At 31.4% G+C, this 60,698-nt stretch overlaps 4 protein-coding genes and 1 long non-coding RNA gene across 7 annotated transcripts; 3 read left to right on the top strand and 2 right to left on the bottom strand.

Annotated features, from left to right (window-relative positions):
• Window positions 1–2,452: 2,452 nt before the first annotated feature.
• Window positions 2,453–4,412, top strand: LOC105133480 (vesicle transport v-SNARE 13). The gene is made up of 5 exons (XM_011037501.1): window positions 2,453–2,786; window positions 2,864–2,922; window positions 3,015–3,203; window positions 3,603–3,773; window positions 4,077–4,412. The coding sequence occupies exons 1-5, from the start codon at window positions 2,684–2,686 to the stop codon at window positions 4,224–4,226; spliced, it is 672 nt and encodes a 223-aa protein (XP_011035803.1). The 5' UTR covers window positions 2,453–2,683; the 3' UTR covers window positions 4,227–4,412.
• A 2,863-nt stretch (window positions 4,413–7,275) lies between these two features.
• LOC105133479 (Pentatricopeptide repeat (PPR) superfamily protein) lies at window positions 7,276–10,214 on the top strand. Its single transcript, XM_011037500.1, has one exon. It carries the CDS (start codon window positions 7,518–7,520, stop codon window positions 9,426–9,428), a length of 1,911 nt encoding a protein of 636 aa, XP_011035802.1. The 5' UTR covers window positions 7,276–7,517; the 3' UTR covers window positions 9,429–10,214.
• A 286-nt stretch (window positions 10,215–10,500) lies between these two features.
• On the bottom strand, window positions 10,501–18,781 carry LOC105133477 (uncharacterized). The gene is made up of 5 exons (XM_011037499.1): window positions 17,745–18,781; window positions 17,576–17,662; window positions 11,325–11,474; window positions 11,026–11,223; window positions 10,501–10,880 (listed from the first exon to the last, which is right to left on the bottom strand). The coding sequence occupies exons 1-5, from the start codon at window positions 17,970–17,972 to the stop codon at window positions 10,779–10,781; spliced, it is 765 nt and encodes a 254-aa protein (XP_011035801.1). The 5' UTR covers window positions 17,973–18,781; the 3' UTR covers window positions 10,501–10,778.
• A 77-nt stretch (window positions 18,782–18,858) lies between these two features.
• Window positions 18,859–20,771, bottom strand: LOC105133476 (uncharacterized). Its single transcript, XR_843810.1, has 2 exons — window positions 20,452–20,771; window positions 18,859–20,360 (listed from the first exon to the last, which is right to left on the bottom strand). It is a non-coding gene; the product is annotated as an uncharacterized LOC105133476 (long non-coding RNA).
• Window positions 20,772–29,031: 8,260 nt separating this feature from the next.
• Window positions 29,032–32,099, top strand: LOC105133475 (glycine-rich protein). Of its 3 annotated transcripts, XM_011037498.1 has the most exons (3): window positions 29,032–29,884; window positions 30,056–30,317; window positions 31,762–32,099. In XM_011037498.1, exons 1-3 carry the CDS (start codon window positions 29,118–29,120, stop codon window positions 31,825–31,827), a joined length of 1,095 nt encoding a protein of 364 aa, XP_011035800.1. In that variant the 5' UTR covers window positions 29,032–29,117; the 3' UTR covers window positions 31,828–32,099. The 3 variants fall into 3 exon arrangements, with proteins under 3 accessions (XP_011035800.1, XP_011035799.1, XP_011035798.1); XM_011037497.1 differs by having other exon boundaries at window positions 29,038–30,320; window positions 31,780–32,099; XM_011037496.1 differs by having other exon boundaries at window positions 29,039–30,317.
• The last annotated feature ends 28,599 nt before the right edge of the window (window positions 32,100–60,698 follow it).

Below are 60,698 nucleotides of genomic sequence, written 5' to 3'. Positions count from 1 at the left end.
TATTAAAATGCCATTATTTAAATGCTCTTAAAGTTAAAAAACCAAAAAACTTTTTAATACATCAAAGCAACCGAAGCTTAAAGTTAAATGTTAATATTGTCACAAAAAGGAAGGGAGGTGTTTAATATTAAAAAATAATATAAATTATATTTTAAAATTTTATCTAATAGTTTAAGTTATTGGATTGAAATAATTTTTTGATATAGTATCAGAATCTTAATTACTAAGCAATCATGAATTTGAATCTCATTATTTTTATTTATTTAATAAAAATTAAATATAAAATAACATGAATCTATGTAAATTTCAAGTTAAAGAGCTTTCATTTAAGAAGGGATAATTTTATCTAATAGTTTAAGTTATTGGGTTGAATCTATATAAATTTCAAGTCTAAAGAGCTTTCATTTAAGAAGAGATATTATAAAATAATATAAATCATATTTTGAAACCTCACTTAATAACTTAAATTATTGGATAGAGAAAGTTCTTTGACATCTAAGCCCATTGTATTTGCACCCAAAAAAATGTTTAAATTATTAAGCGATATTTTAATATATAATTTTTTAGTATATCTTTTTAAATAAAAAATATTTGGATTTGAAATTTACACAAGCTCATACCAATATATATTTAATTTTTATCAAATAAAATAGAAATAACAAGATTCAAACTCATAATCATTCAATTATCGAAACTCGGATACTATATAAAAAAGCTACCTCAACTTAAAAATTTAAAAGCTTAAGCTAATTTTTTAAAATATAATTTATATAATTTTTTAGCAATAATATCATATAAAATCTACCTTTTCTCATGCTAATTCTTCTGAAATTATGTAAATGATACCAAGCAAAGATCTATAACTTTAAAATAACACAAAATGAAGTTTTCACTTTGTTAAGACCATCAATCACATAATATATATTAAACAAATCAAATTTACTTTTGACATGAAGTGAAAGTTTTACAGCAAGTCATGATGATGCATAACAAGGAAGAGAATAATTAGGTTAAATTGCTCTCGCTTTTCTCTCCAATCTAAACAAATTCAAGAAACAGTAAACTATGACGTATAAGATCTTGAAGGGAGGTTGTCCTGTAGGGCCATGACAGAAGAAGAGACGAACAAGATCATAGATGCCAGCAGCTTCACACTTTTTGGTGATGGCTATGCTACATTTTTTTAGGTTTTCCATCCTTCATGTTAGCTTGAATAGTAGCAGCAAGAAATCAAGTCTCGCATGCGCCGCCCGACGACTTAACCAACCAAGAAAGAATCCTCTCGACAAGGAAGAGAGTGATAGAGATACAAATGAATATATTTCTCACAACAACATTAAAAAAAGGAAGAGAAGACGAAGAAGAAGAAGCCATGACCCTTTGATGCTGCTGCTTAATAAGACCCGTTGATGAGAGCTAGTCTATAATCTAATTAATTATATTAGAGTGGTTAACTTCAAGTCCTTAATTGGCCAGAGCTTTGCCACTTGGGAGCTTATGGTTATTCCTCATCCTCCATTTTAAAAGATTCCATTAACTATTACGTACTAAGCTGTAGATTAGGCAAGTGATTAGCATGCTAGTAGACACATATATATATATAGTATGATTCTGGCTTTGGCTCCCAATTAACGAAGTTGTCAAGGGCCATTCTGTTCCTCCACCTGGAGGATCCATGGTTAATCCTCGAACAAAGAAACCAGTTATTGATGATTTCATGTGTTGATTGAAGATGGTCGACTGGTTTTCAAATGCGAATATTCTTAAAGTATCCAGAAATATTTCAAGAGTTTTTAAAGAAGATTCCAAGCCCCGTAGTAATAGTAATGACATGTCCGTGCAATCCTTAATAATCTTATGTTTGGTATCCTATCAGAACCAGTTCAAAGACTGTTCCTCCACCTGGAGCGCATTTGCTATTTTTAATATTTTTATACCATTTTGATATGCTAATTAAAAAAAAATAAAAAAATTATTAATAAATTTTTTAAAATAAAAAACATTTGATAATTTAAAAAAAATAAAAAAATTATTAATAATTTTTTAAAAATAAAAAACATTTAAAAAAATAACCATAACCATTCTCAAAATACTTTGAAGATGCCAAATAGACTAATTACAAAAACAATTAGGGCCAAAAAGTTTGAGAAAGCATTGATTATGTATAGAGCTTCAAGATCAGCCTTTAATTCATGTGATCCAAGTATGAGAGAGTCCAATCCAAATATAGCATGGGCCTGATATGCACAGCTCTATATATATAGACTCTCAATTTAAAAAGTTTCACAAGTATAGGTACTGAATTTTTCGTTATAACGACGACGTAATTGGAGTAACTCTACAAAATTTAAACCGGATATGCCCCGGTTCTTACAGGAGAGAAAACTAATCTCACCAGATGGCGCACATACCGAAGACAACACAACAAACATGAGTTACACGACCGCACAAACCGACACGTGACATATGATCAGCCTCTCCTCCCACTAGACTCATTCGTGTCCCGTCCCGAGCAAACGTGCATTGTCGTTTGAAGTAACCATCACCAACGCCGATTCGAGAAGCTCCGGTCACCAGAATCCGATCAGTTTCTCCGATCAGACCAGGTAGTTGGATTTCCGATCGTGATTGATTGATTGATTGAACTGAGGAATTGGGTTTTGATAGATAGAGAGGTGAAAAAATGGAAAAGATGAGCGAAATATTTGAAGGATACGAGCGTCAATACTGCGAGCTCTCTGCTAATTTATCCAGAAAATGCACCGCTGCTCTTGCTCTTGATGGAGGTACGTACGTTTTCTCAATTTTTTATTTTCATTTTCTTCTGATTTTGATTTCGTGGAATATATATTTATTTGCACAGAGCAAAAGAAGCAAAAGATATCTGAAATAAGAGCTGGATTAGAGGATGCTGAATCTTTGGTACCTTTAAAAAAACTCCTAATCCTGATTCTCCTCACCCAGGAATTTATGTATTATTCTTTATTTATCTCTTAAAAAAATTAATTTTGCAGATTCGGAAAATGGATATGGAAGCGAGAAACTTGCAACCGAATGTGAAGGCAGTTCTTCTGGCTAAGCTGAGGGAGTATAAGTCAGATTTGAACAATCTGAAAACTGAGGTTAAAAGAATTGGTTCTGGTAATCTCAATGCAGCTGCTCGCGATGAGCTCTTGGAAGCTGGAATGGCTAATTCCTTGACGGTATGTCACTCCCTGTCTGGGTTGGTTTGTACTTTTACGCATTTTTTTTGGTAGATTTTCTGTAGGATTATGATTTGATTTTCATTATTTGTTACATATATATATATATATATATATATATATAGGCTGTTTGTCATTGTGGTGTGTGCTCCAATTCTAATTCCAGCTACACGCTATAATAATAATAGTAATAATAATCTGTATTTTGGTGCAGCATCAAAACTCAAAAGCAATCTGGGTGTATATTTTGATGAATAAATGAATAGCCTGTTGTGAGCAAACATTTCGTGTAGTTTTGTGGCTACTTATCTTAAAATCTGCAATGCAATTCTGAGTCTCTTTCTTGTTTTTAGTGTTGAATATATATTTTGACAATTGTGGTTTGGGCATCTGGAATAGGCCTCAGCAGATCAAAGATCAAGATTGATGATGGCAACAGAAAGGCTAAATCAGTCCGGTGACAGAATCAAGGATAGTAGAAGAACTATGCTTGAAACCGAGGAACTTGGTGTGTCTATTCTTCAAGATTTGCATCAACAGCGACAGTCTCTCTTGCATGCCCATAACACGGTATTGATTTCATTTGCATCAAACTGCCGTCTCTGAACATTGTTTACTTTCATTAGCCTGTTGTTTTCTTTATTTACCAGTGATATTTGAACGTGTTGAATGACAGTTATAGTTTGACTGACTCTAATTCTGATGCATTATTAGCAAGGCAGCCCATGGTAGCATAACACAGTTTCCTTTTGATCTTAATCAGTGCTTTACTGTAAAGGGTTTCACTGAGTCTGGGAAGTAATGGAATTGGGATTTGGAACTAGTAACGCCATATTCCCTCTGCTTATTTTATGGTTCTTCAAATATTTTCAGCTTCATGGAGTGGATGACAACATCGGTAAGAGCAAGCGAGTGCTGACTGCCATGTCAAGGAGGATCAACAAGAACAAGTGGATTATTGGTGCCATTATTGCTGTCCTTGTGGTTGTCATCATCTTGATCTTGTACTTCAAACTCAAATAGCCAAGATATCCCTTTTTTCCGACCCGCGTGTTTTATCAAAACATGACATGATTTTTGGTTTTTCCTTCTTTTGAATTCGGTTGTGTGTGATTTTGCAATCAATTGCTGATATGAGTGGAGTGTTTGATTTACATATAGTCGTGTACTTTTTATCCATTTTAATTATATGGAGTGAATTTTGATGAACTCATGGCATCTCTTTCCCATTATGGTATTCTTTTTGGACATGAGATTAATTCAGGAACTTACATAGCTGGCTGGGAACAGAGAAGTTTGCACTGATCGTGAAGAAAAAGCGAAACTAGTATCCATCCCAAAGCAATCGGAGAAGTTACCAAAGATTGCTGCTGCAAATACATGCTGCATTCTGCTTTCTGGGTGACAGGCTAGAAGTCGTTGCCTTGTTGCTGAGAATTTATACGATACACATCTGACTCAAAGTCAGGTGCTGATCTTTTACCAAAGGAGCCCTCCTAGTGCATGCAAGTGAAAATTGAAGTTCTGGCTGGACATTAATTTTCAAGAAAAATAGCAGGTACTAGATTATTCCCAGAACCACGCCGCCACAGGACCAAAAATAATGTTTATGTACTCGGTCGAAATAACAGGTTAAAAAAAACATCTTGTTTGATTTTAAAAATAATTTTTTTAATAAAAAATATTAAAATGATGACTAATTAAATTATTTTTTGTCAATTTAAATCAATTTATCATATCTGTAATATGAATTATAAACTCTATTGCATTTAATAATTTTTTTTTAAAAAATATTTTTATTTAAATATATGATAAAAAATAAGTGCTTGTAAAATTAAATACCAAGTCAACACTAAGATTTTTTTCTGAGATTATAATAACTCAACAAAAAATAAATTAAAATGAACTATGAAGTTTTATTCATAATAATTATGTTTTTTTAATTATTATTATTTAATAATTTGATTAAAAAAATAGATAATAGTAAAATTAAGCATCAACTTAATACAAAAATATATTTTATTTAGACTATAATAATTTTGTATAAAGAAAAATAAAATAAATAACAAAATTTAATTTATAATAAATTTAATATTGAAAAATAAAAAGAAAAAAAGAAAAAGAAAGGGATACTGTTCCAATGAACAAACATGTGAAAAGAAACCAAATTAATATAAAAAAATCAATTTCTAATAACCTGCTAAAAATAAAAGAAAAGAAATGTTATTATTGATTGCATAGGGAAACAATGGTATCCTCGGAGCACTGCACCTGTAGCCCAGAGCAGGGACACGTGTGGAGAGACGCTAGTGTGGGCAAATAGATACCGACGGCAATTTGAGCATTAAATTTGAATGCAACGGATCTTGTTCGTATGTTGTCTAAATCTAATAATATTTTAATGGAGGCTGACGATTTGCCCATTACATTTGAAAGTATTATGGACCAGATTATTGAGAATATTATTTTTTTCTTCTTTTTTTCAGTTTTTTTCCAATAAAAAAATGTATTCTTTTATTGAAACGAAGACGAATGTTTTCAACAATAAAATTATAACTATTTTTCATAAAACAAATCGAACCATTAGTTAATCTTAATATATTTTATTCTTGATAATTTAATTATAGATTATTTATTTTATTTTATTTTATTTAAATTAAAATTAAAATCTATCATGAAAAAGTTATATTGTTAATTAAAAATAATCCTTATATTAATTTCATAATAAAAATTAAATCGATGACACTAATTGAATTTGAAAGTATATATATATATATACATTACTAGAAAGTGATTGTATATAAAAGGAAAAAAAAATATTGCTGATATATTTTTTTATTTTAAAAAACTGTAAAAAAAAGTAAGAGAAAACCTCTAAAATTTGTTTTCTAAACTCATTATAAATTTGAAAAACTTGAAAATTATTTTTTAAAATTTTATAGATAAAAATATATTATGTTTGAAAAAATTCCTAATTTTATTTTTTAATATAATTCTAAAATTATCCAACTAAAACTTGTAATAATAAAAATAGTTATTATAATAATTTTAAAACTCAACTTGGGAATAGATCTAAGGTAAAGTTAGGGTTATTGGTCAAGGCTAAGGTTACGGGTCAAGTTGACTTGAGTTAGTATAAAACTAAATATAATTGTTATTATAATTTTAAAATCTAATTTAGAGGTCGATTCAAGGTAAGTCTCGGGTCATAAGAGGGGTTGACTATTAATCCAAGTTAATATAATGATAAAATTAATTATAATTTTAAAACATGATTCAAGGTTGACTTGAGGTAAGGCGGCTCAGGTCATGTGTTGGGAGGGTCAACTGGGTTGCTTGTAGTCAAAATAAAAATAAAAATAGTTGTTGTCATAGTTTTAAAACTCAATTTAGACGGTTAACTTAGAACAAAACTCGGATCATAGATCAGGAGAGTCAGCCTATGTTAATAAAAGAATAAAATTATTATTATTATAGTTTTAAATCCAATTTAAGGATTGACTAGAGTAAGGCTTGAATCACTGATTGGAGGGAGAGATAATTCAGGTTGATTCAAGTCAATATATATATAAAACCCGTGTTTTATCATGCATTGACTTTGATTTTTAATCCTTAATCTATTTTTACTTAAACTCGGACTAATCAAGACCTCAAATCTGCTTGGTTTTAGGTCAACTTATTAGGTCCATCTTGGTTTTATAACTAGAGTTAGTATAATATTGTTAATTTAAAACTTAATATAAACTAAATTAAAAAAATTATCTGATTATTTTCTAAAAATATATAAATTTAATAATAATATATATTAAAGATAAAATATAATTTTTTATATTTTATCTTATTTATCCATCGTAACCAAAAAACATACATAAAGAATTACTTTATCTTTTACACCATTATAAAACATAATTTTATCTTAATTTTTTTTATCTTCATTATCTTATCTTTATCTTTTTTATTTGAGAACAATAATAAAAGAAAAATAAATAAAACTCATAATCTATATATATATATATATATATATATATATATATAATAGTAAGAATATCTTCATTTTTTGGCGGGTAAAATCTGAAGGAACTAATGCTGGGCCGAGCCCAACAGTCTGATCCCAGATTAAAGGAAAACGAGGCAATTCATTAACGGCTACGGTTTTCTAAAGAACCAAAGGAAGAAGAGGCGGCAAAAAGGCTATCAGTGTCTTACTCTGCACAGGTAAGAAGGAAGGAAGGAAGGAGACCGATCTGTTTAGTTTGGTAGCTTAGAAAATCCTCAGAATAAGCAAATCACATTCTTTTCCAAAACCCAATTCATATGAAATGTTCAACCATCAACTTCACCACTCTCCAATCCCTCCCTGCGCACTTCCGCTCTCTCCTCCGCTCTTGCGCCCGCAACTCCTCTCTTTCCACTGGCAAAAAACTCCACGCCGTTATCTTTACATCCGGACTTGCTTCCTCATCCCCAAACACCTTCCTCCTCAACGCCCTCCACCACTTGTATGCTGCCTGTGGCGTTACATCCTCTGCACGCCACCTATTCTACCAAATCCCCCACTCACATAAAGACGTTACAGATTGGACTACCCTGTTAACCTCCCTTGTTCAACACGGAACCAAACCTTCTGAAGGGTTTTGTTTCTTCAAAGAAATGAGGAAGGAGGGTGTTGTTCTTGACGATGTTGCCATGATTTCTGTGTTTGTATTGTGTACGCGTGTGGAGGATTTAGGGATGGGAAGACAAGCGCAAGGGTGTCTTGTGAAGATGGGTTTGGGGCTTGGGGTTAAGGTGTGTAATGCGGTAATGAACATGTATGTGAAGTGTGGGTTAGTTGAGGAGGTGAGAAGAGTTTTTTGTGAAATGAATGAGCGGAATGTGGTTTCGTGGAGTACACTGTTGGAGGGGGTGGTGAAATGGGAAGGGGTGGAGAGTGGGAGAGTGGTGTTTGATCAGATGCCGGAGAGGAATGAGGTTGGTTGGACTATAATGATTGCAGGTTATGTGGGAAATGGGTTTTCTAGAGAAGGGTTTTTACTATTGGATGAAATGGTTTTGAGGTTCAGATTAGGGTTGAATTTTGTTACACTTTCTTCAATTTTATCCGCGTGTGCACAATCAGGGGATGTCTTGATGGGGAGGTGGGTTCATGTTTATGCTTTGAAGGGAATGGGAAGGGAGATGCATATCATGGTGGGTACAGCTTTGGTGGACATGTATGCAAAATGTGGCCGGATAGATATGGCATCCAAAGTCTTCGAGTACCTACCAAAAAGGAATGTGGTGGCGTGGAATGCAATGCTTGGTGGGCTAGCGATGCATGGAAGGGGTAAATTTGTATTGGATATATTCCCAAAAATGATTGAAGAAGCTAAGCCAGATGATCTAACTTTTATGGCCGTCTTAAGTGCTTGCAGCCACTCAGGTTTAGTTGATCAAGGCTACCATTATTTTCGTAGTCTGGAATCAGAATACGGAACAACACCTAAGATTGAACACTATGCTTGTATGGTGGATATTCTAGGCCGGGCCGGTCATTTAGAAGAAGCTGTGATGTTGATAAAGAAGATGCCAATGTGTCCAAATGAGGTTGTTCTAGGATCCCTTTTGGGTTCTTGCAATGCCCATGGAAAGTTACAGCTTGGTGAGCGAATTCTGCAAGAGCTGATCCAGATGGACCGGCATAATACAGAATATCATGTATTGCTTTCGAACATGTATGTTTTAGAAGGAAAGCAAGACAAGGCTAATTCACTCAGACAAATCCTTAAGTGTAAGGGTATTAGAAAGGTCCCTGGAGTGAGTTCTATTTATGTTGGTGGCAATATTCATCAGTTCAGTGCAGGGGATAAGTCACACCCACTGACAAAGGAAATTTATCATGCATTGAATAATATGATTCAAAGGTTGAGATTGGCTGGTTATGTACCCAATACTACTAACCAAGTTTTTCCAGGTTCTGATAGCAGGGAGGGTAGCAGTGAGGAGATGGAGGAGAAAGAGCAGGCATTGTTCTTGCACAGCGAAAAGCTGGCAGTCTGTTTTGGGCTTATAAGCACAAAACCTGGTGCACCTCTTCATATATTCAAGAATCTACGCATATGTCTAGATTGTCATTCTGCTATTAAAATTGTTTCTAAGATATACAACCGAGAAATTGTAATTAGAGATCGGAATCGTTTTCATTGTTTCAAGCATGGTTCATGTTCTTGCTCTGATTATTGGTAAACATAAATGCAAAGCAGATATTTGAAGAAATTAATTGATGAGCCGCATCACGGAGTCCCCGCTTGACTGAAATGTTTTAGTTCCCTCTTCATTAAAATCTGCTCTTGCGTACAAGGACTCATCAGATAACAACATTATTGTTTTTGGAATCTGGCTTTGATCATCGTGGGAGGGATTTAATTACAAAGGGGAGGTTGAAGAATTGGTTGAAGCTGAAAGAAAGTTGTTTGCAAGGCTGATGATGAGTTGAAAAGGAAAAGGCGGTTTCTTTCACAATGCTGCTCCCCTAGCTTCTTTGAAGGCATTTTCCTTTACATTGTTTGCTGAATGGGGGTGACAAGAGTCAGATATCCACCATAGGCTACTGATGAGAATGGTGATGTTCTCAGTGGAATTGTTGGGTAAGCTTTGTGTACTACTGCCGCTGTTGTTGGTTGGAAAAGCATGGTGTCTCAGATATTTGAGGAAATAGTTGCACTGCCTGGTGGAACTCTTTCTTTTGTTTTTAGGATCCAATCATTGCTTTCATGCATTCAGATTCATCATCTCACAAATAGGATTGAAATCTGGTTGGGTAAATCAAAGAATTCTCAGAGTCAAAACGCTGCCATTCACCAAGGGCACAGCAAAGGCTATTTACAGGAGCAATTGTTCAATCAGAAACAAACTTATCGAAGAGAATATGTCTCATCGACAAGATCAAGCACCATGCTGTACTAATTAAATTTTGTTCATTATACACTATGGTACTTGATTAGTATTTTGTTCATATCTTGCTTGAATGAAGTAATATCCGAACAAAATAGTTGATACTGTTTCTTTCAACAAATGGGGATGTAGCTTGAATGGTAAAGCATGTGCGACGGTTCGATCCCCAGCATCTCCAGAAATCATACATTTTTCACAGAAACGCATTTTTATATCTATCATTTTCTGGCCAGAACATCCAGTTCTGCACGACAACAAAAATGGGAGTTCGTAATCCTGTCGTATTTCCACAGATTATTTTAGCAACACAGTATCATGCAGTGCCTGCCAAGGTTAAATTTAAATGTTTCTCAGAATTACAATGTCATTCATCAAAAAAGAAACAAAATAAATCAAAGTTGCTAATATCACGTCAAACTACAGTTATTCCCCTCATAATATTCATGTCTCCAGTCAATCTTGGTTTCAACTCCAACATTGACAAAAGTAGAAACATCCGCTATCCGGATAAAAAAAATTCTACAACTCAGTCAGTTGTCCTCCATCTGGCCTTTCTTTTCCATTTGCTTTGACCTTCGAATGAATGAGCCTCGCAAGATGCAACTTTTATATTGATCCGTAAGTTCAAAAGGTTTGAATCTATCAAACCCGATTCTTAGTTGTCTCCTGCTTGAATTTGCTATAATCGGCAAGCAAGCTACTGTTAACTCTAAGCTTCATGTTCTCCACCAGTCCCCTTAATACCTGTTCTGGGAACATATAATTTAAACAGGTTGATTAGGGCAAAATTACACAAACAGTCATGCATGCACAGTTAGTATATTGTTAGTTTTCCGTTAAACCATTGTCAAAGAATATCATCAGTTTAAGGAGATTATTATGGCCTAACCGACTCTGCAACAGGCTGGCGAACATTTTCAGGAACCATAGCAAGCATAGGAGGAAGAACGAAGCTTATATTCATATCTAGTTGACCTTTGAGCCTTGTTCGTACTCCCTGTCTATCAGGGTATAACGCTCCTTTTACACCAAGAGAAAATTGAGATGGTTGAAAAATATTATCAAGTCCTTGAAGCTTCCACCTGATCTGCAAGAGAGTACTTCCATATAGAGGTGACATGGGCAAATATAAAAAAATGTAATTCTGAAATTTTCATTGATGACTGCTTGAATATCTTTAAAGCTTACAACATCAAGCTCGAGAACCTTCGTGATCTCTTCAGGAACTCCCGGTGGGTAATCTCTCCCTCCTGATTTACATCTCAGTCTCATCTCAACTACTGGCCAGACAGTGAGGAACAAGAAATTTATGGGTAGCATCTGAATTCTCCATTCTTCCTGGAAACATTGAACACACATATATTACAGAGAGATTCTGCTCCCCTATGCCTGAAAGACAAGAGCACAGAGGATTATAAAATGCATCTTTCTATGATGGTAAGTGCAATAAAGTCAAAATATTGAATTTATAGAAACTAGAACTTATATTGCAAGCAAGCTTTAAGGTATGTCGATTTGGGCCTGCATTGACCTAACTAGCTCACCTGCACATTTATGCATGATACACTAAGGGCATGTTTGGCACAATGTCAAGGAATGAAAGATAAAACATGCTTAACTGATTAAGAATGTAGTGTAATCATAGTGAATGATACATTTCTTATAGTTATTCCTTGTCTCCTATTTAATCAATTTCCATTTGCCTTGACCTATTCATATATAGGAAACTTCAACAGCAAAATTTGTTTTCTAGTTCATTTGTTCTGCTTACATTTTTTTTTTGGCAGCAAACATGTGCAACAAACCTTGTGAGTGGCTGTAACTGGCATACAGCTGACTGGAACTACCATGAGGATTATGCAGCCTATTGTCTGCATGTGATTGATGTTGCTGGCTTCTTTGATCATTTCAGACATTGAGTTGTTCCATCTTTCCGCTCCAGCTCTCAACTCATGGCTGCTGTGACTGAGCAATACTTTGCCTATACTAATTCTATCCATCTTGCTACTCGTGAGGTTGGGTTTATGCCACCAGATTGGATGGTCATTACTGGGATTTCATTCATCAGCATTTCTTGCACACCAAGTTTCAGCGGCAAAGTTCTTGGAGCTTCTTGGTTTGACTTGCAGGACTCAGACCCAATTATATGGTCAATCAGTTCGTTATTTTATTGACATCGAGGCTCTTTGTTTCTTGGAAGCTGATTGGAGAGCTCCTTTAACAGACCAGCTGCATCGAAGGTTGTCATTTCAGAATTTTTTTTCTTATTAACAAAGGCATCCCATTGTCTTTAGCTAGTGCCATAAGGGAACTTGATTTTTCGCTCAAATTAATGGGGTTACACTAACAATATCAACATTCCTCTGGGCCATGTGTCTAAGGTCTCAACCAAATACCTGACACCTTTAGCTGGTTCAGTTACTTTCTCATGCTTTGGATTTAGAGAATTCATCAGCCAAGGTCATGAGAGGAACCATAATGCTTTTCCTTGCCTGAGCTGCCGGCCTTGTACCATGTATTTAACATGGCCTAGCATCCATAACTGCACTACAGTGCTGTATTCTTTTAGAGACATTTATGAGAGTTAAAATTTTGGAAAAAGCCACGATAACACATGCTCTATTTTTTTTATTCTTTTGACTACAAGTTCTCTTATCTTGCATTCTCTGACTTAATGCTGGTCAACTTCGACCCTTTTTCCACCTTTCCACTTGTGGCCAGTTCCAGATCTTGATGAGGATTTCTTCTAATATAGTGAAATTCCTTGGCCAGCTCAAACTTGCTTGTGGCATTCCACTTGCTCTTCCAACACTCTCAAGCATGGTTCACAGTCTTCATTCTCCCCCAGAGGGATATTGGAGAGCATCAGTGTGGGTACACTGATTGAAACTGAGGAATTCTTTGTTTGAGACTGTCAATCTTTGCAATTGTTTGCAGCCTATCATTTGTCCATGACAGAATCTTGAAGGTTAAAAATGGGTGGCATGGTACGCAATCTTGCAGCATCAAGTTGTGCTGTGTGAGAGTGTCTAATTGACTCATGATGATGATGTTCAGGTTGGTCAGGTTGAGAGGGTAGGTTTCAAGTTGCCCAAGTTGAGAGAGAATGTTCACTTGCAGAGATTGAGCAGCTCGCTGAGCTGTCATGAAGTGACAGGGGTCCCAACTATGCTGGTCCTCCATTGGGTCCAGGTGCACAAACGCCAGTCGCACTCTCGTGCCCTTCAATTTCTTTTGATGAGCCTCAGTGATTTTGTTTAGAGTTTTTTCATAAACTTTTTTGGTGTGTCCAGCAGCTAGTAGCTACTAACTACACTATTTTGTCCTCTGATTTCAATGGTGTCTGTGCTTTCCTGTCTTTCATTTCTAGCTGGTAGAAACTTTGCATTTGTAGCTAAAACGGCTTAATTGCGTGAAGCCTTTGTTGTTTAGACTAGCACTGTCTCCTTTTCAGCTTCTTTTCCACGTGTACTTCAGCCTCTTTTAAGGTCTCCAAACGGAAACCCTTTTAGAATTCATCAAGAGTACTTCTGCCACTGTACTTGTATTGCCAAGATGCTGATGCATCAGCTTCTACAAGGGCTGCTGCACACAATAAGGCAGTAGATTCGGATGACAATACTAGAGGAACCGATCGACTGGTTCAGAAATCACTGGAAACGGTCAAAAGGTCAGACAAGGTAGTAGACACTGATTTCAATGATCCAGGAACTGGTCAACCAGTACAGGACCTCCATGAACCGGTCAACCAGCCAGATACAGCACATACTGCAAAGGTGGAGGAAGATCAACACACCTTAATGGGAAATATTCAGTGTGAGGAAAAGAAAATACCCTCATTGTCAAGTAGTAGGGAGACTAGTACCACCAACGACTATGATCCAAACTGAGTCAACTTGAAGCAATAAGGTAAGAAAAGGGGGAGGAAGGGGTCTAAGGACCAATAATCTTTATTAGTTTTCCTCCCATTTCCTTTATGTTTATGTTAGGATATTGGAACATGTGTGGTCTGAATGGTCCATCAAAACAAACAACAGTAAAGGCTTGGATTAACAAACATGGGTTGAGTTTAATTGGTTTGGTGGAGACTAAAGTTGCCTCTAATCAGATGGGGAAGTTGAGTCTGCTATAAACCCATCTTCTTGGCAATTTATGTCAAATGTCTCTCAAAACTGTTAGTTGTCATTCTTATTGAATGAATCCAGTTGTATATAATGTCTCTTGCTTGCACTCCTCTCTCCCGTGGATTGCATATGAGGTCACTAGCTTGGTTGCAATTTTGTTGTCACTTATGTGTATAGTCTCAACGTTCCTATTGGTTGTCAGGATCTTTGGGCTTACTTGAGACATCATACACTAGCCTTTCAATCTAAACCTTGACTAACATTGGGTGATTTTTAATGCAATTATAAGCTCTAGGGATAAATCTGGGGGTGATCCTACTTGGCATGGGTACATAGATGACTTTGGTTATTGTGTATGGGAAGCAAAACTAGTCAAAGTTTCTTATTTAGGGTTGAGGTTCACTTGGCACAATAGTCAGCATGGTCGGAATAATATCCTTGAGAAGCTTGATTAGATATTCGGGAACATAACTTGGTTTTCTGTTTGACCAGCTATATGCTCAGTGTTATTACCCAGAGATGCCTCTGATCATAGTGTCATAGTAGTTCAACTTGGTCCTTTTTCTTTCAAGGTCAAAACTTCATTTAAGTTTCTAAATCTATGGACTAATAGGGATGATTTCTTAGGTTTAGTTGAGGATACCTGACAGAACCCTGTGGATGGCAACCCTATATGCAAGTTTACTAAGAGATTGGATTTGTTGAAGCCTAAACTGAAGTCCTTGCATCGTCATCACACTAACCACATATCTAGTTGTATGGTGGAGGCAAGGGCTAACTGGGCTACAATGCATGTCCTTGATGGTTCTCCTCAGTTGGTGAGTACATAGAGGTTGAAAGGGAACTTGCTAGGAAGTTTCTGTAGTTGAGCAAGCATGAGGAGGCTTTGTACAAGCAAAGGTCCTGGATTCAGTGGGTAAACTTGGGAGACAGAAACACCAAGTTCTTTCACAAGTCATTACTCCACAAACAGGTCAGGAATAGAATTCATGGGTAGACTGATGGGGTAGGAATTCAGGTTCATGATCAGCAAGGCCTAGGTTAGTTGGCAATCCGTTACTTCCAGAGTCTACTCTCCTCACTCAACCAATTCTCCTGGGTATGCCTCCAGGTATTTTTTGGCAGGATTCCTCTTGACATAGTACCTATCTTGGAGTCTGATATCATAAATGATGAGATCAAAGAAGTCTTATTCTGACCAATCCTTTCTTGTTTAAAGATATGTTTACTAGTCATCTATGTTCATTCTACCTTGTTCCATCATCAGGAGGATTGAGAGTATCTTAGCTGCTTTTTTTTGGAAGGATTGTTCGCTCTCCCATTCAGGGGCAAAGATAACTTGGGCTTCTACCTGTTATCCTCTTAAGGAAGGTGGTTTGGGAATTAAAAGGGTAAAGACTTGGAACAAAATAGTTATTATCAAGCATTTTTTGAGACTCCTCTTGGACAGATCTTCAATTTGGTCAGGATGGGTGCATAGTGTATTGCTCAGGGGTAGATCATTATGGCATGTCAGATCTCCTTCAGTATCTTCTTAGTCCTAGAGGAAGATTCTTCTCAACAGAGACCGGTATGAAGAGATGTTTATTTCATGCATTGGTGATGCAACTATAACTTCTCTATGGTCAGACTATTGGTTGTCAGATAGGCAATGATTCTTTGACCTATTGTCTTTCATGATGCTATCCTTTACTGGGCTTTCCAATGTCAATGTTTCAAACATCATCGAGGAGGGTGGGCTTTCCCCCCAAGTAATCAGGAGTTGCAACCTATTTGGGACTCAGTTCATCTCACCCCAGGATTGTCTTACCAGATCAACGTGTCTGGAAGGGTTATTTATCAGGGAAGTTTACTATCAAATCAGCATAACAATTTCTTAAAGACTTGAGGCCCACAAACCCTGTGCATCACCTTCTCTGGTTTTTAGGACACTTCCTGAGACACTCATTTATCCTATGGATTGCCTCTTTGGGTTGTACACACACCATAGATAGACCGCATGCTTATCAGATCATCATCTTTTCGGTATATATATTTTATGGGTTGCATGTTGAGACACATGACTATTTGTTCTTTCAGTGCCTTTTGTCTGCTTCAGTTTGGGGGGTACTATTAAGAACATGACCCTTCTGGACTAGCCTACTAAGACATGGCGACATTTACTTCAGTGGGCATCCTCGCACTTCAGGAAGAAGAAAAAGTAAATGCATATACTTACTCAATTAGTCCTCTCAACCACGATTTACTTCATTTACTCCATCTGGTATGAGAGTAATAACCGAGTCTTCCACTAGTTTTATTGACCTTACTAGGATCTTAGTGAGGATATTTTCAAGCTTGTCTAGTCCTGTTTGGTGGAGTTAGAGCCATGGTATCAAATTCCTCTTGATCTCTGGTCTGTTTGGCGTCTTCCAATGTCATAAGGTCTTTTGCTTCTACTATTATTCAAGTTCTGCTTTTCAGGCCTGCTGTTGTTGCTTATCCAATCAATCGATTCTGGGTTTTTCAGTAAACAGTTGACCGATTTCTGGATTTCTAGTTTTAGGTTTGAATAAATGGTTGTCCGATTCTGGATTTTCCAAAAACCAGTTGACTAGTTACAATGTTATTGGTTTGACAATCTGTTTTTCATACTTTTGAGTTTTCTTTAGCTTTTGCTTTGTTTTTTGTTGTCAAAGGTCATTTAAATTCGGGCAACGAACCTTTGTGCTTCCTGAAGCATGCCACTAGTATTTTGTACAGTTTTCTTTTTAATACAATTATACTTGTAAAAGATGGTGAGTGGCAGTCACCCATGTATTACCTGTAGAAGTTCCTTGGTGAAACGAGAACTGTTGATTAGTGGATTCCATCGTCACCAGAGAAAATAGCAGTAATTTCCAGTCAATAAATGAGAATCATGTAAAGCTGCTCATGGAGAAGAAAGTTGGGATCCCACAAATAACAAAATCAATTGGACAACTTAGATAAATAGTGATCATTCTATGGAATGAGAAAACACTGCATACCATTTGACTGGCCGGTGATTTGACAACGACATGAAAAAGAATTGATGGAAAGCAGCAGCAAAGAAGACAGAGGTCATTTAATTCTTTACTACACATACAATCAGAAGGTCACTCAAAGCATAGATTTTTTTTATTAACCATACGAGGCTTTATATGTCAAGTAAATCAATGGCCCTTAACAATTTGAGTCGATGGTGAGGCAGATTCTAAATCATTTCAGTAATCAACACAGTGCACTCAATTTTCAAAAGATCAAAAGAAAACGAGGGAAAAGAAAAGGAAATTGCACAAAAGATATAACAGTAACCTCATTAAGTTGTTGGCTCCTCCTTTTGTCAGGAAATATGGCGTTGAAAACTCTAGGCTTATCCTCCAAATATCCATCGAAGGAAGCCTGCAAGGAAATAGAAACCAGCCATGTGTCACAGCACATAGATAGAGAAAGAGAGAGAAGAGGAGAGGAAAATTGGGGGTACCCCTGGAGACTCAAAGAGAGGGATATCAGTAGTCATTCTTGAAGAGTAGGTGGCAGAATTCATTGCCATCTGATTCTTGATCAAAGGCTGCTTTGATTTTGGTTCAGGCAGTGCATGGCATTGCCGTTCATGCCTATTCAGCTTCTCTTTCCGTTTCCTTGAGCTAAAATGTCCAACAACCACCTGGTGCTGGCATGGGACAAAGGACATTGCTGCAATTTCGCTCATTTCCTTTCAGCTACTATTGTTTTTGTCTTCAGAAGGGAAGGAAAGCCTATCTTATTGGGTTTCTTTAATTTCATTCATTCCCTTTCAGCTTCGATTGTTTTTGTCCTTGGAAGGGAAAGGAAAGCCTACCTTATTGGGTTTCTTCACCTTGTCCAGTTCTTCACTAAGCAAGTTCTTGGAGATTAGAAACGTAGGCTCATGCCTTTCAATCATGCCATGTGGACCCACTATGTTTTTGCCCTTTTTTTTTTCTGGTGGTTGTGAATTATTGAGGATTTTAGGGTACCTGTGAATTCTCCTTACCCGGTAATTTTGAACTCTCCTTTTTACTTTTTTTTTTCTCGAGAATCATGGGACCCTGCGGCTCGAGACTTGGGAGTTGCTGGTTATAGCATGGCTTCCCACAATTGCCCACATATCCAGTCCAACACGATAATCTAAGACGATCTTGTGTTCGTCCCTTGAATTTTACTCAAGTTAATGAATCTTAAGACGATCAGAAAAGTATTGCACCACGGGCAACAAAGATTACATGCCTTTTCACTTCCATTCTTCCATTATCTGCTGGGAGCTTGCTTCATTCTCCACTGTTTGTTCATGCTTTTTACTGAAGCTTATAGTTTCTATGCAAAATACGGTATCCTCAAGGCCCTTCGTTGGCATAATAGCCAAGGCACCTTTCTAGATCTAGGACAAAGAAACAATGCATCAGAAATATAATCTGCTTCTTCTTTATCAGTGTTCTTGACCATGTCACTCATTTTGATGGGCAACCACATTACTCAAAGCAGCTGTAATTTCAGCTAAAGTAGGCATGAACCTCAATGAGGGCTTTATTTTTCTCTCTTCTTTTTATTTTTTATGGGGCAGAGATTTAGTGAGGGGGTAAGATTAATTACCACGAGATGGTTCATTCAGGGGAAGATTTATTTAGCGTTATTTGTCAAATTTCATATTTATAGCAGTTCGCCAAAGTTAAAGCATGCATTATGATTTTAACCAAAATACATGTATCCTTGAAAGCAAGTTGCATTGCTCTCATTCTCCGCTTTACCCAAGTTATTCCATCCTACATGTCTGCTACAATGATTCTTTCAAGGAGTCCCCATGGACGTTCAAGGCACATATATGAAGTACCCTCCATTGCCAATAATCACATATCTGCATGGATGCGATAATCAATTAGAGCAGACCAAACCATCACAAGAAAGAATGCCAAGAGGACCAATATATGATCTCCTAGCGAGACAACCCTGCAAGAATAATGTATCAATGGTGATGGCATTGCTATAAGCAACTTATACCAGAAAGTTCGGTTGGCAAAAGATACAAGGACTATTATTTCATATAAGATGACAACTCAAGAGAGCTATTAAAGCCAGATCTCTGAGACACAAAGCTCATAGGCAGAATATAAAAAATTCTGAGTGATCGAAAAAAGAGATGAAAAAACAAAGTGCTCTGCTTTTGCATTTCATATCTCATCTACAACCAGCTTTAATCAGAATAACAGGTTAAATAACTGTAGAATTGTACTTCCGCAATAAATTACATGGTCTACGACTTCAAGTCAAATATCTGGATAGATATACCAGTGTGGGTTGTCAGAAACAAAAGAAAATCTCTTAAATAAACATGGACATGTCAGAAACTTGGACTCATAGAAATACCAGATAGAAGCAGTGAAAGTTAACATAACTGTAGATTTAATTTGAGGCCCAACATAACTCTAGGAACATACCAAAACCATTAATGCTAACTGCAGAGCACAACTAGGTAACTTCTAGTCTACATGATGTAATCTATCACAAGCAATATAATCAAAGTTGAAACAAGAATGAAGAACAATAATGAAATACTTGCTAGAAAAAAAGAAAAGAAAAGAAATTGGCAATGCTATGGAAGAAAAATAAGCACGGATCCTTGAACTACTGCATTAGATTACATTTCATTACATCCAACCTAAGTTACAAAGAAATTGACAAGTGGTTGTTGGAAGAAGTAGTAGAGAAGAATGACACTAATTTTCTCTCTGAAACAATAAGCCTAAATCGGAAATATGACAATTCTCAACTATAGGTTCCTGGATATTCTAATAGATGTCAAAATGAGGAGATTTTAAAGTCAAATATGAACACTTCAAAATGTTGTAAGAAGGAGACTAAAAATTTTCTCAAGAGGTTTTGTACAATTCTGTAAACATACAGGGATCAACAATTTAATTTCCAACAATCCATTCGGAGTCCGCTCTAGAAGTCTACGGTCATGATTCAGCTCTGTATTCATGCATTTCCCATTTCCAAAAGTGATAGTCTCAGTAATATAACCCTCTCCTTCCACAATCACAGTCCCCCACCTAAAGGTCCCAGTCTAAATGACCCTCGAAGCCTGCAGTACAAAAACGCAACATCAAAGACCTCCAAAAACACGTGTCAAAAACCCAGATGAACAAGTTAGAAAACACAGAAAATCAGTGCACCTGGTGATGAACAGTTTTGGTAGAAGTGTTGTTCCAAGTCAAGCTAGTAACTTCTGGTCTCAAACCCGCAAGAGTTATGAGATTCTAGGTCTTGGCACGCTCACGGGTTGCCAGTAAACCCCAGGTGGCACACGAATCACAGTTCTGCACGTGTTGCGGAGTGGCACCGCATCTATTGCTTCCTCCCCCGTCATAAAGTCTGACAACCGTCTTCTGCTACCGTCAACGCCCTTGATTAATCCACCAAAATATGAAAATGACAATGGGATCGAATTTAAAAAATCATGGGATTTGTTTGTTTGCTTTACTGGGGTTTTTTTTTTTTTTTAGTATTGTTTGTTTGTTAACTATGGAATGTTCGTTGCTTTTGTCTTGTCTGTTTATACTTTAGACTAATTGTGATTATTATAAAACGTTAATGCTGTTTAATTGGAAGTAAATAGTGATTAAAATAGCTTAATAATTTATTAATTGCGTTCTCCCACAAACAAGAGTTAATTATAGCATCCACGGCCTTCCTCTCTGTCCTTCTAACATTTGAAAACGTGGTTAAAACTATATTTTAAAAAAAATAAATTTTTTATTTAAAATAATTTTTTATATATTTTTATATTATTTTAATATATTGATATAAAAATAATTAAAAAATATATTTTAATATATTTTAAAATAAAAAATATACTAAAAAATAACTATAATCCTTTTATTTATTTATTTATTTATTACTTTACTAGAATTCAATAGTTTTTAGAATTGAATCAACAAAAAAAATCCAACAAATTCATACGCAGTATTCTGTGAAGGAAAAAAATATCTTCTTTCAATGTGATTTACCATTTTATCTGTTTCTCAAAACAAATAAATCTGACAAAATAAATTGAAAAAACAACGAAAATGATGAAAAAAATAAGTTATAAATGGATTTAAAAACATAAAGATTAAATATATAGTTATTTTAAAAAAAGATAATGAGGATTAATTTGCCGAACTACAAAAAAGTAATAATTAATTAGTTAAACAAATGCACCTACGAGTTGTGTGCTAAAATTTTTGTTCTTCCGTGAAAGATGATCAGCTTGTGTGTTAATCGAGAATGTATGGTTGGGTGTCTTGTAATTGTTTTTAAAATATTTTTTATATTAATATATCAAAATAATTTAAAAATACTAAAAAAAATGAATTTAAAAAAATAAAATAAAAATTAAATTTCAAATTTTTTAAAATATTTTGAAAATATAAAAACAAACAGTTATTAAGCAGCTTCTTCTTCTCCATTGAGTGATCTTAAGGAGTCATTCTTCCCATCGGCCTAGTGTATTAAAAGAAATTTAATAAAAAATAAAATAAAATTATTGAGAGTTGGAAAGATAACAAAAGGAGCATGCCTTATAAACCACTAGGCCACTGTTTTCATATTTGTACTGGATTAGCCAGTTTGACTGGTAAATTAGTGAATTAAATCCTGGATTGATTTGGTTTAAGGGTCTCATAACCCGTTTCCAAACCCCCTCCCTCGTTTTCAAATATATTTTCAAAGAATACCTAAATTTCCAAAATAAAAAAAAAATATTTTCAATGTAATTCAGCTAATTTTCAGCCATTTTGCTTATCATTTTCGTGATAACAGTTTTTTAAAAGTTAAAAATTCAAAAAAAAAATCAAAGACAAGAGAAAAAAGGTTTAGTGAGATAAGGATATTATTAGGTAGGATAGAATATTCCTATAATAAAGAATAAAAAATAAAAATATTCCCAAATGAAGTAATATAAATAAAAGATACCTTTAGATAGATTAAAAAAAGGTCATAAAGAAACCTAGGAGGTAAAAAATTTAGAGAAAATATGTGCCAAAAAAAAGGGGATAAAAAATATCCTTCTTCAGCATCCAACCATAGCTCCAACAAAAAAAAAAAAAAAAAAAAAAAAAAAAAAAAAAACCCTAACCATCTTCAGCTAAAGCTCCAGCCACTCAAAACACCAGCTCCAATACTCCATTTTTAGTCAACATCACATCCAAAATCAACCCAAAAATAACCCAAATTCCAATCAAAAAACCAAATGGAAAATCATCCTGAACACAACGATGTTTTTCTCTCAAAGCTTAGCTTTCCTTTGCTGGAGCCACTATGATGGCATCCTGGTTTCCACCCATCACAACACCTTTTTCAGCCACCACCACACCGAGCAACCACCTTGTAGAATCAATTGAGAGTGAAGAGAGAAGAAGAAAACAGAGAAAGAAACAAAATAGACTAAAAATTTAGAGCTTCGATCTCCCACCACAAGTGGCGATGGGCGACATCATCGAAACCAAAAGAAGAAGAAGAAGAAGAGGCACATCCAGTGGACTAGTCCAAACGCCTCCATCCCTTACTGGCATGTGCAGCAATGCACCAACAACAAATACCTTTCAAACACATGCCACCACTGTCACTAGATGTTACATCAGCTTTCAAGCCACCTTAGTTGCTTTAAAATGTCGATTGCAAACCTTAATGCATTGATTTATCTATTATAAATGATTTGTGTTGTGCTTTCGATCATGTTGACTTATTTATGTTAAATAACATATGTTGCATTGATTTATTTGTGTTGAATGATTTAAGGTACATTATTGATCTTACATGGGATGTTTTTATTTTTTTTTATACACGGAAGTTTCAATTTTTATGTGAGGATTTTTTATATGTATGAGATCATTGATTTATGATTGGATGCGTAAATTATATGGGAGAATATGCTAGTTTTTTTGTGGAAAGGAATTTGTGCTTAAATAGTAATCATCAGCTAATCTTCATAATCAAATAAATAGTAGGATTATTTTCATATTAAAAAATGGGTCCTAAGACCTATTTTTTTACATTCCTTACAGTTCAGCACCTATTTAAAAATTCTAAAATGATGAAATCTCCTATTTTATGGATTAATATAGAAAGATTTTCAAGTCTAAAATTGATAAAATATCATATTTTAGGGATTAACATCATGATTCTATATTCAAAATCCTAAATTGATGAAATCTCCTACTTTTAAGGGTTAACGTAAATTTTTTTTTGTTAAAAAGTCAAAACTGATAAATTCTTCTAGTTTTGGGGATTAACGTCAAATTTCTCAATATGTTTTTGATGTCCTTTTAAAAAATATAATTCTAGAAAATGGTTTATTAATAGCTAGCATATATAGAATAAATTTATGAGAAAACACAAAGCAAATGTAACTTGTCATTTGAAAAGATACAATAAGAGTGACATCAATTCTCTCTTAGATAGAAGTAACACAATGCTTGAATCTCTGAGACCAATATCTATTTTAGAATTTTTATTTTTCTTTAATTACTATGTGATAACTCTATTAGGGATGATTGTTATACCCTCGCGAGAGCGCGACATTGCAACGAAATTTCTCAAACAAGTTAAGAGTTTTTATTTGCATAAGAAGTCATCACTTAGTATTATAGTTATCAGAAATCCTAATTGATCTTTAGAGATTCTAGGAAAGGGACTAGTTGTGTAAAAGAAAGATATTAGTACTCCTAATACATCTTACTTAAAGTAAGCAATATCATTTTTCTTTGTTTGTGATTACTATGATTTGATGGTATTTTTATTTCTATTAATGTATCTATGATGAACAAACTCTGATTTCTTAGGTCAAGAACTTGTTAGAAAGATATTTAGAGAAAATATGTATATTCATAACTTATACACGACAGATGAATTATAGCTAGAAATCCAAAGAGATTTAATGATTTTTATTCTCTTTCTTTTCTCTTTGGTATTTAGGATATTCATGACTCTTGTATTATAAGACATAAGTATCATTGAGACTTCTTTCAAGACAAACTTGTTGTTATTGGCAACTACATCATTTTAAATAATATTTCAGATAAAACCTATTGAGATTTGTATTTTTATATTAAAAGTGAATGAGTTGTAATACTCTCAATAATATTTTAGATATTAACCATTATACAAGTTTTTTTATCCTTATATTAAAAGTAAATAATAATAAATTATTATCTCTAATAATATTTTGGATATTAACCCTTTTATAGGTATTTTATCCTTATAGTAAAAGTAAATAATATATTTTCTTGTCAAAAATAAGTTTTTAATGTTATTGAAATGTAGGCCAAAATCCTTTAGAATTGCTATTATACTCGGATATCACGACAATCTTTAAAAAATATATTTAAAAAGTGTGAAAGAAACAAATATCTAACATCTTGTTCTTAAAGGAAAAATAAAAATCTAGTTTAAAGAGTCATCATCTAACATTATAGTCACTGGAAATCCTCAGTTGTCAACAAATATTCTATAATATAAGAAGATATTATCATCCCTTAAGTGTTATACATGAGATAAACTGTATTGTTGTTCTTGTCTTAAATTATTAAATGTTTATTTTTGTTCAGTTCTTATGGTTTTTTTATAATATTTCTAATTCTGATGTCAATGAATATTCATTTATAAATATTTTCAATTCTAGCATTAATAAATATTGTATAACTTAAAAGGTACAATATTCCTGATTCTTGTGTAATTAAATAAATCGGCAAAACGTAGATTAAAAAAAAAAAACTATTTTTTTATTTTTACAAGGAAAGGAAAAAAAATATGCATTGCGTACCATATTTATATTTTATAATAAAAATCCACAAATTAAATATACAACAAAGCCAACAAAACAACATAGAAAAAAAAAAGTATGAGAGATTCATAAACAAATCAAAGAAGACCCCCTGATATTTTTTGAACTTTTCTGCTATCTAAAAAGTAGTTGTTTGACAAAATAAAGAAGTCCAAAATAAAAAGGGTAAGACATAAAAACACACCCTCAGCTATTCTTTTTTTGTTTTTTATATGTTGGATTTAACTAGCTCAGCCAGTTCACTGCCTCAAGCCAGGTTGGCCAATGCTTGCAATGCGAGCGGGGAAAGAAGAGTGACTTAACTGCTTCAGACGCTGTTGGAGACGTAGCGGATGGCGATGGCGTGCTGGCTGGCCGATGCTACTTTTTTCCTCTGCTTCTGTTTTCTCTTTGGTTCTCTGGGTTCTGTCTCTCCCTCTTCCTCTCTGGCTCTCTCTGTCTTTCGTTCTTTTTTCTCTGTTCTTTCGTCTCTCCTCTGTCCTTTATTCTTTTTTGTGTTGCTATTCGGCTCGCCTTTTATAGGGATCATCCCTGGTTTTTTCCCTCGCCCACGTCTCTTTTTTGTGTTGGCTTTTCGCTGGGATTAGGAAACCAACAGTCCAAAGTCCTGCCATGTTTGGACTGTTGGTGATGGGTTTTGATCCGGACTCCAAGGGCTTGTCGTGGGTTGAGGGAGACAGGATTGACATGGGTTTTCTGGTAGATCATTCGGTCTACATTTCACCAGGGCAGCATTTCCACCTTTGTCTTTGCAGGTGGTTCTCCTCTGCTTCTGGAGGAAGAAGACGAGGAGACAGGAAATATAAAACGGCGTCATTTTGGACTGAGGGCTATTCTTCAATTTTCCCCTGAAGTATCAGCGCCTATTCCATTTCATCCCTGGAATTTAAATTCTTGCAATTTAGACCCGAATTGACCCTGAACTTTGATATTATTTTCAATTGAGCCCTTTATTTTATTAATTAAACTAATTCAAAGCTTAATTAAGTCTCCAAACTTATCAATTCCTCAATTAGGATCCTGATTTCATTAATTCCATCCTAATCGACCCTCAAAACTTCTTGTTTGTATTATCTTGATCCAAACTTCTGGTTTTTTAGATCATAAATAAATTTATTATAGTTTATAAGATATTTTAGGTCAAAAACAGGTTAAGAAACGAGTTTTTAGGCAAAAAAACCTTAAGCTCTAATTTTTTAGTTATTATTTAGATAAACAGGCAACATGTAATTTAGTTTTTTTAAAATAATATGATGAATGACATGTTATGTATCCAAATACAAAATAAAAATAAAGGTTTAATTGTACAAGCCCTAATGAAATAGGCCATGTGGGCTGGCCTGACTTTTCAGGGCTGGTAACGCATGGCCTTTAATTTTTTTTTTTTTTAATTAATAACTTTTATATTGTTTTTTCTCAAAATATGTTTTTTATATGTAGATTAATACTTCTTTTCTCTTTCATTTGTTTTAGAGAACTTCTTTTGAAAGACTGATATTTTTTTATGCATTTAAATTTTAAAGAGCTTTTCTTATTTATTTGCAATTTTTTTTCTTATCTTTTATATAGATGAAGTTTATATTTTAAAAATTATTTTTAAATAATATTTCTTATATGAGTCTTGAATATTGTTTTTTCTCTTTTATTTTTTTAATTAATTTAATATGTTTCTATTTCTATTATCATTTGATTGAATAAAAAAATTATTTTAGTAAATAAATTTATTAAATATAATTAAATAAATATCTCATATTGTTAGATTAAATATTTTTTTCTATATTATTCTTTTAAATTCTTTTTTAATTGATTTTTTATATATTAATTTTTTTATTTGTATGTAGATTAATACCCCTTCTTTCTTTCATTTTATCTAAAGAGCCTCTTCTAAATGACAAATATTTTTTTATTTAAATTTTAAAGTATTTTTTGATTTATCTATAATTTTTTTTTATCTTTTGTATAGATGAACTTTATTTTTTATAAAATAATATTTTTTCAGATAGTATTTTTAATATATGCAGCCTTAACTAATGTTTTTTTCCCTTTTATTTTATTGAATCAATTAAATTTGTGTATTTTTTTTAATTATTATTTGATTGAATAAAAAAATTATTCTAATAAACAAATTTAGCAAACACAACCAAGTAAATCTTATTTCTTGTGAGATTATTTTTTTTTCTAATTATTTCTTTAAATTAATGCTTTTTTATATTCTTGTTTCTTATTTTTTTTTTAAATTTAAATATAGATTAATACCCATTCTCTCTTTAATTTTGTTTAGAAAATCTCTTTTAAATGACAAATAATTTTTTTGTTGTGCATTTAAATCTTAAAGACTTTTCTTGATTAATTTATAGTTTTTTGTATCTTCTATGTAGATGAATTTTATTTTTAAAAATAAAAGAAATTTCTTTGGATAATTAGGTATAGAAATAAAATGCATGAATTTTTCATTATGCACGATCTTCCTATTCATTCTCTCTTATATTATTGTGGACGGACTGTGCAAAATTTTTTATTTTTTTAATTTGTTCCACAAACATTTTTTTCCAATAATTTATTTATAATAAAAAACCAATTGATTTTGATTTTTTATATAAGAAGTGATTGAAAGAAAAGGGACCTAAATAAAAAAGACGTCATATATGGATAGTGTGCCATAAGTCTCGAAAAAGATGCACTTTGGTTCTTAAATTTAAAAAATATCATAGATTATACAATTTTAGTACTTCAATATTTTTCAAATTAAATTTTGGTGTAAATTTTATTTTTTGTTATTTTTTAGCCATTGATTGAGAAAAAAGAGAGAAAAGTCATTGAATTGCAGCCATATAAAGAGAAATATATCATCGACACCGCTTTAGGCCATCAAAAGAGACAATATTTGGGTTAAATTATTCCTTTTATGACAAAAATTTTTATTATGTGTTTTTTTATCTTTAAAGTTCATGAAAAAAAAATATGAGTTTAAGTTGATTTTGATTTTTGAGATATTTTTTTTTTTTAGGTTATGAATATGTTTATGATTTTTAAGGTGTTTTAAGTAAAAAAGAAGATGAAAACAAATTTTTTGCATAAACATGTAAGCCTTTATTTTTTAGGTATCACAATGATTGAAATCTTGGTAAAATCAAACGACATGTCTTTTTTTTTTTTTTTCTTGTGTAGCATAAAAAATAAGGGTTCAGTCATGTAGACCCTAAGGAAATGGGTTGGGCTGGTTGGCTTAACTTGCTATGCCCAGCAACGCCAAATCATTTTTTATTTTTATTTTTTTAATGAATGTTTTTTTTTAAATTATTTATAATTAAATTAATATTTATTTTCTTTTTTATTTTGTTCAAAGAGTCTCTTTTAAATGATTTTTTTATTTTTTGATCATGTGTTTTATTTTTAAAGATATTTTTTAATTTATCTATAATTTTTTTATTATCTTTTGTATAAATGAACTATATTTTTTTAAAATAATTTATTTTGTGATAATATTTCTAATATATATAGCCTTACATAATATTTTTTTAATTTTATTTAATTAATTTAATATGTTTATATATTTTTATTATTGTTTGATTGAATAAAAAATATTGTAATAAACAAAACTTAACAACCATAACCGGATAATTATCTTTTTGTATGAGATTAAATATCTTGATTCATATATTTTTTAATTTTTAAAATTTTATTTTTAATTTTTTTAATAAAATTTTATTTAGTTAACACACACACACAAATTTTCCATCCAATGTTTTTGAATTACATTAGTTAATTTAAAAAATTTGGATATACAGTTTGTTTTTTATAAAAAATTAAAATATTTGAACGTCGGTAGCCTAGAACTAAGTAATTGTGGGCCCACACAACCCTCAAATACCACTTGGCAAGCATTCCCACTGTACCGACATCGTTTCGTGACTACATTAAAACAAATATCAACGATATTTTTCCACCCTCGTCTTTCTCACGTTCCCCGTTTCTCACTCTTTCAGACAACAGTCACAAAACCAGTGAAGAAAAAAAATGTCGTACTACTCGCGAGGAGAGGATGACCGAGTCGACGATTACGATGAGTACGATCCCACCCCATATGGTGGCGGTTACGACATTGCTTTAACTTATGGTCGGCCAATCCCACCGTCCGATGATACCTGCCATCCAATCAGCTCTTCCTCACCGTCCGACGAGATCGACTACGATCGTCCCAATTACTCCTCACATTCTGAGCCGTCTCCTTACGCTGATGAAGCTCTTGAAACAGAGTACAGCAGCTACTCCCGTCCCAAGCCTCGACCTGGATCCAGTTATGGTGGGCCTCAACCGGCTTATGGATTGCATCCCGGATCGGAGTATGGGTCTGCTGGGTATGAGAAGCCGGCTAATGAGGAGTATGGCTCTAGCTATGAGTCTGCTGGGTATGGCAAGCCTCATAGTGAGGAATATGGGTCTGGTGGCTATGAGAAACCTAGCGAGTATGGATCCGGGTATGGGAGGAGACCCGAGTACGAAGATGGATCTGGCTATGAGAAGCCGAGCAAGCATGGGTCTGATTATGGGCGTAAACAAGAATCGGATTACGGGTCTGGCTATGAGAGACCTCAGAGTCAGGAATATGGATCTGGGTATAGCAGGAGACCCGAATCTGAATATGGTTCTGGATATGAGAAGCCAAGTGAGTACAGTTCGGGCTATGGGAGGAATCCCGAATCTGAATACGGGTCTGGGTACGAGAAGTCCAGCGAACAAGAAGAGAGGACTGAGACGGGGTACGGATCCGGGCATGGGAGGAGGCCAGGGTCCGAATATGAAGAAGATGGGTCGGAGCACGTGTCTGGGTATGGCAGGAAGCAGAGTTACGAGGAAGAGGGAGAAGGGTATGGAGGAAGGAGCCAACATGAGAAGCCAAGTAGTGGAGATGATTCACCTAAGAGGGTTAGCTATGAAGGAGCCAACATGAGGAGGCCAGGGTCCGAATATGAAGAAGATGGGTCGGAGCACGTGTCTGGGTATGGCAGGAAGCAGAGTTACGAGGAAGAGGGAGAAGGGTATGGAGGAAGGAGCCAGCATGAGAAGCCAAGTAGTGGAGATGATTCACCTAAGAGGGTTGGCCATGGAGGAGATTATGAGAGGCCTTCTTATGGGAGTCGCCGCAGTGACGACGACGACGAGGATCGTAATAAGTATCGTGATGGTGATGAAGAGGGCTATGGACGCGGGAAATATGTAAGCTTTTTTCTCTCAAACTTGCGAACTGACTTACTTTTTATGCTGATCCAAATGATGCTTAAAATGCCTCATTTAGGACATGTTTCATGCATTTGCATTTTGAGAGTAGAGACATGATGCTTTCTGTGTCTGATGCAACCCACTTATAATTGCAAGATCACTTGGTATAGATTTGATTTGGTTCTGAAAAAAATTGCGAGAAAGAAATGAATAGGAAGACCAATGCACTTGATTTTTGTCCCATAGATAGGTATGCTTATTTCCTTAAGTAGGCATTTTTGCATTAGTTCATTGGATTATTTTTACTGAAATCATGGTAAAGATAAGAAGAAGATCGGCCATCAAATGGGGGGCCTGATGTGAAAAACACTTGATTACCAATTAAAGTAATATAAAAAATGGACGTGGTTTCTTGTGGACTATGGAATCCTATAGTTTCTTAGTTATTCGTCAGGAAAACGTAGGAGGTGCTTAGTAGTGTATGAACATCCTACAAATGCACCAAGGAGATTCTCTTCTGTTTTTGTTTGCTACAGCTGGACTAGATGTTCCAGTTATAAGTAGGTGCAGTAGAACTTTATTTTGTTTATAATTCATCTGAAAAATTAAGGAGGTGCTCGGTCATGGACATTCTCTGCCTCAATTGAGAAGATTTATGAACTATGGGTATTTTCCTTTTTATTTGTTTGTTTGTTACTGCTAAACTATACTTTCCAGAAATCTGTAGGTATGGTAGAAGTTTTCCAATTTTTGCTCCAATCATCTTTTTACCGAGCTCAAACTTCTCTGCTCAGTTCTATGGTGGATGAATATCTGTGGTCCAAGCACCTCTTTTCTGGCAATCCTATCTAAGCAGATAAAATTGAGAAATTATTGTCCTGTTAGGTTGTTACCCACTCGTCATATTTGTGTGTTTGTAATTCTCTGCGGATGAGAATATGTAAAGAATTTCAGCCGGATATTTAGTCATTTTAGAAACAAGTTAACATATTCTTTGTGTTTTCAATAGTATTATATCTCCAAAATCAATAGCTTCAAGGCTTAGACCTAGTTTGGAATTGATGATCCAGATTGGCGTAGCTGGAATTGCTAGAGAACATGTAGATGTTTACAGAATCACCTGTTTAAACAAGAAGCAGCAGCACTGAACATAGCCGTAACTTTGATAGCTGACATGATTACATAATTGTTTATTGCATTGATGATCTTGCTTTCAAGTTTCAGCAGCGAAATTACTATATGCTTGTCTTCATTGGGGGTCTTAGGGGAAATGAATAATAATAAAATTTCATTTCTAGCTTACCTTGAGAAAAATACACTACTTGAGTGCCCATCTCTCTGCAAAATACAGCTTCTATCAACAAAATCATGCATAGAAAATTACCATTCTTTTCTTGTGCTTGAAATCTGTCATTATCTAAATCATACGTGCAATTGGCAGGGAGATGACAATTCTGATGATGACGGGGAGAAGCATCACCGCCGCAAGAGCTATGATGATGAGTGATCAATGGACTGTAAAATGGGATTCATGGCACTATTAGCTGCTACTAAATAAAGGGGTGATACCATGTTTCCTTCCGAGGGCACTTTTGTTGAGTGTGCTTTGCAGATGCCACTCTGTATGTGTGCAATCTGTTTTACTTCTGAATAGAATCCCAAAACTTACGTGTTCGGTGTGTTCTTCACACTAGCTTATGATAACAAAAATTATGTGGTGTCATTTTAATCTTTCTCTATATTGTGCGCAAATATAACTGGAGAGGGTGAAACAGTTTAGTCCTTGAATTCACACTATTCTAGCGTTTGCTGGATCTTAACATAGCTGGTTGCTTGTCGGAGATATAATTTGTTAGAAAACCAGGCTATTTTGCTTTCTGGTTAGACATTACTTGTGCTTGGTGATCTGGAGAACGCCTGATTCATAAAAAGTTGAAATAGTAAATGGTTTACAAGATTACGGTTCAACTTGCAAATTTTTTGAGGTCTAAGCCTAGTTTCCAGTTAATTGATCTGCAAAAAAAATATCACTAGTACAAATCTGATTGATTTCAAGTCATGATGATCGGGTTGTATGGCTCGTAATAAGGGCAACCTTGTCACTTTAACCAATACATGTTTCTCATGAAATAATTACAAGAAACACTAAGTTCCAGGGAAAATATTGTTTTTCACGCCAGGTTTCACAATGGACTCCAGAGTAGTTGTCTTTTTTTTTTTTACTTCGATCATTCAAGGGTTTTTTCCAGCAGTTAAGCTTTCTTTATGGCCAAATAGCTTTGATTTGTTAAACAAGAGCAAAATTTAACAAAGAGAAAAATTATAAGGATCAAAATGCAAAAGATAGGGAAAGCAAATGGTCACTTCAAAGTTTACAAAATAAAAGTCCAATTTGGTCCTTATATTTTTCAATTTTTTTATTTGGTCTCTTTGATTTTTCAAATTTCAATTTTAGTTAAAAACATCCATTTTTATTTAAGAGATGAGAGAGAAAATTATTGGATTTTGGTAATAGAAAGTTCTAATTGACACTCATTTATGTTATAAAAAATTAATTTTGATATTAATGAGTTTTATTTGACAAATGGAGTTATTCTTTAACCTTTTCATTGCCAAAAATAATAGATTTAAGTTTAAGAATTTTTTTGATTGATTTTTATAGATCATTTTTTTAGTTATTTGAGGCAATATACAAATTTATTAAGATGTATAAGATATTTTGGTCAAAATGAGTTTAAAATTTACAATCTCTACCTTTTTCTAATTTGCAACAAAACATAATAATAATGAATTCACATGTAAATAGTTCAAATAATTTAATTATAAATAAATACTAAATTAAAGTACATCTGTAATTACTACTGAAATAGTGTTATAAGAATAATTAGTAGTATTGATGCCTTAATATCCTAATAATTCCTAACATGTATAAACAATTCACAACATATTTAAAAGAACATTTAATATAACATGATATATCCTAACAACTTCTAAGATATTAAAAAACTATTATACAGTAGATATTGTTATGCAACTACTCATATCAAGTTTAAAGTACATCAAATTTAAAGTTCATCATAGAGGTTCCAATGCTAAAATGATATCCTAGTTATTACAGATCATGATGTTTAATAACTAATTAAAAATTAGTAAAATTTCAAAAAAGCTTTTTTTTTTTTTCCTGATGGCCGGCTAATTGCTTTCTTCGTTGTTCTCCTTCTTTTCCTACTTGACATTTTTTATATGTATTCTTGTCTCCCTTTGTACTTTGAATCGGATTAGATTGGATTCTCTTAAAGGGATGAAGTCTCCTGTTCTTCCTTATTAGAAGAGCTTGAAATAGAGATTCCAGGTTTTTCCTTGGTTTTTACTTTATAATGTCCATTTGACAAGAACACTCATTAGCTATTTTTAGAAACAATGAATCAAAACAAATATGGGCTATAAATATAGTGCACATATGTGAAGACACTTTTTTTTTAATAAACTTTCAACAAAAATGACAAGTTAATCTTCAATTCCATTAAAAAATTTCAATTATTTTGATTAATTAGCTTGCTCCTAATATTCAACATGCATACTTAAAGGTTTCATCGTAAACTTCTTCATCTCATGATACTTCTAATGCTATATTCCTTTTAACTTTACCTTTTAATTTTTTTTTATGTTGTTTTTAAATTAATAACAATTTGACAAGATAATAAAAAAATAGTTTTACCATCATTAACTAAGGTAAATACCTTATTATTATACATACAATATAAACAAACTAATTTTTCATACATGCTTCAGCTTCAACTCGAAATTATCTTATATACAGGAAAATCATTTATAATTTATATAAAATTGTTTTTATTTAAAATTTTTATTTTTTTGAGACATTATATGTCAAAACCTTCACTAGCTATAATTGACTTAACTCATCAATCAATCGTTGAAGATAAATATATATATTCCTGTTTGAATTGTAAGAATTAGATATAACCATAAATAAAAATATGAATTCAGATTTCATGTAAATCCTTAAAAATAAATTATAATTTGTTAGAATGACCAACAAATAAAGTGCAATAAAAGAATTCAAATAGATTAAATTCATCTACACATAAGCTAAGATGTATGTTTTAGGATTCTATTAAAAACCAAGGATGCATAACATTAAACTACTTCAAAGTTTTATCATAGAAATGATATATCATGACTCCATCCACAAAGATGTCATGTCATAAACAAAGCAAAACAAAATAGTTATTAGAGCTCATGGATAATAGCTATCAATTTAGTTAGCTCATCGGAAAATCGTGTTGGTATTAATGTGCTGGGCAATAATTATAAAGGTAGTTTAATGTTTGTTGAGTTAGTTATCCTGTGATATGTATTGGAGTGCCAAGGGTTAGGCATGCATTGTGATGTTTTATCTAGTATATAAGCTACAGAGGGTGTTGAATCAAAAAGAGGAGAGACAGGTGTGCTGAAAAAACAATCACACATGAATGAGTGAAGTAGTGATTCCTTGGGAGCGTGTGTGTGATTTTTCTTCCTCCTAAAATTGCAGAACTGGTTTGCTACGATAAAGTGAGGCTTGTGAATATTTTTTTAGCTGTATTATTTAACCCAATTACAGCCTAACAAATCTATTAGGCATGGTAATTAATGAACCTGTAACTATTAACTCTTCTCTTCGTCAAGTACAGTTTAGTAGTCTAGAAAGTTCCTGTATTTCTTCATTGATTCAAGTAATCAAACACATTTTCTGCTTACAAATTCTGTTTGTGACAGACATCATGTGCAGCTGAGGTCTGAAGCAATCGCGAGGCAGAGAAAGGAGGAAGATCCGCTTCAACCAGCGAAGGACTTCTAGAACTCCAGTACTTCAGCTTTCTGAGACCTGAATTTCATTATTGTTTGCCTAAGGAAAAGAACCACACATCATTAAAATCACTCTCAACATGCAGAAAGATCACTATCTTACAACCCTACTCTCCTCCAATGAAGTTTTCTCCAGCACAAGACAGCATTAGACGCACAATGGGTAGAACAATACTCCTAGCATTTCACCTGAGGCTCTGGATTAATGGAGATGCGATGGTGGTGAAAAATGCAATGGCGGCAAGGGATATTGCAATTTTCTCCAGTACTTTGTATACTTGAGGAAACCTATTGCTAATTAACTGTGAAACAAGAAGAGAACAGAAGGTAAGTAGTATGGCTAAAGAAAGCAAGAAAAACGAAACAGGGACTTCGGAATGTTGAGGTTTGTCGTATTGGAGAGCTATTTGAATTGCTGCTTCGAAACAGAATGCCATGATTATGTTAGGCCATTCTAGAGTGAACTGTTTAACAACGATCATATTGGTTTGTTGTGGATTGATGGCAGGGGAAGGTGTCAGTTGTGGTGGAGGTGGTGATTGTATCTCTATTTCCATAGTGGAAAGAGGTTGAGAAGCCTGTGATTGTTCTGTTTGCAACAATATATCTGCGTTGATGGCTGTGAAATGTGAGGATTGTGTTTCTTGGTTTTGAGATAATTCTTGATTATAAATGGCACCAGAGGGTTGTGCCCGCGATTCTGTTAACTGGGATTCAAGGTTTATGGAAAGAGGAGGAGGTGGTGTATGTGATGGTTGCAGTGCTTGAAGTGGTGGTTGCATCATTTCTGAGCTATGTTATGAAACGCTGAGGTTGGTTTTCTGGGTTTTGAGATCTTTGGGTAATGGTAAGAGGGGCTTGTGGATATGGCCGCGTTCACTGTGCTTTCGACTGCAGATCGGAGGCAGGAGAACGAGGGTAGTAAGTGTCATACTCTGCCCCAGACCAGGATCGAGAAAGCTGTAACTGAAAGAAAAAATCGCTTGATGCTTTGAGTAATGTCCATGACCGTATGAATGAGCTGAGTTAAAGCTTGAAAGCAAATATATAGGGATATGGTTAAGTACCACAGTGTTCTGCCTAATTATTTTATTTTGTTTCTCATGTAAATATATAGTTGAGTTGAAGCTTGAAAGCTTTTATTTTGATGGGGCCATCAACGATTGTGGGAAGCTGCACCTGTTTAACAAAAGTTGGAAAATTGAGCTTTTCCTACGTGGAAGTAGTCGATTCTTTGACCAAGGCAGACATCCATTTTAAGTGAAAGATAATGTGGAAATATTGGAGCCTTCGACCAAGGCAAACAATCATTTTGAGTGAAAGATGTAAAGCACCGATAATTTTCACACTCCCCTAGCATCATCATGTATAAATTAATTATTATTACTATCATACAAATACTATAAAAATGGTATAATTGAATTTTTTTATAGTAAATCTGTAATTTTTTGGGCTTTATAAAAAATTCAATTTCTTGTATTTTTTTTCCTCTTTTTATACTTAACATATACACTTAGCTTATTTATACAAAACACAAGTTGAAATTGTAGTAGCATCGATGATACTACATAATTACATCAGAAGAAAATCGTATGGTGATATATTATTTACAGAATTTGATCATAATTTTAATTTTATTCCTGATGATATTTTATATGATGTTGTTGCACGTTCAAGAAATCATAGTATCTCGAGGCCTAGTATGATGAATTTTGTACGTGATGAAATTACATATATCTTCATGGAGTAATAAAAAATATTTTGTATCGAATATTGTTTATTTTCAAGATGCATAGTTGTTAAATCTATAATATTTTAATTAAAAACCATCAACAATAATATATATATTTTTTAGTTATTTTGTAATTTCAATTTGAAAAGTTTTTTAACCAAACACATTAAATTATTTTTTTCAATTTCAATTTCAACCATAGTTTTACTCAAATATATATTCTATCAAACTAATCTCAATTAAAAATATTTTTTATAAAATATTTTTTTTAAATTATAATAAAAACTATTACAGTACCCAAACACGTACGAAGTGGAGGAAATTGCTGCAGCACCGGGATTAACTTTACTAAGTTTTGAGCTGTGTGAAAGTTCGAATAAACAGAATGGAATCAATATTTTAAACGTAAATGGTCTTTACAATGGAAGAAAGAAACAAATGAAGAAGCAGATTTGCCTCAAGAGATGGAAAACTTCGCGCCTTCTTCATGATATCAATTGGATTCTACGTTCCATCAAAATAGATAGTTAGCTTGTATACGATGCCTGGTTGCTGAGTAATTGTGAGTATATTAATGTATTGCAAGCTATTTTTTAAAAGTGATTTTTAATTAAAAATTATTAAAATAACCTATAAATATAAATTTAAATTTTTTAGGCATAATTTCTTTTTAAAAAACACTTTGTAATCACAAAAACAAACATTTTAGTTTCAAAAAAAACATTGAAGTTGTGATTGAAAAAAAAAAGATAAAAAAGAATCATTTTTTATTTAAAAGCACAATATAACCACAATACACACACACTCCTTACTAGTATCAGAGCCTATTGAGATAAGGGTATGATTAATAACATAAAAAACAATTTTCTTAAAAAAAAATAGAGACCATTAGATAATAGGTGAATACAACTAAATAATATAAGTCTCGTTTGAGTTTTAGGGCAATAAATTTATATAACTTGCAGCCTGTTTCCTAGTTTATTTTTTTTTCATGGATTCTGTTTTTCATAGGACTACTTCTATTTCAGCTTCCTCTACCTCTGAATCTTCTGAAAGCAAAAAAAATTGTACAAAGTGAAGAAATAACCATTGAAGATTTTACAAAAAACATTGATGATTGGAAAATCTCAAAAATTTCTCAAACTTAGATTTACCAAAAATCTAAATATGATATTTTTAAAACTGAGGAACGAGATATTCAACTTACAAAACTTTTTGAAACTATACAACTCCTCTCTCAAAAGTCCTTACAAAAACATCTAGCCAAAAACTATAAATATATTCATGTTGGTCTTGTCCAAGTCGGGATAAAACCCCTTACAAAAAAAGATCTAAACACCTCCATTCTCGCTGTCTTCCGAGATGCTAGATTTCAAAACTTCTAAGATTCTCTCCTTAGTTCTATTAAGTCTAGCCTTTGCAATAACCCGATATCTTTTGACTGTCAGATTGTCAAATTTGATAGGTGTCCTATCGTTTTATTTTTGTTACAAATTTGAACTACATTCTTTTTATTGTTATTTGTTTTGTTTTGAATCCTTTTTTACTTGATTTTTTTTAATTTCATCCCAATGTGTTTGATTTCATTTATTTTTTATATCAAATTTAATCATTATTTTTTTATTGCTATTTATTTTGTTTTGAATCCTTTTCATAATTGATTTTTTTTAATTTTTTCCTTCAATATTGGATTAGTTAGAGATTGAGTTTCATGATTTTTTTTTACTTTTATTTTTATAAGGATATCTCGATCTCATATTTCAAGTCACGGGTTTGACAGATTAACTTGAGTTGACACATTTTTTTTTTAAATCTCACTTCAACATTGGATTGTTTTAAGAATTGAGATTTGAATGTTAATATATTTTTTTATATGGATTTATCTTGGTCTCATGATAAGTTATAGATATGGCAAATTGATTAGGGTGGACTTTGAATGGTTTTTTTTTGTCCCTTTTTTTAAGAATTTTTTTAATTTTTTTTTCTTCAACATTTGATTTGATAGGAGTTGAGTTTGGAGGGGTTTGTTTACATTTTTTATTCTTATTTAATTTTCATTTGTTATCAAATAAGATTATTGTGTTCATGGATATAATGGGTCAAATTTTAATCTATAATTATATTCAACTTAAATTCTGATATTTTATAAAATATAAATCCAACCCATTGATTTTTTTTAATCTAAGCGAGTTGGATATATCGAACTGGACTAAAATTTTATTGATATTACAGATATCTACGAGTTAGGCATATTAATTCTTTTATTATTCAACAATCCTAAAACAATATTAAGTTGCAATCGTTAGAACTAGATAAGATCTTTCAAATGTATATATTAGAGACAACATAAAAACTATTATAATTTTCATATAAGAACAAAATAAAACAAAAAATATTAAAATAATCAAGAATTTTATGGCTTGTAATTTGACTAAAAAATATAAGTTCAATTTGGATTCTTCAAATTTTTATTTGTTTACTCGTGGTCTTTATATTACCAAATCATCTTTATGTTATCAAATAGAAAATATTGACACTGTAATACACCATATCATTTTATCAAATCAAACTTTAAAAGAAACTTGAAGTTCATTACTTGCGAAGAACATTAGTTATATGGATAAAAGATAAAAAATAATTGATAAATAATTAAGTATATAATGTTTGAAGGACACAATTAAAAGGACAAAGATTAAAAGAATAAGAGATGACTATGAGTGTAAAGGCGAGGAAAAAATACTAAAAAAGAGATTAAAAAAATATTATTTATACTAAGAACTCGGTTACTTTAAATGGACTGAATTCAAAAATCCTTACCCACATTCGACACATGATATCTATTTATTAGGTGTTTTGACCTATTATCATCTATAATATTTATATTATCTGATTTTGATAAGTTGTGTCAAGTTAGATGATACAAATATTGCATATGATGTAATTTTTTTTTTAATTTTATTTTAAACAACCTTAAATAAGATGATCAAGACCTTTTAAGAAAATTGGCCACATATTTTTTCATTGTATTGGTAAGCATTCATTTTATGCAATTAATCATTATTAATTTTTTAGTTTAGTTTGGCTTATTTATTGTTGTTGTTTTTTCTAGTAATATTATTAAATAAATGAAGTTTATTGAATTCAATTGCCTCAATGATTTAACTCTTGAGTTTTTTTTTTTTTAAATATTAGCGTCACATGATATTCTTTTTTTTCTTCTTCTACCTTTTTTTTTTATATTAAATTTTTTTTGGCTCAGCCTATTGGCGACCAATCCAATACCAAACTACACTAGATTACGTAATATGATGGATTAGATGATAGATGAATGTCTAGATTACGTGTGATTGGTTTTGTTAAAGGATTAAGTAAAATTGTGAAAGCATAACATCATTACAGAGCTATATAACTATGTTGAATACTTTATTTTTTTAATTAATATAAATATTTGGAATAATTTATATATACTTTGAGCATGTGTGCTATGGCGCAAAATATTTTTGATACAAGAATATTGAGCATATGTGATGTAATTGAAAAGGTACAAGTAAGATGACTGGTGGTGCAAAATGAAGCAATTTATTACTTTATTTAATATAATTGAATATTTTTTTTTAAATTACATTCCAAACATGTTTAAATTTTTTATTTAAAATTATTTTTTATTTTTTTAAATAATTTTAATATGTTAATATGAAAAACAATTATTTATAAAATAATGATAAAATATTATTTTAATGTATTTTTAAATAAGTTTTTTAAAAAAACAACCATTATTAGATCTCTAAATACTTTCTTAAAACCAGACAACTTAAAAAGAAAGGCAAAGGTAAGGAAAGGAGGGAAATAAAGAAACAATTATATATTTTTTTAGATAATTGTTTTACCAAATATTGATGTACAATCATTCTGATAATAAATAAAATATACAAAAGAGATTTTAATTAAATAATTAAGAGATACACATAATTTTGGACTTCAAAAATTACAGATCGAAACTCTCATCTACCAAATTAGACCACGCTACTTGTTACATTAGCCATATTTTTTCAGACTTTGTAATTGATCTACTTTCTTCGTAGCAAGAGATCTCAAAACAATACAAGCAGAAGCACTTCTACTTCAAATTACTTCTAACTTAATTTTACTAGCTGCTTGTTTTAATTGTTAAATGCTTTTGTTCTTAATTGAGTGGCTGGAAGTTACCAGGCGACATACTTCTCTTAATTAGAAATTAGAATGGATGGATTACAATTAAGATAATTAAATATTATGAAACATTTGAAGTTCTGAACTCTCCTCTGAAGAGTCTGTCAAAAGAACACACAAGTGTTCCCAATGCAAATACTGGACACGTCAGTTGTAGACTCATGTCGTGTTTGCTTGTGACCTTTGAGCGGCTAGCTGGGAAAGGCAAAAGGAAATTGGCATGGCCTTGCATCCGATGAGACCGCGGATGTAGAACCTATGGTGAGGAGGCTTCCATGTACATTCCTTTTTATGGGACCCATGAGTTTGGAGAGGGCACGAAAAGAAGGTAACCGAACCCGATCGATGATCGGCAATGAGGAGGAATCAATGGTTCTCTTTCTTTTCAAGACAAGGGATCTCCCGAACAAATCAAAATTTCTGCTCTTTGTTTGAAAAATCACCCTTCTTTGTCGGTCCCACCACACTAATGAATTTATAATTTCTATTGAAAAATATATTATTTTAGAATAGTATAAACTATATTATGTTGATGACAGGAAAGTTTTGTTTTGGGTTGGGGGGTGTTTAATTCATTTTATATTAAATAAATCTTAAAATTTAATTAAGACTAAAATTTAGAATTTCTGTATGAACTTAGGTCAAGATCTGTAATCCTTTAAAATCTCCTTTGATCATGTTTAAAGGGTGGGAGATGGGAGGGCATATAAGGGTTTAAGTGTTAACCAAAATAAGGGTAGAGTAACAAAAATGTCAAGAAAGGAAAATTTACTTGTGCTTTTTATTTTTTGTCCAAACTATGCATTTTTTAATACAAATAACCAATGGGTCTGGGAAATATATATTATATGAGTCTCAGAAATATTTTTTTTTTAATACAAATAATCAATGAGTTCTACCATAATTTGTTTTTTGCGAAACTTGAAGGAAATTTTGTGACCGCAAGGTTTTTACCCTAAAAATCTCATCATTGTTCCATTTTGTATAAATAAAATTATTTTATTATTGTTATTACAAAATTGTGACCTAATTTTTAGATTGAAATTTGAATTTTTGATTGGGATTTATGATCAAATTTTGATATATTTTTCATGAATCAGAAAGTGCAAACAAGTGCATGCATACGATACTTCACAATTCACTCAAATACCTGGCACAACAGTATACACATATGATCCCATGTTTCCTAGTAGAGAATTAATCAATAAAAAATAATTATATAAAAATCTAAAAACACTTAGTATTTCACTGTTCATAAAGATATAGATTATTGTGGATTACATATATCGAAGTGGGCTAAAATTTTTAAAGATAGTATAAATATTTGCAAGTTGGCATATTAATTCTCTTATTCTTCAATAATTCTTGAAAAATATTGGGTTGCAACTGTTGAAACTAGATAAAATCTCTAAAATACATATATTAGATACAACAAAAGTTATCATAATTTTCACATAAAAATAAAATAAAACAAAAATCATTGTCGAGTATTTTATCAAACAGTTAGAGTGCAATATGATATGAAAATAAATGAATAGAAAGAGACTATAAAGTGATTTTGAATTTGTGATTTGACTAAAAAAATATAAATTTAAATTGGATTCTTGAAATTTTCATTTCTTTTCTCATGATCTCTTTATTACCAAATAAAAAATATTAAAATTATAAAACGCACTATCGTTTCATTAAATCAAACTTAAAAAGAAACTTTTAAGTTAATTACTTGTCAAGAGCATCAGTTATATGGGTAAAAGATAAAAAATTAAATATATGAAGTTTGAAGGATATAATTGAAGGGAAAGAAATTATAAGAATGAGAGACGACTATGAATGTGAAGGCGATAAAAGAAAAAAATAAAGAGAATAAAAAAAATAATTATTCTAATGATTAGGTTGCTTAGATTGGGTTAAATGAGATGAGTTTAAGAATTTTAACCCACATCCGACTTGTGATGTCCATTTATTAGGTGTTTTGATCTATTATCATTCGTAATATCTGTATTATCCAATTTTAGCTGGTTGTGTCAGGTTAGATAATGCATATACTATTTTTTTTTTGTAAACACTTCTAACTAGGAACATGAAGATCTTTTTAGAATATTGATAGGATAATTTTTCATTGTGTTGGTAAGCATTCATTTTTTGCAATTAATCATTGTTAATTTTTTTATTTAGTTTGGTTTATTTAATTTCATTGTATTTTTTTAATAATATTATTAAATTAATTGAATTTATTAAATTTAACCAACCCAATAACTCGAGTCTTAATTTTTTTTTTAAAACAATATTAGCGTGAGCTTTATTTCATGTTAAGAAAATTTTTGCCCAGCCTATAGGCTACCAAACAAGTACCAAAATACAATAGATTAAGTAATATGATGCATTGGATCATAGATGAATGTCAAGATTGCGTGTAATTGGTTTTGCTATATGACTGTATTTAGGTTAACATAACCTATTGTTCTGAAATAGCTTCTATAAAGGAAGAGATATAATTGTGCTTAATTCACTTCCTATAATTTTTTTTCTATGTTTTTATTTATAAATTTCTTGTTAATTGACAAAAAAAATTATAATTACAAATAAAACTAAAAGTTATCAGTGTTTTCTTATGAATTGCACACAATGCAATCCACAATAAAATGACTAATAAGCCATTCAATAAAACACACACATTGGGGGGTAGAATTATATTTTTATATATTTATTACACAAGTAATTACTCCAATGCCCTTGAAAAAGAAACAACACAGCTAATGTCTGAGCGACGTTTTCAAATTTTCATATTTTTTATATAATATAATTACTACATAACCCTTGGGGTCAATTTTTTATTGCTTATGGTTAAGAGGTATTTTAAGTTTTTTAACCTCGATTTTCTTGGAATTGTTCTGTGAAATTAAGGATGTTTTGATCTTTTTATAATTTTAAGAAAATAAAGTGGGAGGTGCTTGTGCCTTTAGGTAGCATATGCGATGCTTCCTAGTGGACATTGGTAATCTTCTACGGTGGCATCCAAAGCATCACGCTACCCTTTACATACTATGTCAGCACGTGGTGACCTCTATGGCACGAAGGAGCTCTAGTAATAATTTCCCCTTCTTTTCTCTCTCCTCAACATCAAAAGGTGTGTTTGCCTTGCAAAGTGGTTCTTATTCATTTAATTATATCAAATTTAATTTATTTGTTTTTTAATTTTATTCCTTAATATTTTATTTTTTTATGTTTTTTTATCAAATTTGATCCTTATTTTTTAATTCATATTTATTTTGCTTTAATCCTTTTTTTTATTAGATTTTATTTTTCAATTTAAAATCAAATATTTTTCAATTTAATCTCTAATCATTTGATTTTAATTCATTTTTTTTGTTAAATTTGGTCCTTATTCTTCTCATCCTTTATTTTTTAATTTCATTGAATTTTCATATCATATTTGGTGTTTTTTTTTTGTTACCATACTTTAAAAATTCAATCTGGGAGTCGGCCCTTATCGTGTTCTGAAACACGAGTTGAGTCGAATAACCGTGGTTAATTGGATTTTGTATTATGTAGGAAGTAAAAATGATAATATTTTGATAAATAAAAATAATGGTAAAAAATCAACTGATGTTGACTTGATTTTTTTTCTAGCTAATAACTTGATTTTTTGTTAAGCTAAAAAGCAAATATGGTATTATTTTGATAAAAAAAATAATGGTGAAAAAAATTCAATCATGATCATTTTTTTTATTGGTTTTTCTTTGTTTTGGATTCATTTTAAGATTTTTTTTTCTAGTTTCATCCATTTCCATTTGATTTTTTTATATTAAATTTGGTACTCATTCTCTTGATTGTTGTTTTTTATCCTTTTCTTTGTTTTTTTTCTTTCAATTTTGCCCCTTAATATTTTATTTTATTTTTTCCCCAAATTTAGTTTCATTTTTTTAGTTGCTCTTTTTTTATCCTTTTATTAATTTGTTTAATTTTTCAATTTTGTCCCTCATTATTTTATTTCATTTGTTTTTTTATCCAATTTTGGTTCTTTCTTTTAATTGTTTTTTTATCATTTTTTATTTTATTTTTCAATTAAACCCCTCATTGTTTTGTTTCATTAGTTTTTATACCATATTTGATTCTTATTTTTTTATTACTATTTGTTTTCCTTTTAGTTTTTTAATGGTTAAGAATTTTGTTAAAGATATGTTTTTGATCTTCTGTATTGTCATTATGGTCTCATGTTCAAAGTTGTTAGTTTCGAAGATTAACCAAATTTAATTTAGTTTTTTTTTTTTAATCTTATTCTTTGACTTTAGGTTTTGGGCCTTGAGCTTTCTATTTTTCTTTCTTTTTCCTTTCTTTGGTGTTATCTTGGATATCGAGTTAGTTAAGTTAATTTGAGTTCATTTAGGTGGCCACTATTTGAGTATCTTTTTTATGTTAGACAAAAATTGATGTGCCCTACAGCATAGCGCAGACAAAAAAATCTAGCAAAAAACTAAGAGTGCTCATTCTTTCACACTAGAATGGTTTCTATTTTTGGTTCCTAGGATTTTTTACTTTGATCCTTTAATTTCTTTTTATTCTTATTTGGTTTTTTAACATTGTCTTGATTTGTGAGTAGTCTTGGTGATTTATTTCTCTTGCCTCGATATAAGGATTTCAAGGTTTTAAGGAAATATTTTATTGTTTGGTTAATGCTTAGTTTGACAAAACAAGATTTAATTTTATTGATTTAAAATAATTAGAGTTTCAAAGAGTAAATTTGAAGCTTAAAGAAATGTTCAATCCCTTTTTTTCGACATTAAGGATTGATTTGGATGGTTAGAGAATAAGCTCATGTGTTTTTTATTTATTTAAATCCCTCAACTTTTTTTTCTTTCAATTTGATCCCTTCTCATTAGCTTTATTTGAGTTTAACTTAGTAGTTTGTTTTGGTTCCCTTGACATAGGAATCTTGCAATATTGAAAGAAATTAATAGTGTTCACTTGATGCTCAGTTTTACAAAATAAAACAAAAATTTGCTAATTTAGAATAATTCAGTATTAAAGGATCAAAATTGAAGCTTAAACAAATATATGGACTGGTAAATGGGTATGGAAAAATAATTGGCACGTGCAACACACATGCTAGCTTTTAGGGGAAGCCCACTGCGTTCTAATGACACATGTGGCTTCCTCTAGTTTCCAAACCCTAGCTTCCGCGATGGCGTTGAAAGTTGCATGTCTAGCTATTCCTGTTGACATTTGACACGTGTGAGTGAATGAGCGATAATGAGCCTTTGTTTTCTCTTTCCTTTCGAAGTATTCATGTTAACTTGTCAAAATTGAGAGGTGTCCTATCGTTTTAATTTTGAATTAAATTTGGATCTTATTTTTTTATTGTTATTTATTTTGTTTTGAATTTTTTTCCTTGATTTTTTTTAAAATTTCATCCCATGTCTTTGATTTCATTTATTTTTTATATCGAATTTGATCATTATTTTTTTATTATTATTTGTTTTGTTTTGGATCATTTTCATGATTGATTTTTTTTCAATTTTTTCCTTCAGCATTGAATTAGTTAGGGATTGAGCTTCATAATTTTTCTTACTTTTCTTTTTATAGGGATATCTTGATCTCATGTTCCAGGTTACAGGCTTGACATGTTAACTTGTGTTGACTCAGATTTTTTTTTTGTTTTTTTAATTTTTAAATTCAACATTGGGTTGTTTTAAGAATTAAGGATTGTATTTTAATTTATTTTTTTATACGGAGTTATCTCGATCTCATGATAAGTTATAGATGTGGCAGGCTGATTACGGTGGACTTTAATTGTTTTTTTAATTTTTTTAAGAATTTTATTTTAATTTTTTCCTTCAACATTTGACTTGTTAGGAATTGAATTTGGGGGGTTCGTTTACATTTTTGTTTTTATATTCTTATCCCATTGTGATTTAATTTTTATTTGTTATCAAATAAGATTACGGGTGTTTATGGATATAGTGAGTCAAATTTTAATCCATAATTGTATCCAACCTAACTTATGATATTTCGGGTTGGGCTAAATTTTTTATGGATATCACAGATATTTGCGAGATAGACATGTTAATTCTCTTATTCTTCAAAAATTCTAAAAAATGTCAAGTTGTAACTATTATAACTAGATAAGATCTTTAAAATGCATATATTAGAGACAACATAAAAACTATGATAATTTTCATATAAAAAATATTAAAATAATCAAGAATTTTATCAAACAGTTAGGGTTTATGATTTGACTAAAAAATATAGGTTTAATTTGGATTTTTGAAATTTTTATTTGTCTTCTCATGATTTTTATGTTACCAAATAGAAAGTATTGAAATTGTGATATGCATTATCATTTCATCGTATCAAACTTCAAAAGAAACTTCAAATTCATTACTTGCCAAGAGCATTAGTTATACGGGTAAGAGATAAAAAATTGATAAATAATTAAGTATATAAGATTTGAAGGACAAAATTTAAGGGAAAGAGATTAAGTGAACGAGAGACAGATATAAGTGTGAAGGCAAGAAAAGAAAAAAATAAAGAGAGAGAAGAAAAAAATATTATTTATACCAAGAACTAGGTTACCTATATTGAGTTAAATAAGCTGGGTTCAAAAATCCTAACCCACACTTGACTTATAATGTTCATTTATTAGGTGTTTTGACCGATTATTATCAGTATTATTCTACTTTGACAGGTTGTGTTAGGTTAGATAATGCAAATATTATATATGAGCTAGTTTTTTTTAACAATTCTAAATAAGATTGTGGAGACCTTTTGAGAATATTGGCAAGATATTTTTCAGTTGTATTGGTAAGCATTTATTTTTTGTAATTAATCATTGTGAATTGTTTAGTTTAGTTTGGTTTATTTACTATCACTAGCTTTTTTTAATAATATTATTAAATTAACAAAATTTATTAAATTCAGTGGATCAATTACTCAATTCTTGAGTTTTTCTTGGCTTTTTTTTTTTAAAATATTAGCATCACATGATCATTATATATATATATATATATGTTAAGAAAATCTTGGTTCAGCCTATAGGCCACCAATCGAGTACCAAACTACACTAGATTAAGTAATAGATTAAGTAATATGATGTATTGGATCATAGATGAATGTCAACATTTTGTGTAATTGGTTTTGCTATATATAAATGTATTGAATACCTTTGAATGTTCAGGTTAAAAGCATAAAACTCTTTGTTATGACAATTATTGCTTTTTTTTTTTTTTTAGATTAACGTGGGTGTCCGGGCCAGCTTGCGCGTACCACGACTAATCCCACGGGCCCTGAAGTTAACGACCATGTAAGCCTCCAGTGGCCATCATATGAGCAACCAAGGACTCGAACCTGAGACCACAGAGGGAGCAAACCCCTTGATCCCAAGTCTTTTACCACTTGGGCACCACCTAGATGGTTCAATTATTGCTTTTTTGATTGGTCCTTGAGGTGACCATAAAAGGTTGCCATCAATGGTTGCAAATAATAGAGTTTCCTAGAAGAACAATACTAAAGTATTCGGTTATTGTCGTCTTTAGCGGTTATGCACTAATCTCATCCATTTTATCCGAGAATCCAACAAGCCATTCTATATATCCGACTCTTCCACGTTCGGTTCTTTTCGCTATGACCACATGGCAAAGACAAGGAGAGGACTAGTTTTTCAAGTGCGCACGTGCGTGCCATGGCACAAAGTATTTTTATTTTAAAAGTATTTGTGATACTAGAGTATTGAATATGTGATATAATTGGAAAAATTAAAATAAGATGAGCAGTGTATAATGAAGTAATTTATTACTTTATTTAATTTAATTTAATGAGATATTGTTAAAGTGCTTTTTAGAATGGTAAGAATTGAGAATAACCATAGATAAAAATATAAATTCTAACTTTATATATATATATATAGAGAGAGAGAGAGAGTTAAGTTGTAAATGGTTAAAATAACTGATTAATAAAAATAAAATGCAACAAATAAATTTAAATAAATCAAATTAATCTCTACATAAGTCAAGATATATGCTATATATTTCCATTAAAAACTAATCATGCATTATATTAAACTACCTCAAAACTTCATTATAGAAATGATACATGATAATTCCATCCACCTTGCTATATAAAAGATGTCATATCATAACATTGAAGGGTATAGTTCAATTGATCAGGTTCAGAGTTTGCTCCACGGGGATCACCAACTCAAGTATTATAAATTTCAGGGTTATTGGAGACTTACATGTTTGATAACTTTAAAGTTTATGGAATTAATTGAGGTGCGTATAAACTGATTTAGACACTAACATTAATATAAAAAAAAGAAATATATCATGTCATGAACAAAACAAAATAGTTATTAGCGCTCATGAATATTAGCTATCAATTTAGTTAGCTCATCGGAAAATCGTGTTGGTATTAATGTGCTGGGCAATAATTATAAAGGTAGTTTAATGTTTGTTGAGTTAGTTATCCTGTGATATGTATTGGAGTGCCAAGGGTTAGGCATGCATTGTGATGTTTTATCTAGTATATAAGCTACAGAGGGTGTTGAATCAAAAAGAGGAGAGACAGGTGTGCTGAAAAAACAATCACACATGAATGAGTGAAGTAGTGATTCCTTGGGAGCGTGTGTGTGATTTTTCTTCCTCCTAAAATTGCAGAACTGGTTTGCTACGATAAAGTGAGGCTTGTGAATATTTTTTTAGCTGTATTATTTAACCCAATTACAGCCTAACAAATCTATTAGGCATGGTAATTAATGAACCTGTAACTATTAACTCTTCTCTTCGTCAAGTACAGTTTAGTAGTCTAGAAAGTTCCTGTATTTCTTCATTGATTCAAGTAATCAAACACATTTTCTGCTTACAAATTCTGTTTGTGACAGACATCATGTGCAGCTGAGGTCTGAAGCAATCGCGAGGCAGAGAAAGGAGGAAGATCCGCTTCAACCAGCGAAGGACTTCTAGAACTCCAGTACTTCAGCTTTCTGAGACCTGAATTTCATTATTGTTTGCCTAAGGAAAAGAACCACACATCATTAAAATCACTCTCAACATGCAGAAAGATCACTATCTTACAACCCTACTCTCCTCCAGTGCAGTTTTCTCCAGCACAAGACAGCATTAGACGCACAATGGGTATCTCTGTGTTGATGGCTGGGAAATGTGAGGATTGGGTTTCTTTGTTTTGAGATAATTCTTGATTATAAATGGTAGCAGAGGGTTGTGCCAGCGATTCTGTTAACTGGGATTCAAGGTTTATGGCAAGAGAAGGAGGTGGTGTATGTGACGGTTGTAATGCTTGAATTGGTGGTTGCATCATTTCTGGGCTATGTTATGAAAATGCTGAGGTTGGTTTTCTGGGTTTTGAGATCTTTGGGTAATGGTAAGAGGGGCTTGTAGATATGGCCGGTTCCCTGTGATTTCGATTCCAGATCGAAGGCAGGAGAATGAGGTAGGGTGTTTGATGAATGTGAGGGTAGTATGTTTCATACTCTGCCCCAGACCAGGATCAGGAAAGCTGTGACTGAAAGAAAAAATCCCTTGATGCTCTGAGTAATGTCCATGATCGCATGAGTTGAGTTGAGTTAAAGCTTGAAAGCAAACTCATTCAGGAGCCCCAGTATATAGGGATATGGTTGGGGACAACAGCTTGTTCTGCCTAAATATTTTATTTCGTTTCTCATGTAAAAAACAAACTATGATCTAGAGTGCTGTCTCACATATCTTCGGATCTTACTGCAAGAAACATGAAGCTTTGACCTGTGTGAAAGTTCGAAGAAACAGAGTGGAATCCATATTTTGATGTGGCAAACGTAAAAGGTCTTGACAGTGGAAGAAAGAAACAAATTGAAAGCAGATTTGCCTTGAGGGGATTGCACGTGTGTACGTGGTGGGTATTTTCTTTGTCCTTCCTTGGAGTTATAAAACCGAAGATGGAACCGATCATCATGAAATCGTTAATTAGATTCCTTCTTGTTGACCAGCAAGAGGCGGAGGAAGGAGATGGAAAACTTCGAGCCTACTTCATGAAATCAATTGGATTCTGCATTGCATCAAAATAGATAGTTAGCTTGTATACGATGCCTGGTTGTTGATTAATTGTGTGTATATTAATGTAGTGGAAGCTATTTTTTAAAAGTGATTTTTAATTAAAAATTATTAAAACAACCTATAAATATAAATCTGAACCTTTTTAGATATAAAAACATTTTAAAAAAAATACTTTTCAATCACAAAAATAAACATTCTTGTTTTGAAAAAAACATTAAAGTTGTGAATTGAAAATAAAATAAAAGATAGGAAAGATTTATTTTCCATTTAGTGTTTAGTATTGTGACAGTAGTTAGTTTATAAAGTTTTTTTTCTTGGAAATACATAAAAAATATTTTTTAAAAATTTATTTTTTATATCAGTATATAAAAACAATTCAAAAACAAAAAAAAATTAATTTGAAAAAAAAAACTCAAATATTTTAAAAGTAATGTACAACCACAAAAATAAACAATACCTTAAAAGATATCTTCTAAGCATTAATATAATAAGGAATTTCTTTTTACATAGTGTGTGTATGTCTATTTAATCTATTATTCTGAAATGACATCCGTCACGGAAAAGATATAAGGGTGCTTAATTCACTTTCTATAATTTTTTCTATTTTTTTATTTATAGATTTCTTGATAATTGACAAAAAATAAATTATAATTATAAATAAAACTAAAACTTAAAACAAAGACAACAATATTGTAATGTATTCAGTTAAATTGAAAGAATAACCATATTATTGATGAAAAGCTTTAGCTATTATATGGTTTTACAACAGTAACAGAAAGTCAATAAAAAACAATTCATTAACTACACTAATAGAAAGTGGTAACCTGCACAAGGAAATAGTCTAACAAAGAAAAAATCTTTCTATATACTAATAACTTATTAGCAACAAAAATGTAACAATTTATTTAAACCAATTTTATCAGTATTTTCTTGTGAATTGTGCACAATTCAATTCATAATAAAATGACTAATAAGCCTTTTAATGATATAAAAAACACACACTTAGTGATAGAATTGTATTTTTACATATTTAGAGGATAATATAATTACTTCAAAGCCCTTAAAAAAACAACATAGCTAATGTCTGAGTGATGTTTTTAAATTTTTATATTTTTTATATAATATAATTATCATATAATCCTTCAGGTCAATTTTTTATTACCTAAGGTTACGTGGACATTTAAAATTTTTTAACTTCAATTTTCTTGGAATTATTTTATAGGGTTAAGGGTGTTATGATTTTTCTATAATTAAAAAAAAAAGTGGGAGGTGCCCGTGTTCTTTAAGCAGTGCATGTAGCTCAACCTAGTAGCCATTAGTAACATTCTGCAATAGCATTCAAAGCATCATGCCACCCTTTACATAATGGGTTGGCATGTGTTGGCATCCATGAAGCTCTAACAATAATTCCCTTCTCTTTTCTCTTTTTTTAACATCAAAAGGTGTGTTGGACTTCTAAAATTGTAAAGGGATTCTTATTCATTTAATTGTATTGTATTTATTTTTTTTTAATTTTATCCATTGATATTTTATTTTATTTTATTTTTTTTTATCAAATTTGATCCCCATTCTTTTAATTCATACTTATTTTTTAATCCTTTTTTGATTAGATTTTATTTTTCAATTTAATCTTTAGTCATTTGATTTGATTTTTTTTTAATTTGATCTTTATTTTTATGATTGGGCCTTGACCTTTCTATTTTTCTTACCCTTTCTTTCCTCCGATGTTATCTTGGATATTGAATTAGTTAAATTAACTCGGGTTCACTTAGGTGATCACTATTTGACTATCTTTATTATGTTAGAAAACAATTGACTCGCCCTGCAATGTAGTGTGGGAAAAACAAATCTAGTAAAAAACTAAGTGTTCATTCTTTCACACTAGGATGGTTTTTATTTTTGGTCACTAGGATTTTCTACACCTTGACCCCTTAATTTCTTTTTATTCTTATTTGGTTCTTTAAAATTTTTTTGATTTGTGATTGGTCTTGGTGGTTTATTTCTAATTCCTAGATACGAGGATCTCAAGGTTTCAAGTAAATATTTTGTTGTTTGGTTAATGTTTGGTTTGAAAAAACAAGATTTAATTTCATTGATTTAAAATAATTAGAGCTTCAGAGACTAAATTTGAAGCTTAAAGAAATGCTTAATCCCTTTTTTTTCAACATTAGGGATTGATTTACATAGCCAGGGAATAAGTTCATGTCTTTTTTATTTATTTCAATCCTTTAACCTTTTATTTTTCAATTCGATCCCTTCACATTAACTTTATTTGATACGGGAATCTTGCAATATTGGAAGAAATTCTTAGTATTCACTTGATGCTCAGTCTTACAAAATAAACCACAATTATGCTAATTTAGAATAATTATGTTTTAAGGGATCAAAATTGAAGCTTAAACAAATATAAGGACTATGGTAAATGGGTATAAAAAAAATAATTAGCACATACAACACACACGCTGCTTTTAAGGGAAGGCTATCATGTTTTGATGGCACATGTGGCTTCCTCTAATAACTAAACACCAACTTCTATAGTAGTGTTGGAAGTTGTATGTCGAGCACTTTTTGTTGACATCTGACACATGTGAGCGAAGGAGCAACAATAAATGTTTGTTTTCTCTCTCCTCTTGAAGGATTCATGTCAGCTTGTCAAAATCGAGAGGTTTCCTATCATTTTATTTTTATATCAAATTTGTACCTCATTATTTTTATTATTATTTATTTTGTTTTGAATTATTTTTTACTTTAATTTATTTTAATTTCATCCCTATGTATTTGATTTCATTTAGTTTTTATATCAAATTTGATCATCATTTTTTTATTACTATTTTTTTTATTTTGGATCCTTTTCATAATTGATTTTTTTTTCAATTTCTTTCTTTAGCACTGAATCTGTTAGGGATTGAGTTTCATGATTTTTTTTACTTTTCTTTATATAGGAATATCTCGATTTTATGTTTTAGGTTATAGGCTTGACAGGTTAACTTGAGTTGACTCAATTTTTTTTTAATTTCTCACTTTAACATTGGATTGTTTTAAAAATTGAGGTTTGTATTTTAATTTAATTTTTTATTCAAAGTTATCTTGGTCTTATCATAAGTTGTAGATATGATAGATTGATTATGGTGGACTTTGAGTGTTTTATTTTGTCCTTTTTTAAGAATTAATTTTAATTTTTTTTCCTTCAACATTTGATTTGATAGGAATTGAGTTTGGGTTTTTTTTATATTTTTGTTTTTATTTACTTATCTCATTCTCATTTAATTGTCATCAAATAAGGTTATAGGTGTTCATGGATATAGCGAATTAAATTTTAATCTATAATTGTATCCAACCTAACTTTTGATATTTTACATGCAATAAATCTGACCCATTTATTTTTTTAATCTAAGTGGGTTAAATATATCTAGCTGGACTAAGTTTTTTATGGATATTACATATATCTGCGAGTTAGGCATATTAATTCTCTTATTCTTCAACAATCCTAAAAAATCAGGTTGCAATCGTTGAAACTAGATAAGATCTTTAAAATGGATATATTAGAGACAACATAAAAACTATCATAATTTTCATATAAAAACAAAATAAAAAAAAATATTGAAATAATCAAGAATTTTATCAAACATTTAGGGCTTGTGATTTGACTAAAAAATATAAGTTTAATTTGGATTCTTGAAATTTTCGTTTGTTTTTCTCATGGTCTTTATGTTACCAAATAGAAAATATTGAAATTGTAATGCACATGATCATTTCATTATATCAAACTTCAAAAGAAACTTCAAATTCATTATTTGCCAAGAGCGTTAGTTATATAGATAAGAGATAAAAAAAAATTGATAAATAATTAAGTATATGAGGTTTGAAGGACATAATTAAATGAAAAAAGATTAAAAGAATGAGAGACTACTATGAGTGTGAAGGCGAGAAAGAAAAAAAAACAAAGAGAGAAGAAAAATATATTATTTATACCAAGAACTAGGTTACCTATATTGGGTTAAATGGGCTGGGTTCAAAAATCCTAACCCACATTTGACTTATAATATACATTTATTTGGTGTTTTGATTCATTATCATTTATAATATTTGTATTATCCCACTTTGACAGGTCATGTTAGTTTAGATAATGCAAATATTAAATATGACCTAGTTTTATTTTTTTTAACAATCTTAAATAAAATCATGGAGATCTTTTAAGAAAATTGGCTAGATATTTTTTCATTGTATTGGTAAGCATTCATTTTCTGCAATTAATCATTGTTAATTATTTAGTTTACTTTGGTTTATTTATTGTTATTGGTTTTTTAATAATATTATTAAATAAATTAAATTTATTGAATTCAGTCAAATTAATGACTCAAGAATTTTTATTACTTTTTTTTTTTAATATTAGCATCACATGATCATCTTTATATATACAAAGAAAATTTTGGCTCAGCGTTTTAGCAACCAATCGAATACCAAACTATACTAGATTAAGTTTGTATCATGAATGAATGTTGATATTCCGTGTAATTGGTTTTGCTAAAGAATTCAAGTAAAATTATAAGAGCATAACATAGTTACATAGCTATATAACTATGATGAATATTTTTTAAATTAATATGAATGTTGGTATTAATTTATGTATTTTTTAATTAATTTTATAAACTCTAAAATTAATAATTATATAAACCTCTAATATTTCTTCTAAAATTTATTAACCTCGAATATAAATGTGTTGAATACCTATGAATGTTCAGGTTAAAGGCATAAAGCTAAAACTCTTTGTTATCACGTTTATTGCTTTTCTGATTGGTCCTTGAGGTCACCATAAAAGGTTGTCATCAATGGTTGCCAATAATAGAGTTTCCTAGAAGAACAATACTAAAGTATTCGGTTATTGTCGTCATTGGCGGTTATGAACTAATCTCATACATTCTATCCGAGAAGCCAACAAGCCATTTTATATATCCGACTCTTCCACATTCGGTTCTTTTCGATATGACCGCATGGCAAAGGCCATGTTTTTCAAGTGCGCACGTGCATGCTACGGCACAAAGTATTTTGATGTTGAAAGTATTTTTGATACTGGAGTATTAAACATATGTTATGTAATTGGAAAAGCAAACGTAAGAAACCGGTGCAAATTGAAGCAATTTATTACTTTATTTAATTTAATTTGATGTTGCTTTTTAAAATCATGTTCCATTTTATAAAAGTTTAAATTTTTTATTTAATTTTTTTTTTATATTTTTGAATCGTTGGCATAAAAAATAATTTGTTTAAAAAATAATAATAAAATATTATTTTAATATATATATATAAATAAAAAAATATTTTAAAAAACAATCGACACTACAAATCTAAATACTTTCTAAAAACCTCACAAGGAAAATAAGGAAATAATTATAAATTATTTTCAGATAAATATTTTACCAAATATTGATGTACAATTATTTTGATTATAAATAAAATACAAAAAAGAGATTTTAATTAAATAATTAAGAGATACGAATAATTTTAGACTTCAAAATTACATTTCCAAACCCTCATCAACCAAATTAAATCACGCTACTTCAAATTAGCCATATTTTTACAGACTTTATAATTGAACCAAATTAAACCACGTGACTTAAAAATAGCCATATTTTTACAGACTTTGTAATTGATCTAGTATCTTCATAGCAAGAGATCTCAAAACAATACATGGAGAAGCACTTCGACTTCAAATTACTTCTGACTTAATTTTACTAGCTGCTTGTTTTAATTTTTAAATGCTTTTGTTCTTAATTGAGTGGCTGGAACTTACCAGGCGACATACTCCTCTTAATTAGAAATTAGAATGGATGGATTACAAATAAGATAATTAAATATATTATGAAACATTTGAAATTCTGAACTCTCCTCTGAAGATTCTGTCAAAAGAACACACAAGTGTTCCCAATGCAAATACTGGACACGTCAGTTGTAGACTCATGTCGTGCTTGCTTGTGACCTTTGAGCGGCTAGCTGGGAAAGGCAAAAGGAAATTGGCATGGCCTTGCATCCGATGAGACCGCGGATGTAGAACCTAAGCTGGGAAAGGCAAAAGGAAATTGGCATGTGACCCCATGGCCTTGCATCCGACGAGAGTTGCGTGTACTGCAGGGTTGATTGTTTGAAACAAGTTGTGTTGAAAATCTTCAGTCCGATGACCATCCATGAGGAGCTGCGCCCAATCCCAAGTGTCCACCACTAGGACTGCGGATGTAAAACCTATGGCGAGGAGGCTTCCAAGTTCCATGTACTTTCTTTTTCAAGAGAAGGGATCTCTTAAACAAATCAGAATTTCTGCTCTTTGTTTGACAATTCACCTCTCTTCGTCGGTCCCACCACACTAATGAATTTCTAATTTGTATTGAAATATATACTATTTTAGAATAGTGTAAAATATATTGTGTTGATGATAGGTAAGTTTTGTTTTGGATTGGAGGGTGTTTAATGCATTTTATATTAAATAAATCTTAAAATTTAGAATTTCTGTATGAACTTGGGTCAAGTTCTTTAACCCTTTAAAATCTCCTTTGATCATGTTTAAAGGGTGGGAGAAGGGAAGGCATATAAGGGGTTAAATGGGAATCAAAATAAGGCTTGCGGTGACAAAAATGACAAGAGAGGAAAATTTAATTGCCTATTATTTTTGTCCAAACTATGCATTTTTTTAATACAAATAATCAATGAGTTCATTTTGTAAATTTTGTGACCGGAAAGTTTTTGTCTGTTATTTTTTTTTAATACAAGTAACAAAAACTATGCATTTTTTTAATACAAATGAGTTCAATGAGTCCATAAAAACACAATTTTTTTTTGCTCGAAACTTGAAGGAAATTTTGTGACCGAAAAGTTTTTACCCTAAAAATCTTGTCATAGTTTCATTTTGTAAGCAGTCACTACTAATAATTAAAAAAAAGAAATTAGAGTCGGTCATAAAATTATTTTATTATTGTTATTAAAAAATTGTGATCCAATTTTCAGATTCAAATTTGAGTTTTTTATTGGGATTTGTGATCAAATTTGGATATATTTTCCATGAACTAGAGAGTGTAAACAAGTGCATGCATATGATATTTCACAATTCACTCAAATACTTATACTTGGCATATGATCATGTTCTAAATTAATTAATTATATTCCTGGTAGAGAATTAATCAATGAAAAATAATTATAAAAAAAACTAAAAATACTTAGTATTTTAATATTTACTAAGACACACATTACTATGAGTTGGATATATTGAGTTGGGCTAAACTTTTTATGGATATTACAAATATTTGTAAGTTAGGTATATTAATTCTCTTATTTTTCAATAATTCTAAAAAAATTATCGAGTTGCAACCTTTGAAACTAGATAAAATTCTTAAAATACATATATTAGAAACAACATAAAAGCTATCATAATTTTCATATAAAAACAAAACAAAATAAAAATCATAGTCAAGTATTTTATCAAACAATTAAGGTGCAATATAATATGAAAATAAACTAATAGAAAAAGATTATAAAGTGATTTTGAGTTTGTGATTTGATTAAAAAAATTTAAGTTCAATTTGGATTCTTGAAATTTTCATTTGTTTTTTCATGGTCTCTATGTTACCAAACAAAAAATATTAAAATTCTAAAACACATTATTATTTCATCAGATAAAACTTAAAAAAAAACTTTAAATTAATTACTTGCAAAGAGCATCAATTATATTGATAAGAGATAAAATAATGATAAATAATTAAGTAAATGAAGTTTGAAGGATAGAATTGAAGGGAAAGAGATTAATAGAATGAGAGAACTTTATGAATGTGAAGGCAAAATAAAATAAAATAAAGAGAATAAAGAAAAAGTATTATTTATACCAAGGACTAGATTACTTACATTGGGTTAACTAAGATGAGTTTAAGAATTTTAACCCACACCCAATCATTGATATCCATTTATTAGATGTTTTGATTCATTATCATTCATAGTATCAATATTATCCAATTTTAACTGGTTATATCAGGTTAGATAATGCACATTTTAAACACTCTTAAATAGGATTGTAAAGACAAGATATTTTTTCATTGTATTGATAAGTATTTATTTTTTACAATTAATTATTGTTAATTTTTTTATTTAATTCAATTTATTTACCGTTATTGTACTTTTTAATAATATTATTAAAAAAAAAGTCAGCATTGCGTGTAATTGGTTTCGCTACAGGATTGAAGTAAAATTGTTATCAACTGTTGCAAATAATAGAGTTTCCTCGAAGAACAATACTAAATGTATTCGGTTATTGTCGTCTTTTGGTGGTAATGTACTAATATCATCCATTCTATCCGAGAAGCCAACAAGCCATTCTACATGTCCAACTCTTCCATGATCGGTTCTTTTTGCAATGACCACATGGCAAAGGCAAGAAGAGGACTCGTTTTTCAAGTGCGCGCGTGCGTGCTATGGCACAAAGTATTTTTGATACTGGAGTATTGAGCATATGTTATGTAATTGGAGAAGTTAAAATAAGATGAACGGCACATAATGAAGTAATTTATTACTTTATTTAATTTAATTGAATGCTTTTAAAGTGATTTTTAGAATCGTAAGAATTGACAATAACTATAAATAAAAATATAAATTCCAGTTTCATAAATATTTTTAGAGGTAAGTTGTAAATGGTTAGAATTTACATTATTGTTAACTTTAGAGTTTGTAGAACAACTTAAGGTGTATACAAAGTGACTCGGATATCAACAATAATCTAAAAATAAGAAATATATCATCATGAACAAAACAAAATAGTTATTAGAGCTCATGGATAATAGCTATCAATTTAGTTAGCTTATCGGCAAATCGTGTTGGTATTAATGTGCTGGGCAATAATTATAAAGTTAGTTTAATGTTTGTTGAGTTAGTTATCCTGCGATATGTATTGGAGTGCCAAGGCTTAGGCATGCATTGTGATGTTTTACCTAGTATATAAGCTACAGAGGATGTTGAATCAAAAAAAGGAGACAGGTGTGCTGAAAAAACAATCACACATGAATGGGTGAAGTAGTGATTCCTTGTGAGCTTGTGTGTGATTTTTCTTCCTAAAATTGCAGAACTGGTTTGCTCCGATAGAGTGAGGCTTGTGAATATTTTTTTAGCTGTATTATTTAACCCAATTACAGCCTAACAAATCTATTCGGCATGACAATTAAGAGAATCCTGTAACTACTAAATCTTCTCTTCGTCAAGTACAGTTTAGTCTACAAAGTTCCTGTATTTCTTTATTCATTCAAGTAATCAAACACATTTTCTGCTTACAAATTCTGTTTGTGACAGTCATCATGTGCAGCTGAGGTCTGAAGCAATCGCGAGGCAGAGAAAGGAGGAAGATCCGCTTCAACCAGCAAAGGACTTCTAGAACTCCAGTACTTCAGCTTTCTGAGACCTGAATTTCATTATTGTTTGCCTAAGGAAAAGAACCACACATCATTAAAATCACTCTCAACATGCAGAAAGATCACTATCTTACAACCCTACTCTCCT

This window comes from Populus euphratica, unplaced genomic scaffold, assembly GCF_000495115.2.
Source record: "Populus euphratica unplaced genomic scaffold, PopEup_1.0 scaffold129.1, whole genome shotgun sequence".
In the NCBI taxonomy this organism is placed as follows: domain Eukaryota; kingdom Viridiplantae; phylum Streptophyta; class Magnoliopsida; order Malpighiales; family Salicaceae; genus Populus; species Populus euphratica.
This window is presented reverse-complemented; position numbering and strand designations above follow the sequence as displayed.

What these genes read in the sequence shown, in the direction of transcription:
- LOC105133480 (XM_011037501.1), top strand. Translation starts at nt 2,684, where the DNA reads ATGGAAAAGATGAGCGAAATATTTGAAGGATACGAGCGTCAATACTGC. An exon ending in TGCTCTTGCTCTTGATGGAG is followed by an intron (nt 2,787 to 2,863) that starts GTACGTACGTTT and finishes TTATTTGCACAG; the next exon opens with AGCAAAAGAAGCAAAAGATA. An exon ending in TCTTGCATGCCCATAACACG is followed by an intron (nt 3,774 to 4,076) that starts GTATTGATTTCA and finishes AAATATTTTCAG; the next exon opens with CTTCATGGAGTGGATGACAA.
- LOC105133479 (XM_011037500.1), top strand. Translation starts at nt 7,518, where the DNA reads ATGAAATGTTCAACCATCAACTTCACCACTCTCCAATCCCTCCCTGCG.
- LOC105133477 (XM_011037499.1), bottom strand. Translation starts at nt 17,972, where the DNA reads ATGAGCGAAATTGCAGCAATGTCCTTTGTCCCATGCCAGCACCAGGTG. An exon ending in CTCTCTTTGAGTCTCCAGGG is followed by an intron (nt 17,663 to 17,744) that starts GTACCCCCAATT and finishes ATTTCCTTGCAG; the next exon opens with GCTTCCTTCGATGGATATTT. An exon ending in GCCAGCCTGTTGCAGAGTCG is followed by an intron (nt 10,881 to 11,025) that starts GTTAGGCCATAA and finishes TTCCCAGAACAG; the next exon opens with GTATTAAGGGGACTGGTGGA.
- LOC105133475 (XM_011037496.1), top strand. Translation starts at nt 29,118, where the DNA reads ATGTCGTACTACTCGCGAGGAGAGGATGACCGAGTCGACGATTACGAT. An exon ending in GCTATGGACGCGGGAAATAT is followed by an intron (nt 30,318 to 31,761) that starts GTAAGCTTTTTT and finishes TGCAATTGGCAG; the next exon opens with GGAGATGACAATTCTGATGA.